Source organism: Microchirus variegatus, assembly GCF_963457635.1.
Source record: "Microchirus variegatus genome assembly, chromosome: 17".
Lineage (NCBI taxonomy): Eukaryota > Metazoa > Chordata > Actinopteri > Pleuronectiformes > Soleidae > Microchirus > Microchirus variegatus.
The window spans coordinates 3486565-3545460 of record NC_139818.1 but is presented as its reverse complement, the minus strand read 5'-3'; the positions used below and the strand labels follow the sequence as shown (position 1 = coordinate 3545460).

General features: G+C 43.8%; 3 protein-coding genes across 3 annotated transcripts; all 3 read left to right on the top strand.

Moving 5' to 3' along the window:
* Nucleotides 1-673: 673 nt before the first annotated feature.
* On the top strand, nt 674-7079 carry LOC310939550 (sulfotransferase 2B1-like; the record flags this gene model as incomplete). The annotated part of the gene is made up of 6 exons (XM_083904324.1): nt 674-812; nt 4150-4361; nt 4546-4672; nt 6515-6609; nt 6683-6863; nt 6957-7079. 6 exons carry the CDS (start codon nt 674-676, stop codon nt 7064-7066), a joined length of 864 nt encoding a protein of 287 aa, XP_083760450.1. The 3' UTR covers nt 7067-7079.
* Nucleotides 7080-9147: 2068 nt separating this feature from the next.
* On the top strand, nt 9148-13185 carry LOC310939549 (sulfotransferase 2B1-like; the record flags this gene model as incomplete). Its single annotated transcript, XM_083904323.1, has 6 exons — nt 9148-9286; nt 10600-10811; nt 11021-11147; nt 12464-12558; nt 12632-12812; nt 12904-13185. 6 exons carry the CDS (start codon nt 9148-9150, stop codon nt 13011-13013), a joined length of 864 nt encoding a protein of 287 aa, XP_083760449.1. The 3' UTR covers nt 13014-13185.
* Nucleotides 13186-17726: 4541 nt separating this feature from the next.
* LOC310939514 (uncharacterized protein) lies at nt 17727-53482 on the top strand. The gene is made up of 47 exons (XM_083904282.1): nt 17727-17764; nt 19836-20457; nt 21299-21497; nt 21591-21931; nt 22680-22805; nt 22898-23095; nt 23762-23902; nt 24040-24300; nt 24427-24607; nt 24716-24882; nt 26833-26976; nt 27080-27258; nt 27778-27950; nt 28132-28356; nt 28494-28603; nt 28927-29121; nt 29213-29339; nt 30253-30508; nt 30621-30768; nt 30927-31104; nt 31587-31767; nt 32238-32364; nt 32453-32569; nt 32668-32821; nt 32917-33029; nt 33757-33907; nt 34064-34312; nt 34437-34652; nt 34745-34926; nt 36044-36227; nt 36508-36650; nt 37061-37242; nt 37649-37908; nt 38056-38326; nt 38413-38596; nt 38696-38822; nt 39295-39381; nt 40867-41052; nt 41133-41413; nt 41535-41683; nt 42931-43015; nt 48173-48287; nt 48466-48594; nt 48694-49008; nt 49831-49981; nt 50063-50219; nt 52699-53482. The coding sequence occupies exons 2-47, from the start codon at nt 19852-19854 to the stop codon at nt 53116-53118; spliced, it is 8871 nt and encodes a 2956-aa protein (XP_083760408.1). The 5' UTR covers nt 17727-17764; nt 19836-19851; the 3' UTR covers nt 53119-53482.
* Nucleotides 53483-58896: the final 5414 nt, after the last annotated feature.

The window sequence follows — 58896 nt, the reverse complement described above, 5'->3', positions numbered from 1 at the left end:
GAATTGTTAGCAGGCTAGCTTAAGCTCTGGCGCTGTCTTAGCATGCGCCATTATTAAAACCCGTCTTTTATTTTATTTTTGCGTTAAACACCTGTCTATATCACCTTTTCTGCCACAACATTAGCTGCAACTGTCTCGTTGAATTGTTAGCAGGCTAGCATGAGCTCTGGCGCGGGGTCGTACCTATGTTCCCCGGGTCCTATGTTCCCCGTTTTTCCCAAAAAAGGTCCACTTTGTATGTGACAGGGGAACATAGGACCCTTTTTTTGAAAAAGGGTAGGGTTAGGATAAGGGTTAGAGAAAGGGTCCTATGTTCCTCAGTCACATACAAAGCGGGGAACATAGGACCCGGGGAACATAGGTAAGGTTCCCTCTGGTGCTGTCTTCTTAGCATGCACGAGTATTAAAACCCATCTTTCGTTTTCTTTTTGCACCTGTTGTTGGCATCTTTTGTGCCCTAAAGTTGCTATAACTTTCTCGTTTTTCGTGCAAAACGGTAATAAAAAGAAGAAGAAGAAGAAGAAGACCTCCTCCCCAACCCCCAAAAACCAGTTTCAGAGTGTATTATTGGTGCAGCTCTCCTCGTGTGATGCTGAAGGAGGCGGAGAACCATTTAAAAAGAAGAACCTGCTCGAGCTGCAGGGGGTAAATGCAGACTGACAGCTCTGACAACATGACTGAAGCAGAGCTGTACACGCTGCACAAAGGAATGCATCTGCCAACGCTGCTGCATCCACCGCAGAGCCTCGCGTACTTTGAGGGCTTCGCGTTCCGTCCGGACGACGTTGTTATCGCCACGTATCCCAAGTCAGGTGAGTGCGCGCAGGTGTTCCCATGGATCATGGATCTGGACGCACAGCTGTAACACGGCATGTTCAGTCAAGTTCAATCAGGCAGATGATATAGTACTGTATGTAGCTCTGCATGATGTATGTAGTATGACTATATAGCAGGGGTCTCAAACTGGCGGCCATGGGGGGCCACATGCGGGCCCCAAATCACTTGCACGTGGCCCACCAATTAATATCGTTTTAGCTTGTTTTCTTTGTTTCTTTGCTTCGGACCAAGCGATTCATCTAGAAAATAATCGATACATTCGTCGATTACAAAAATAATCATCAGTTGCAGCTCGAGATGAGTTATTTCTGTATGTTTTTTTTTTACTACTATGACACGTTACTATGTTTACTACTACGTTTATATTGGCAACTTTTTTCGTTCCATATCAAAACAATCACTTTTAATCGGTGTCATACCTATGTTCCCCGGGTCCTATGTTCCCCGTTTTTCCCAAAAAAGGTCCGCTTTGTTTGTGACAGGGGAACATAGGACCCTTTTTTTGAAAAAGGGTAGGGTTAGGATTAGGGTTAGAGAAAGGGTCACATACAAATCGGGGAACATAGGACCCGGGGAACATAGATACGGTCCCCTTTTAATCATCATAGATATTATTATTGTCATTGTCTTTTTCTTAAAATAAGTTGGCCTCTTTTTGACTTTACTGACCAAACAAGACGCTCTGTGGCCCACCAGGGCGTTTGAGTTTGAGACCCGTGATTGCTCTATAGGCTCCACAAAGGAATGCACCTGCACTCAACAGAGCCTCGCACACCTCCAGGGGCTTCCCTGTCTGACGAGTCGAGTGTTCGCAGGGTTTCTAACGTCTATTTTCAGTTCAAACGCTTCCACATTTGTGACCAGATTGCAGTTCTACTGTTTAGTGTTAAGTAATATAAGCGTTGATATAATGTAATTTAAGTATTAATATAATAATGCTTTATAATTTATTGGGTAATTACCCAGTTTGGCCATTGTTCTTACCTTCTAATTACAGGTTAATACCATGTAACACATTTCTGTTACCATATACAGTGCCTTGTGAAAGTATCCGGCCCCTTTGAACTTTTCAACCTTTTGCCACATTTGAGGCTTCAAACATAAAGATTTAAAATTGAAATTTTTTGTCAAGAATCAACAACAAGTGGGACACAATCGTGAAGTGGAACCAAATTCATTGGATAATTTAAACTTTTTTAACAAATAAAAAACTGAAAAGTGGGGCGTGCAATATTATTCGGCCCCCTTGCGTTAATACTTTGTAGCGCCACCTTTTGCTGCAATTACAGCTGCAAGTCGCTTGGGATATGTCTCTATCAGTTTTGCACATCGAGAGACTGGAATTCTTGCCCATTCTTCCTTGCAAAACAGCTCGAGCTCAGTGAGGTTGGATGGAGAGCGTTTGTGAACAGCAGTCTCAACAGCTCTTTCCACAGATTCTCGATTGGATTCAGGTCTGGACTTTGACTGGGCCATTCTAACACCTGGATACGTTTATTTGTGAACCATTCCATTGTAGATTTGGCTTTATGTTTAGGATCATTGTCCTGTTGGAAGATAAATCTCCGTCCCAGTCTCAGGTCTTTTGCAGACTCCAACAGGTTTTCTTCCAGAATGGTCCTGTATTTGGCTCCATCCATCTTCCCATCAATTTTAACCATCTTCCCTGTCCCTGCTGAAGAAAAGCAGGCCCAAACCATGATGCTGCCGCCACCATGTTTGACAGTGGGGATGGTGTGTTCAGGGTGATGAGCTGTGTTGCTTTTACGCCAAACATATCGTTTTGCATTGTGGCCAAAAAGTTCAATTTTGGTTTCATCTGACCAGAGCACCTTCTTCCACATGTTTGGTGTGTCTCCCAGGTGGCTTGTGGCAAACATTAAACGAGACTTTTTATGGATTTCTTTGAGAAATGGCTTTCTTCTTGCCACTCTTCCATAAAGGCCAGATTTGTACAGTGTACGACTGATTGTTGTCCTATGGACAGACTCTCCCACCTCAGCTGTAGATCTCTGCAGTTCATCCAGTGTGATCATGGGCCTCTTGGCTGCATCTCTGATCAGTCTTCTCCTTGTTCGAGATGAAAGTTTGGAGGGACGGCCGGGTCTTGGTAGATTTGCAGTGGTCTGATACTCCTTCCATTTCAATATGGTTGCTTGCACAGTGCTCCTTGCAATGTTTAAAGCTTGGGAAATCTTTTTGTATCCAAATCCAGCTTTAAACTTCTCCACAACAGTATCTCTGACCTGCCTGGTGTGTTCCTTGGTCTTCATGATGCTCTCTGCGCTTTAAACAGAATTCTGAGACTATCACAGAGCAGGTGCATTTATACAGAGACCTGATTACACACAGGTGGATTCTATTTATCATCATCAGTCATTTAGGACAACATTGGATCATTCAGAGATCCTCACTGAACTTCTGGAGTGAGTTTGCTGCACTGAAAGTAAAGGGGGCGAATAATATTGCACGCCCCAATTTTCAGTTTTTTATTTGTTGAAAAAGTATAAATTATCCAATGAATTTCGTTCCACTTCACGATTGTGTCCCACTTGTTGATTCTTGACAAAAAATTTAAATTTTATAACTTTATGTTTGAAGCCTCAAATGTGGCAAAAGGTTGAAAAGTTCAAGGGGGCCGGATACTTTCACAAGGCACTGTATTTACTAGGTAAATAGCTAGTAATTGGGGGCTGTAGCTACCAGCTTATTACCAGCTTATTACCCAATAATACACTAAAATTCACCATATAGAAACCAGGTAAATACCCAATATTTTTGTTTACACGTATTGGTCTGTATCCAGTAATGTCCAATAAACATTTAACAAGCTTAGTACCTCCTGAATTAAAACTATCAACTGTAATTCACTGCAGGCCACCAGAAATGTTTCTGCGGGCCGCCATTGGCCCCCCGGCCGCACTTTGAGAACCAATGGCGTAGTGGTTAGCACTCTTGCCTTTGCAGCAAGAAGACCCGGGTTCCTGGGTTCAACTTCGGAACAAGGGCCTTTCTGCAAGGAATTTGTGGGTTTTCTCCGGGTTCTCCGGCTTCCTCCCACAGTCCAAAAACATGCGATATGGGGATTACGTGAATTGGGCACTCTAAATTGAGAGAATGGTTGTTTCTCTCTATGTGTGGCCCTGCGATGGACTGGCCAACTGTCCAGGTTGTACCCCGCCCTATCGCCCAATGTCACAGCACCCCCCACGCGACCCTCTGGTGGAGGATAAAGCGGTAGATAACGGATGGACGGATAAACCAGAGTTCAAGAAACACTGGGATAAAAGTGTACTTTTTTTATACATTTAGGTACAACTTGGACGCAGGAGATCGTCCCTCTGGTCCTGAGTGGAGGTGACCCGGCCTCCGTGGAGACTCTTCACAACTGGGACCGCGTTCCCTGGTTGGAGGAGCATCGAGCCTTCCAACTCAATCTGGAGGAGAGGCCGTCTCCGCGCACGCTAACCACTCACTTCCGATACAACATGATGCCTCCGAGCTTCTTTGAAGCCAAGCCAAAGGTACATCTGAAGGCTCTTTACAGAGATGATAGTTTTGCCTTTCACCATGGTCACCGTGTCAGAGAGTCAAGTACCAACCCGACGTCGTAGGTCATCGTTTTGTCGCGGTTCGTCCCCCGAGGACATGTCGCCGCCTAAAGCTCGATGAATCGTTGATGAGCCGATGCCGTGTCGTTCGTTGCAGGTCGTCTACGTCATGAGAAACCCCAGAGACGTGTTCACGTCCGCCTTTCATTATTACGAGACGACGCCCTACATCGTGAAACCAGGCTCACAGAGCGACTTCCTACGCAAGTTCCTGGACGGAAAAGGTAAACTTTTTGAGCCAAACTTTGGCACAAAATTTGAGCGTGCTAATATTTTTTCAGGTGAAACTGGTTTGGTGGAATGGGGGGCGTGGCTTACGCTTGGTCCCCACCCAAACAACCAGAACAACTGGTTTCATGTACATAAAGGAAATAAATGGTACAGAAAAATTTTGCCCGAACAGCAGGTAAGACCTGTGTATCAGGTCAGGTTGAGTAAAAAAATACCACTGCGCCCATGATCTTCCCGATCATGGACATTTTTGCAATTTTGCCCAAACCTCTAGAGCAGGGCTGTCACTGAGGGCCACATCAGCATAATGGTTGCCCTCAAAGGGCCCCAAAAAAGCTAGCTATCAATGCCGCATGGTTTTTGGTTGTGGCTTTTGTGAACACATTCTGCTGCGATCGCGTTTTGCCTTTTAATTCTTTGACAATTTCTTGTTTTTCTTGAAGGCTAACTTTGGCGTACTTGGCTCCTTGTTTGGCGTCAAAATGCCGTGACGTAGATCGTACCCTTTTGCCTCCATAACACAAAAGATATACCCGTTTTTTTCTCCTTGAAGCACAAACATGTATTCGCCCTTCACCATCTATCTTGAAACTGCCTTCCAAACTGCATCAATCTTTCTGCTCTGGGACATTTTGGGATCATTTGTGGATATTTCAATCTCAATGTCATTCGTCATGTACGACGATACACTTGCAAACTAGTGGCGGGATGCCGTCACTTCACGGGTAACACAATGTAGTTTATGGTCAACACACGCCTTAAAAGCAGCATAGACCTCGCGGGCCACATCACCATAATGGTTGCCCTCAAAGGGCCCCAATAAAGCTAGCTATCAATGCCGCATCGTTTTTGGTTGTGGCTTTTGCGAACACATTCTGCTGCGATCGCATTTTGCGACCGGATACCGTAGCGCTCAGGGAAGGGAGGGGGTGAGCAGAGCAGCAGGTCTTTGTTGTAAATTTCAGCCTCTCCTCTAGATGGCACTATAAACTACTTACTTCACCTTTAAAACAATGCTTTGATAATGAGGAGCAGTGCATCCACCGTTCCAGAGGGGGGAGCTGTGCTTCTGAGAGCGGGTGTGCTGAATATGTCACTTCCGGGTTTTGGCCAATCACAAGACAGTTGGGAAGCTTCTACGCTGGCTGGCCAATCACAACACCCTCTGTCTCCTGGGGGTGAGAGTTGAGTCTGAAATATCGCGGCTGGGAAACAGCGTCAGAAAAGAGGATTTCTATCGGCTCGTTTACAGCCACTAGGAGGTTTTTGACCATAAAAACAAGTTAATGTTAAAGGTGAAGTAAGTAGTTTATAGTGCCATCTAGTGGAGAGGCTGAAATTTACAACAAAGAACTGCTCCTCTGATCACCCCCTCCCTTCCCTGAGCGCTACGGTATCCACAGCCGGTCAAATGTCGTCCTCGTCGTCTTTTTCCGTGTCAGCAGATGAGGTTCGTGAGGCGAGGGAGAGGGCGAGCTACCACGGCCGTAGCAGACGAATCGGAGAGAGTGGAGGCGGGTCTTACGCTACAAGTAAAGTGACGCTTGATTTGTTCTCTCGCGTTTGTCCTTACAGGCTCCGGTAGAAACATGGCGTCTCGCTGCTAACAGTGGCTATGCAACCGCGGCCCGCGACCATGTTATTTAACATGACTTTTTGAAACACTACGAAAATGAAACAAAAACTATTATACAGCGACTAGACAATGCAGGAGCACATAATATGTATGAAAAAGTGGATTTTGGGTAATTTAAACCCATAAATACTACACAGTGTCCCTTTAAGTTTGACACATGCTCTAGAGTTTTTGAACATGGTTTTCTCTTCCTGTCTAGTTTCTTATAACTCGTGGTTCGATCATGTGAAGGACTGGCTGAACGCTGAAGATAAAAGCCACATCATGTACATCTCCTACGAGGAGATGAAAATGGTAGGCCATGACGTCTCAATCAATGTCCGATAAAATTAACTTTGAAAAACTAATATACATTTCTTTGGTGCAGGACCTGAAGGACTCTGTGGCCAGAATCGCTCAGTTCTTGGAGAAACATCTGGAGCCTGAGGCGATCGAGACGATCGCTGAGCGCTGCTCGTTCAAGAGCATGAAACTCAACAAAATGTCAAACTACTCGGAATATCCTCGGGAGTTCATGGACCAGACGAAGTCGGAATTCCTCAGAAAAGGTTCCAGACACAGTGATTCCAAACCTATAATGTTCATTTCAAACATGATTTGTCTTTTCTTAACATGTAATTGTTCCTCTGGCTGCGTTTCAGGAATCACTGGAGACTGGAAAAACCAGCTGACGGCGGCAGAGGCAGAACATTTTGACGCAGTTTACAAAGACAAAATGAAAGATGTCGGATATAAATTTGTATGGGACTAAAATAAAACTCGATATTTCCATTTTCACCGACACAAACTTTGTCTTGATAACATTAAAAGGTATGGCTGGAGATTTGGAAAAACTATTCCAAAGTCCAAGTCCCCGTTCTACAGAGTTCCCTCCGAAGCCCCGCCTCCAACGCTTGTTAGCGAAGAACGTTGGGTTCCACGAGCACTGCACGGCATCTTTTGGTTATTTTTTAGGTGACGCTAACTTTTTTTTGGATACTTGTCCGAATGACAACGTGATGGCAAAAAGAATATATTGCTTTTTCATGGGCAGTAGCTTTTCCCAAAACCCCTTCTTTTCGTTTCCCGAACACCTGCTGTTGGCATCTTTTTCTGCCGTAACGTTGCAATAGCTGAAAGGGATAGTTCGGAAATTTTGGACGTAAGACCTATTTTCCAACTCGGCCGGTGTGATGGAGACGTCTGGAGACGTTTTCAAGAAATTTCATTCAGTTCTTCTAGTTGCCGAGTTGGCTGATGCTATGGCTAGCCCAAGTCAACGGTACGAGCATGGCGTTAGAAACACTCAAGCCCAATTTATACTTCTGCGTAAAGTGCTCTGCGTAGGCTACGTAGAGACTCTGCGTCCACGCAGAGACTGTCGAAGAGCCTCTGCGTAGTCTTCGTCTGCACTAAATATTTTTTAAGTGTCCGTCACTCCGTCAAGGGACTACGGAGACGGCAAGAGCTGCGATTGGTCCTCAGGACAGGCCGAGCTAAGCTGCTCTGTGCCGGCTCTCAGTGCGCTCCGGGCGTCCTGACAGAGGCGGAGCTGATCCCCGCCGATAACGCCGCTGCCGAACTATAAATACGTCATATCTTAACACACACAGCACATGTTTAGACTCTAAATGGCCAATTTCTCGCCTCAAATTATCTTAAAACTGCGTTCCGTGACACAGAAAAGTGAGAAACGGCCACTTTTTCAACAACAACAGTCTTTCTCTCTCTTTCTTTCTCGGACGCCATTGCTCACTGTAGCCAGAAGCACAACAACCTTGCGCAGCGACCCCTACTGATCGGGCGGGAAATTGCAGCGAGTGTCCGTCACCACGACGCAGAAGTATAAATGCTCGAGGCGTCTCCGTGGTGACGCAGACGGATAACGCATACGCAGTCGGAGAAGTATAATGTGGCCTTCACACCGACTCCGCAGTGCACCCGAGGCAAATCAATCGTAACGGCAGACTATTTAAAACAATGGCATCGCACGAATCATCCATTTTTGAGGGACTACTTTCTCAGCAGCAGCGGAATCAGTCCGCCGCTGCCATAGCCTAACAGGAAGTATGATGCGCTGCTGCTGCTGCTGCTGCTGCTGCTGAGACATAAATCCTTCAAATTGCAAGGTTGGTTTTATTTCAAACATTCTATCAACACAGATATGTACATCGATAAATATTAGTTTAATTTAGACCACTCCAGTGTAGGCACGCTAACCGGCGCTAAAGGAGCTAACTGGTAAACGGTGCCTGGACTCCGGCGCCGCAGGGCACGGAAACATGACGACTCGCACGTCTTTTTCCGGCGGTCAGTCGTGGAAACGCGTCGTGCGTTAGCGTTGACCGCCAACAAAAAAACCAGCAAATACTCTGAAAAGATTGTCTTCGCCGTTGTTCGCTCTGGTCTTGGATCGCTCTCTGCATTAGCCTTTTTCTTGGGCAGTAGCTTTTCCTGTTGTTAGCATCTTTTCTTTTCTGCCATAACGTTGCTGTAGCTTAAGATCCGGCGTCGTCTTCTGAGCAATTTGCGATTACCGATCGAAGAGGGGTTCGCGCAATCGGGTTTGATGGATGCATCGCGATCGGATACAGCCATTCAGGTCATTCATTATGTGGTGTATTGATTTACAGGCCTGTCCATTCCATTGGTTGCAATAGCCAATCTTTAACTAGACACACATACACTGGTGTACACTTGGAAAAGAAAAACATAGCTTGAGGGTTTATTATTGCTGCAGCTTAGCTTGAAGTGAAGAGGGTGGAGCTTGACGACATCACCGCCCCTGCACCGAGCTGCAGAGGAATGCTGACTCTGAGTCACGGCTGCACTCGCTTGCCTCACAACGACAACATGACCAAAGCAGAGTTGTACACGCTCTACAAAGGAATGCGTCTGCCTTCGCTGCTGCATCCGCCGCAGAGCCTCACGTACTTCGAGGGGTTCGCTTTCCGACCGGACGATGTTTTTATTGCGTCCTATCCCAAGTCGGGTGAGTGCATGCCTATGTGTTTCTGCAACAGCCCAGAGTCCACGTTTGTTTTTTTTGCACACAGGGCTGTGACAGGACTCGGCTGGGGGAGAAAATTCAGACAAGTTCAGGCAGCGTTTTAATCACGATTATGTATGTTCATCGTGATCTGATTTGTGAAAGAAATTCAAGAGCATTTGTCATTTCCAAGTTTGAAAAACACTGATTTTCAAAATTGAGACAATAATCGAGAGATTAAAGGTGGTTAAAATACACTAAGGCCCTGTCCCAATACCCCCTCTAACCCTACATTTTTCCCCTAACCCTACATTTTGCGCGTTCACGTGTAGGGTGGAGCAAGGGGAAATGCGATTTTCCCCTTATAATCAACCCTCAAAATGTAGTGAGCTCTGGTGCAGTCTTAAAAAGAAGTGGAAGATGGTATTACCCATGATGCTTTGCGAATTCAGCGAGCCGGCTGATATTTTTCAACAAATATGGCAGCCACATCTACCGAGGAACATTTAGTTGTAGTATAATTTCGCCAATTAGCACGTTACGATGTCGAATTGTGTTGGAAGGGGTCGTACCTATGTTCCATCGGACCTTTTTTTTTAAAAAGGGTCCTATGTTCCCCACTTTGTGTAAGGCTGGGTGTGAAGCTCCAGGGTAAATGGTTAGGGTTAGGGTCCTATTTTCCCGGGTCCTTTTGGGTGAACAGCGGGGAACATAGAACCCTTTTTTAGCGAAAAGGTCCTATGTTCCCAGGTCACATACAAAGCGGGGAACATAGGACCCAGGGAACATAGATACAGTCCCGTGTTGGAATATGTTAGGTTAGGTTATAGGTTAGATAAACATCCACAGGACCGTTGAGCTTTGAACACTAATGTCAGAAAATAAGTGACGATTTATGAAAGCAGCTAGCTAACTAGCTAGCTAGCAGCTACCCGCCAAGCGCCCCGAGAGAGCACGCTCTCAAAGCACCCGGCAAACAGCCGCTAGCCAGCTCTGCTACATCTGGGTAGTTTTGTCAGTGTTTTGGATGTGTGTAGCGGCGTTCACTTGAACACGAATACCCTGGACTTGTCAGATTTCAATCCCATTCGTGATTTAGCGTTAGCGAGGACGGCGTTGACGGAGAAAAACAACCAGCTGATCCGCTAATTTGCATGTGGTGGTGTCCCAATACCACTTCCCTCAACGAGGGGAATTTACGGTTGAGGGCGCTCAAAACCAAGGGGAAATTTTAAGGGAGAGGTATTGGGACGGAGCCTGAGAGTTCAAGGAACTCTGGAAAAAGTCATAAAAGTGTACTTTTTTTAAACATTTAGGTACAACTTGGATGCAGGAGATCGTCCCTCTGGTCCTGAGTGGAGGTGACCCAGCCTCCGTGGAGACTCTTCACAACTGGGACCGCGTTCCCTGGTTGGAGGAGCATCGAGCCTTCCAACTCAATCTGGAGGAGAGGCCGTCTCCGCGCACGATATCCACTCACTTCCTGTACAACATGATGCCGCCGAGCTTCTTTGAAGCCAAGCCAAAGGTAAATCCGAAAGCTTTTCTACCTTTACAGAGATGATAGTTTTGCCTTTCACCATGGTCACCGTGTCAGATTATCAATCCCAGCGGTTCTTGACAAGTACAAACCCAATGTTGTAGGTCATCGCTTTGTTGCGTTCGCCCCCCGAGGACACGTCATCGTCTTAAGCTCGATGAAACGTTGACGTGCCCATGCCGTGTCGTTCGTTGCAGGTCGTCTACATCATGAGAAACCCCAGAGACGTGTTCACGTCCGCCTTTCATTATTACGAGACGACCTCCTTCATGGGGAAACTGGGCTCACAGAGCGAGTTCCTACACAAGTTCCTGGATGGAAAAGGTAAAGTACCGCGACTGTAAGTGAGTGAAGGACTTTTTTGAGGGCGCAAATGAAACTGGTTTGGTGGAAAGGGGCGTGGCTAGCGCTGGGTTGTTAGCCAGAACAACTACCGTCATGAAAAGTTTGGGGTCACTTAGAAGTGTCCTTATTTTTCAATGAAACTATTAAACAAATCAGAAATACACTTGTTAATGTGGTAAACGACTATTCTAGCTGCAAACATCTTTTAATGGAATATGTACATAGGTGTATAGAGGCCCATTTCCAGTGTTCTAATGGTACTTTGTGTTTGCTAATGGCGTTAGAAGCTGTGCTAACGATGTTAGCGCAGCGGAAAACATTTAGCTGGTTCTTTGACGAAAGGGCAAAGTTTGAATTTTGAATCTTGTCAATGTCTTGACGACCATACCATCACCATAGGTGACCCCTAACTTTTCAACAGTAGGGTACATAATAGGAACATTGGCACACATTGGTGTATCAGGTCAGACCAAATTTAAATGTTATGATCCAAACCCAACAGGAATGTCGCCATTTTGGATTGAACTGGACATTTTTTTTGTACTACAACAAACACTTTTTCGAACATTACAAAAAAAACATTGTAAAGTTAGTAAACATTTACATTACATTTTATAACTTTTTTAGAAAACAAAATATTTTCCAACATTGCATGGTCATTTAAAAAATAAATCACTCTAACCCTTCATTTTTTTTTACTTTTTGGAAAAAAAAATTGTAACGTTAGTAATTTTGTAACATCTTAATACATTTTGGAATTCAAAACCCCGCAAAAATTGAAAACAAAATTACTACAACAAACACTTTTTCTAACATTAAAACATTTTGTAAAATAAAATTATATTTTTTGTAAAGTTAGTAAAAAAAAAAAAAAGTATAACATTCACATTTTATATATTTTCTTCTTCCTCTCCTTCCATCAACTTCAAATTTGGTCACAAATCACATTTTTCAGTCGTCTCACGGACTCAAAATGAAAAAGTCGCGGTGAAAACGTATGCGTGAAAGTGGTTTGGTGAATTACCGTGGTCAAAGGGGGGAAATGCGAGGGGCAAATAATTGTGCCTGGATGTAGTACGGACCCACAAATGCAGCACAATAATACAGCGCAGGACAGTTGGTAACAGTCTTTATTAGAGCTAAACCAAGAGGGTCTTGCATGAGGTCCAAGGGTGGACATCTGCTTGATGGACCCTTGATCACGAAGGTGGCCATTTTGGATTGAATGGTAGGTTTTTGGCAGATTTTTTGTGCAAACAACTTTAAATCGAAGGTGGTTTTCTCTTCCTTTCTAGTTCCGTTTAACTCGTGGTTCGATCATGTGAAGGACTGGCTGAACGCTGAAGATAAAAGCCACATCATGTACATCTCCTACGAGGAGATGAAAATGGTAAGCGATGACGTCTCAAATGTCAGAAAATATTAACTTTGAAAAACTAATATACAACATTTCTTTGGTGCAGGACCTGAAGGACTCTGTGGCCAGAATCGCTCAGTTCTTGGAGAAACATCTGGAGCCCGAGGTAATCAAGAAGATCGCTGATCGCTGCTCGTTCAAGAGCATGAAACTCAACAAAATGTCAAACTACTCGGACGTTCCTCAGGAGTTCATGGACCAGACAAAGTCCGAATTCCTCAGAAAAGGTTTCCCGACACAGTGATGTTTTAAACGTTCATTTAAATTAAAACATAATTTATCTTTTCTAAACATGTGATGCAATTCCTCTGGTTTCAGGAATCGCTGGAGACTGGAAAAACCAGCTGACGGCGGCAGAGGCAGAGCACTTTGACAAAGTTTTCAAAGACAAAATGAAAGACGTCAAATATAAATTTGTATGGGACTAAAACAAAACTCTGGACATTTGACCAGTTATACAAAATGAATAGAAATAGAAGAAATCAAGAGATTTTTAGTTGTTTGTAACAAGGCTACAAAGTCTTTAAGAACCTGTGTTACTGGTTTGTCTGATGCACCAAATTGTCTTAAATTCTTATTGAACGTAACATGTGACATGCTTTTCCAACATTTCAACAATTTGTAAAAAAAATAATAATTAAAATAAATTTGTCAACTATTTTTTGTATTTCATTATTTGTGTAACGTTAGTAACACAACATTTTGTAACATGAAAACATTTTGTAAAATTTGACAACACAATTTCTTTATTTTTCGGAAAAAATAATTCTGGATATAATTCCTAATTTGGGGTTAGTTTTCTCACTGCCGGTGACAAAAGTTTGAAAAATTAGCCCGGCAGTTATGCTGTTGTACGTTCAATATTGTTTGCTAACAGTAGCTAGCACTTCTGCTAGCTAACATCAGTGTGCTAGTGCAGCAAATGGCAGTTTAATGTCATATTTGTATTATCTAAAAATGTTATTTTAGACACACACGGTATTTGATTTCCTCATTCATTCAGTCAGCAGAGTTTTGGCGTAGTATAGTTCTGCGTCTACATTAGAAGTTATATTAGGTGGAGACTATTTTCACAACCATGTCCTTTTGACAATGATCCCGTGGATGAAGGAGCAGCATTACTGCGCAGAGAATTAAATATTCGTCAGGAGATGATTATCAGACCTCATAGATGTTCTTACATTTCCAGGCACTTTTCTTTTTGAGCGATACTGTTTCACGTCACAGTCCATCAGTTACATTCACAACCTGATCCGTCCTTACATTTACAACATTAACAACCGGAGTCACGCTCTCACGTCACAGCAGAAATTGTGTGTCGCGCTGCGGTTAAAAAAAACAAAAAACATTTTACTTACAAATATACAAATTTACAATTTTTCTTTTATACAACGTCATAGATGCAGAGCACTTGAACGTGATATAAATAATGAGAAGTCATTTATGTGTGAAAACAGCATTATGTTGGGGATAAAACAACTGTACAATCAAACAGCCACTTCATATTTACTTAATGTAAAACATGATCAAAATGAGGTTAATCCCATGAGATTATACTGAGGTCTTGCCTGTTTGAACAATGTTTTTATGTTTCATCTTAAACTGCTGCCAACTGCGCTTCTCCCCCGCGGGATTACACCTAAATAAATAAATGAATAATCTACAACTCAAGCAGTTTCCCCCGTAATAGTATTGTAATTGTGCAAAGGATGATATTTAAACTTCCTCATCAGCAGCAGTGTTCTCAGACGCCGTCTCCCTCTCTTTTGCTGCTGTTACACTTCCTTCTAAAACTTGCTCAAACTCACGCATTAATATTTTCAACTCCAGTGGGTGAAGAACGTCACCCTCCGCTTCCCCGTTGTCATGGTGACTCGTAGAAACGGGGCTCCATTCATGCTGTCTTTTTATACTTGTGGTGCGCGCTTAACTCGAGGTGAAACTACTCCGAGTTGAACAAACTAACTCAAATCAGCTGTTGTGGAACCGAAAACTCAGAGTTTCCTTTCCCGGAGTAGATCAACTTCAGGGTTAGACTGAGAGTTTGTGGAACCTGCTTTGTGAAACGGACCCCAGGTATATTGTATTAGCTATTAGCAAAAGTCATTTTTTGTTTGTTTGCTTGTTTGTTTGTGTTTCTGCACTTGCCACTATGACCAGCAGAGGGCGCCAGAGGCTTGTTGCTTGAATTGGGTGAAGTCTGCCATTGCTGATTACATTGTTTAATATTATTTATTAACTTTAAATTATACACTGTATTAGACAGACTGGACAATGGGATCCCCCAAAACATAAATAAATAAATTTATTAATGAATGAATGAATGAATGAATGAATGAATGAATTAATTAATTCATTCATTCATTCATTAATACATAAATAAATAAATTAAAGAGAAGCAGGAAGCAAGAAAGAGGAAGTGAAGAAGTCAACTTTTTTTAAATGTGTCAAAATTAGTCTATTTAATGAAACACAAAAAACTACTTTATTAGCAATTTAATTTCATTTAATGCAGTAACCGGAGAATATGTGGTTTAAGGCGACATGAACACACCTTTACTTAACCTTTGCTTAGTTTCCATAGCAACAGCTCAGTTTTCACATGTGATACATTGTTATTATGGTCTGCAGTGTCTCACAGCTGATATAAGGAATGTGAAACTTAAACCTGTTCAGCTGAATGAGCCTCATGATTAGTTTCATTTTTCTTTCTGCTCCATCACTGACGTCATGTGGTGACAACATCATTGCAAGTCATTTAAAAAAATAAAAAATATAACCCCAACTATTTTTTATTTTATTTTTTTCACTTTTGGAAACATTTTTTGTCAAGTTTGTAACATTTTGTAATTTTTTTGGGAACATACATTTGTGTAACTGTACATCATTTTGTCAAAAATACATTTTGGAATTCAAAACCAAAAAAAACAAATAAAAAAAAAAAAAAAAAACTTTTTCGAACATTACATTTCTTTTGTAAAGTTAGTAAAAATGTACATTACATTTTATGTTTTAACGTTTTTAACATCATATTGTTTATTCATACATTGCATGGTCATTTCAAAAAAATAAAATAACCCTTCATTTTTTTTTTTACTTTTTGGAAAAACAAATGTGTAACGTTAGTAACATTTTTAACATTTTGTAACATTTTTGTTACAACTTCACATCATTTTGTCAAAAATAAATTGGAATACAAAACGAAACATTTGAAAACAAATGTAATTTTTTTTTGTACTACAACAAACACTTTTTCTAACATTAAAACGTCTTGTAAAATAAAAATTGGAAATAAAATGTTTTGTAAAGTTAGTAAAAAAAAAAAAAAGTATCACATTACATTTTATAACTTTTTTGGATTTTATTTTTTTTCAAAAAAGTAAAAAAATTAAAAGTAAAGAAAATAATGTGAATAATATGACGTTAAAATATTATTACTATTATTATTTAACATCATATTTTCTTTTTTTTGAAACACATTTTGTAACGTAAGTTACAAGTACTTTCGAACATTTTACTTTACAACTTTTTGTTGTAAATACAAGATCTTATCTCGTAATTACGAGAAAAGATCTCGTAATAAAATGCATTCACTTGTCTTCGGGTTAACCGAGTGTTTGATGTCATGGAAGAAAATACATCCCACCTATTGATTTAGTTTAACCCGGTTTTGTGTTGTTTTGGCGGTGAACGGGGCTCACTGTACCCCGGACCGTCACTCTGTGTCCTGGAGCTGCTGCCGGAGCAGCTAATGCTATGTGGTTTGCACTGACTACATGGGACAGGCTAACTCACTTAGCTTCTATGCTGCGTAGTCGCGTTTTTCCCTCACCGAGGCTCGCTTCCACCCCGGCTAACAAACTACACTTATTACCCGTGTTTTTATCGCTAAAGAAGGCAGAAGATAAACTAAACATGTGGCTAAGAACAACACGAGAGAGCAGGAGAAGGAGAGGGAGAGAGGGGGAGAAGCCATCGCTGCTAAGCTAACTAACGTGCTACGCTAGCAAACATCCACCCAGCCACCGTACGTGAATCTACGTGAAATGTGTTGAGTTTAAGCAAAAAAGTAACGTCTGAAATTATTCACAAATTTAACAAAACGAGTGATTGTGCAGTTAATCGATCGTTATAGAGAGAGGAGGACACGCACACAGCGTAACAACAGCGCAACAACAGTAGATGTGACGCTATTCCAGTTGTTTATTATTATCTCGGAATTAATAGCGAGATCTCGTTATTAACAACGAGATCCGATGTCGATCCGATAAGGTGTCTATTGTTTTATGGTGAATGAGATACGCTTTCGTACGTTAGTAACACATTTTTGTAACACAAACATTTTGTCACATTTTCTCTAACATTATAACATTTCTTTGTAACACTGAAACATAATTCTTTATTTATTCTTTTAGTAGTGTAACGTTTAAACGTGTATTGAAACATTAAAACTTTGTACATCTTTGCACAATTTTGTAAAGAAAATTAGTTCAATAACATTTGGTAACCTTTTTTGGAAAACAAATTTAAAAACACTTTTTTTATATATATATAATTGTGGAACCAAATTTTGTAACTTTTTCAAAAAACACATTTCATTGTATTATTAGTGACATTTTTTTAAAATATATATATGGATTAGTCATTAGTATGTAATTTGTAGTAAAGGCACATAAATACATTTTCTGCACAAAAAACATATTTGTACACATTTACTGAAAGTTTACAGATATCAGAATTAAATGGAGATTGATGGACATATGGCTCCTCTGATCTAAAAACTGTAATATTGGCATTAATATTGTGAATTGTGGACAGTATAATTGCAGTTGGTTGCTCTCTCGGTGGTGAAAACATGCTGCATCACAGCTGCTTTTTTAATTCTATCAGTTCCTGTTTTTGTGGCTCGTCTGGTGTTGTGTTGTGTGGTCTGGTGTGGCAAAAGGAACAATTTCCAGGAATCTGCGTGTTGAGTTGTGTTTCACAGATATCAGACGGACAGAGACAGGCTCGCTCTCCGGTTAGTTTCACTTTCATTTCTCTGAGGTTTGGTTTAGTCTGAAACAGGAGGAGGAGGAGGATGAGGGTGTGTGTGTGTGTGTGTGTTTATAAGCTGATTCGTGTGGAAGTTGAACCTCAGAGATAGACCGACAGCAGAACTTCCAACAGGAAAGAAGAGGTAAGATCATCTGCGTTCATCCCTCTCGCACTAATGCGTGACATTGGCTGTGGTTTGGTTTCGTTCGCGGTTCGTTTTGGGAAAATTCAACAACAAAGAAACGGCAGCTATTTATTTATCTAAGTGACTGAAAATACTTACGTTGGTACGATGTCGTGTCGGTGTCGCACGCTCAGATCAGAGTTAGTTATGCTTTAGGGATTATAGCCGTGAAAGAGCCTTTGTTCACATGACGGACAAACCAAAACAAACAGAATAGTTTGTTATGTCCACGCGGTTCACAAAGTGGGGGGCGTGGCCCCCTCGGTGGTACGTGGCCGTCCTCGTGGTGGGCCTTTAAAAAATGAAATAACTGTTGTTTTTGCTCGTTTTATTTAGCTTTACGTTATTAAAGGGTTATTTTTGGTCATGGTCTGTGGCGCGTGAGGTGGACGCTTCTTACGCAAAACCATTTCCTCCCTGTTGTTGCACAGATGACTCAGCCTCGCTGTTTCCATGTTATTGTGGTCTGTCTGGTGCTTGTTGTAAACAATTAACTCAAGAATCAGTCTGTCAGTTAGTCGTTTGGGTTCATTATATAAGGGAAATATATAAATGCATCATTTTGAGATGTTGTCTACTACGACTTAATATCGCTATATTATGACTAAGTATCTCCTAATTATGACTTAGTATCTCCATATTATGACTTAATATCGCTATATTATGACTTAGTATCTCCTTATTATGACTTAGTATCTCCTTATTATGACTTAGTATCTCCTTATTAAGACTTAGCATCTCCATATTATGACTTAGTATCTCCTTATTATGACTTAGTATCTCCTTATGACTTAATATCGCTATATTATGACTTAGTATCTCCTTATTATGACTTAGTATCTCCTTATTAAGACTTAGCATCTCCATATTAGGACTTAGTATCTCTCTATTATGACTTAATATCTCCTTATAATGACTTAGTATCTCTATATTATGACTTAATATTGCTATATTATGACTTAGTATCTCCCTATTATGACTTAATATCTCTATATTAACACTTAGTATCTCCTTATTATGACTTAGTATCTCCTATTATGACAGTATTTCCATATTATGACTGAGTATCTCTATATTATGACTTAATATCACTATATTATGACTTACTATCTCTATATTAAGACTTAGTATCACCTTATGACTTAGTACCTCTATAGTATGACTTAGTATCTCTCTATTTAGACTTAGTAACTCCCTATTACGCCATAGTATCTCACTATTATGACTTAGTATTTCCATATTATGACTTAGTACCTCCTTATTATGACTTAATATCTCTCTATTAAGACTTAGTATCTCACTATTATGACTTAGTATTTCCATATTATGACTTAGTATCTCTATATTATGATTTAGTATTTCCATATTATGACTTAGTATTTCCATATTATGACTTAGTATCTCTATATTACGACTTCATATCTCCTTAAAATGACTTAGTATCTCCTTATTATGACTTAGTATCTCTATATTATGACTTAGTATATCTATATTAAGACTTAGTATCTCCTTGACTTAGTATCTCACTATTATGACTTAGTACCTCTATGTTAAGACTTAGTACCTCTATATTATGACTTAGTATCTCTATGTTAAGACTTAGTACCTCTATATTATGACTTAGTATCTCACTATGACTTAGTACCACCCTATTAAGACTTAGTATCTCCCCATTATGACTTAGGTTATCTATATTAAGACTAAGTACCACCCTATTAAGACTTAGTATCTCCCCATTATGACTTAGGTTATCTTTATTAAGACTAAGTTCTTCCCTATTATGACTTAGTATCTCCATATGACATAGTATCTCCCTATTATGACTTAGTATCTCTATATTAAGACTAAGTATCTCTATATTAACTTTATTAACTTTTCAAGACTGCCGTTTTCAATTATGGAGCTTTTATTGAGATTTTATTGTCCTTGGCTTGCTCCTGTGCTGCTAAGAATCATCCAAACCTAATTTGATGTAATATAAATAACTTTATCACCGCTATAACCCGATTTGTTGGCATTTTCCTTCCAGAACAACACTATTCAAGATGGCGAAGGAGCTGGAAAAAGTAGTGGCCTTAGTGAAGGAACACCCGACCGGGATTCCGATTAACAAGTTGGCCGTTTTCTACAACCAGGCATACCACCAGAATCTGACTTTATCTGCTCTGGGCGTCACAACTATGATTGAACTCGTAGCTTCTCTGAAAAAGGATCTGGTTGTGGAAAAGAAAGTGGTGTTTCACAAATCCCACTTTCACAAAATGAAGGACGCCTTGGACAATGTAGTATCCATGGTGAAGCAGCATCCAGATGGTATCCCCATTAAAAAGCTCACGATTTTTTACAGTCAGACTTACCACGACAACCTGACCCTGTCTTTGCTGGGCTTTGACTCCATCGCTGACCTGGTTGCCTCTCTGGATAAGGATCTGGCTGTGAGAGAAGACACGGTGTTCCACAAGAGTCACCAGCCTCAGAATCCACGTGGAGGTCTGAAGATGGCGACGTCGACAGACGGCAGCAGGTCGTCGTCCACTCCGGACAGAAATCAATCAAGTACTGTTAAAACGCCAAGGGTCAGCCTCCCTGCCCTCACTCAGGCTAGACCTGAGCCAGCCGACCAACTGCAGCTTCACCAGAGAATTTCAGAGGTTAGTATGACGACTTTCAAAGCTCTCAAAGCAAGTACAAAGTTCCACGATGCAGTTCTCCTTCATTCTCATTCTTTCCTTGATGTTCCTTGTTCCCTTTCTCTCAAAGTTCCTCTCATCTAAATGTTAATCCGTGGTTAAAAAAAGGCAAGAGTCCTTTGGTGACTTTGAACAGACAAACGTTTCGTGAAACTAGTATTTCCCACTGCAATTAAACAATATAAGGCAGTAAGACAACATCCATCCATTTTCTGAAAGGAGTATGACTTCACCCATTGATTAATCCAAGAAACGTTTGACTGTCTGTCTGTCTGATCGTTCATTTTGATAATTGCATAAAGCCCGTCCCACACTAGAGGATAATTAGTCCGATTTTGGTCCCTTCCGACAACAGTTGTGCCTCCCGATTTGGCCACATTATCCCGTTAGTGTGAGGGGTCTACAGAATCGTAAGTATTAAACATGTTGAACAGCGATTTGGGGTGCGAGCAGAGCCCCGCAATGAGTGAGTTGACCGGGAAACAGATGTTGCTAATGCTAATTAATGCTAATGACAGCCATTGACAGAAAGTTAGCCGTTAGCCAAAAGTTGAAATGGATAGATTTACCAAAATCCCCAACCGACTGCATATACGGTATTTAGCCGTGGCGCTATTTATTCTTAAATGGAAAAACAAGAGTAAGCGTAAATAAGCATTAAGCTAATGAGGAGCAAAATACAGGTGTTGTAAATTTTGGATGCTAAGTCATGCTTTTATACCTTTGTCCTTGACAGAACACAAAGTAATAACCAGCGTTCACGTTTCAACTGTGTGTTAAAAAGTTCCTTGATGTGTTCCAGGTGAAGGAGAAATACCATCTGAATAATCCATCTCTGGAGCAGCTACAGTTGTTTTACTTCCGGCATTTTGGCGAGGCAATTTCTCGCGCCGAGTGCAAATCTTTGCAGGCCAGCGTGGAAGCACGCGATCCAAAGAATATGCCCGCTCATGCTAAACCAAGAGCAGCTAACGACACCGATGCGTCGCCGACACCTGCAGGTAGGCAAACTTTAGGTTGCGCAGTACTTTTCTGGTTTCAGAGACAAAGACAGTTAATTTATACCATGTTGTTAAAACTGTGTCCTTCCACAGCAGCGCAGAATCTTCCAAGACAGCAGCAGCCGGCTTTTCCACCCGACGTGCTCTCTGAGTCAGAGTTTCCAGAGCTGGGGACGAGTAAAACTGTCACCAAAAAGCAGAAGAAAGACGAGAAAGACGCAACGCAGAGAGGAGACGCTGTCCCCACGTCCAGGGATGCTTATCATGCCCAGCTGAGAAGAGTCCATGGAGATAATATGCGGGCAGTAGAAGCCATGGAGAGACTCCCCCGCAGGGCGAGAAACGGTGTCATGGACGCGGGTGCCGTCAACAGCCTCATGGAGGACGTGAGGCGACAGATCGCTGCAGAGGGAGATCTGGTTACTGAGGAGCAGGTCAGGTTCTTTGCAAGTCTGGTTGCATTTTTCTCTACGGAGCTCCCCCTACAGTTTCGGAGTACATATATTTTACGATACTCGTCCTAGAGTTGTTTCCTCTTCCTCGCTTCCTCCGGCAACGCTAACTATACCTAGATCTTGAGTTGTGTGTGTAGAGCCGCGAAGTAATCCCTAATCTGTTTCTCGCGAGTCCCGAGAAGTTGCCAGACCTCCTGATTCTGAGTACTAGGGCTGGGCGATATATCGAAAATGTATCGTTATTGAAATTTACGACGATAATCGACGTCGTTTTGCCGTTATTGATACATTCGATAATTCAAAAAAAAAATAAATAAATAAATAAAAGTTGTTTTTGGCTGTATGTTGGTAGGCAGGCTACCTGTATGTTCATGTCTCTTTAAGAGACTCGGACACTTATATCAGGCATTATGGTCAATTATGCAAATTAGGCAATGACGTCATTTAGCAACTTCAAACTTATCGTTCATTTATCGTTATCAAGGTGAGCTGCTCAATATATCGTGATATTGATTTGAGGCTATATCGCCCAGCCCTACTGAGTACTCCGGGTCGGTGGCCCCGATCTTGCAAGGCCGTTTTTTCCATTAACAGACAGTAGGGGGCAGTGGAGATGGCAAGAGATTTAACCATCACAAACACTCAGAACCTGTCAAATTAGGGTTAGGGTTAGGGTTAGAAATATAGTGTATTTACTCTGTGTCATTTCCTCGTTGTCACCCTGAAGATGGTCTACAGGACGTGTAAGCTGATGCAGGTGTCCTCTTTGGAAGCTCTAGGGCTCGATCGAAAGGACATTCCAGCGGTGAAAGACCTGAAGTACATCAGGAAAGAGATCAACATGTTCATAAAGGTTTGCTAACGTGTACGTTTGAGTTATGACCTGTATTTGTGTTGATGTTATGTGAATGCTACTGATGTTTTTCCTTCTCCTTCTTCTGCCAGTCCACTAAAACCGTGTCGTGCATGTGCACCCTGTATGAGCTCAGCCAATCACTGGCCGCCTTGAAGGACAAGAAGAGCTTTGAAGAGCTGAACCTGGGGCCGCTCTGCAAAATCCCAGACATCTACCACATGTTCCGGATCGACAGCACAACAAAGGATGACGATCTACACCAGATCGAAACTGTTGACATTTTAAAGGTGCGCACTGTTGAACAAAGTCATGTTTTAGGTGGTTTTATTTGGTGAAATTAAAAGAACCAGCCACAGGTTTGTGTATGTAATTGCTTTAATGCCAGGGTCAAACGCTTTGGTCGTGACCGACACAATAATTCCTGATTATGAACGTCAGAATCAATGAACAGACGTGTAGTATGATAAAACTGAAGAACAGAGATTTGGCACTTCGGCGACACCCCGACGACACATCTAGCATGTTGTCCTGCCAGGTCTGATGTCTCCTACGATAATGCTCCTGGATGTTGGCCAATAGGATAACTGAGTGCTCTGGTATCAGAGAGGAGGATATTTTTTTATGTCTGAATACAAGACCGTGAGCATCACCCGAAAACCTTCGGGAGCGACGATTGACGACTCTTTCCCCTGCCTCCCCGATGACCTATGAACTGGCGCAGTGTCGTGAACGCGGATTGGTTGGGGTCGTAGTTGTTGTGTTACCGGTTGTACTTGTTGTGGCCAAAAATATCTTGTTGTCTTCTGATCCTGGCATGAAACAAAAGTCTTTTGGTTTTTATAGTACTCGAGTAAACCTCAACTATGTACTTCAGGCATGGGCGTCTGTGTAGTGTTTTTGGTTTTCTTCTGAAATGCTGTCTGACTCTCGCCCCCTGTCTGTCATTGGTGTAGCATCTCCGTATCTTTAGGAGGAAAGAGCAAAAGGAGAAAGTGGACCTGGTTGAGTTTTTGCAGCATTTGACTGACCATTACAACTGTGAATATCCGTACGAGCTGGGCATCTGGATAAGTGGCATTGGGCTTCCGTTAGCGGTAAGCTTTAAAATGTCCTACATCAACCATTACAGTTTTAAAATCACTGTGTCCTTGTAAAACAGATAACAAAACTTATTAATATACATTTCACTGTGTTTTTCTTGACCACCCTCTTCTTCACACTTCCCCTCCAGTCCCTGAGGAAGGTGAACATTCGCGAGCAAGCCTTATTGGCACAAGCTCACGAGATCATCCTGAGAGAACTGGAGGAGGAGACACAAGATCAGCTGAGAAAAGTCAAGAAGAAAGTGCTGGAGTCGCTTCAAGGACCTGGTTCCTTCTCCTCACAGGGAAATTGTGGCCTCAGAAAACAGTATGCGCAGATGACCGCCGCGGAGGTCGTCTTGCAAGTGTTCACGAATGCAGAGGGATTGTTCACACTCAAAATGAAACGGGTGGGTCTGGGACATACGTTTACTTTACACTTTCCTTTTGGAGGCTCACTGATTGTAACACCATGTCGTGTTTGCTAAATTGCTATTTCATATGGCAAAATTGTTTTCATTTTCTTTTAAATCCAGCAAGTCCAGCAATTTCTGATGTGCGTGTCAAACGACCGGCTAGCACGGGCTCTATTCCAGCTCGCCATCTGTGGTGGCTCCCTGGCTGTGCCACACGACCTGGTGCCCAAAGACAAGTCACCCAGAACCAACGAACAAGCTCAGACAGAGGACAAACTGTCCACACCGCTCCCTAGTGCAGGTATCAGAATTTTAACAACATGTAGTCATTAATTTATCTGCAATTCAGACACTTGCATCGATGTTGTCCACTGTCATTGAGAGACATTGCTTGTTCTGTGTCTCTCAGCCACCCTAAAGGAGTTCCTTAAAACCAGCCTGTCGGCTTATAACTCAGCCGTCACTCTGGGCCTCATTTCCACCCTGGAGAAGAAGCTGAGCAGACACTTCCGCGTCAAAGATTTCCCGTCTTTGCAGCAAGGCAGCTTCTTGGAGTTTCTGGTTCAACATGTCCAGGTACAACAGGGTTCCCGCTCCTCTTTTCCTTGAAATTATTTTCAGAACAGGACAGTAAGACGATCAAACGTAAATACAGAGTCTCTGATTTCATTAAAATCCGATGAGTTTTGTCAAAAGTTGTAGACAGGCTGTTGCTAACAGAGTTCCAAAAGTACAGGGTTAGGGTTATGGAGACGGTAAGGGATGGCAGGGTGAAACTGGTATGTTGGTAGATTGTCTGATTATACATACAGCCGCCAAATTTTGTTTAAATCCGATGAGTTTTGACAGAGATATGATTTGTTTTACAGTTTTGCCCCATTGTAAGAGAAAGAGAAAATATGTACATTTTATGTGAGGTCATCAGTGGGTAGATTCTTACCAAAATTGAATGGGAACATACTTAGGTGATCATCTACCCATCACCAAAAATGTAGATTGATCCGCCAAAAGTTGAAGACAGGAAGTTGCTAACAGAGTTCCAAAAGTACAGAATTAGGGTTAGGGTTATGGAGATGGTATGGGGTGGCAGGGTGAAACTTGGTATGTTGGAAGAGTGTCTGATTCTTTTCATTTATTTGTTTATTTCGGGCATGTCAGTTAGATCAATCATCATCACACATCATCTTAGTTTAATTCATACACATGGCCGAAAGGGAAAGCGGGAGAAGCAAAGCTTATCTAGTCCCGCCCCTGTTACCCACAGAATACATTATTATCATCATACTATTTTTTCTTACGACAATTTGACATAACAGGTTTCAGCGGCAGGTAGCAATCAGAGATGCAGTCTAGCTCTGGAGAGTCAAACAACAGTCTTGACTTGTTGCCTGGCATCAGTGGATGTTTTTGCAACGCATTTGTTGACCAGGTGTCTAATCTCTATGTCCTTCACTGGTGTGAGAAACATTGTGCTGGGGTTTCTGCCTCTGTCCTTATCAAAGTGGTCCCAACACAAGAATTTGTTGAATCTTTCTGCTGGGATTTCCATGTTATCTTCCTTCGTGTTATTATCCTTGAAGAAGGGAGGGTAGCTATGCTCTGTAAACACAGCTTACCACTATATCTCTACCTTTTGTCACACAGATTTCAATTGTCACACATTCCATTAAGTGCTCAACAGCTTTAGACAAATTTTGTACAATCTCATACTTAATGTTATTGTCAATGAACAGGGCTACTCCCCCTCCACCTTTGTTTCTTCTGTTAACACAAAGAAGCTTATGTCCATCCAAGCAAAAATCTGTGCTTTTGTCTTCATTAATCCATGTTTCAGCAATGACGTTGAAAGTATTTTTGAAGTGATGTAGGTATTCCTTAATGTGGTCAGAGTTGATATATAGACTCCTGCTAATAAAGTGAATTTGAGAAAGTTTCCCATCCATCTCAATGCTCTCGTTGTTGCTAACAGTTCCAAAAGTACAGAATTAGGGTTAGGGTTATGGAGATGGTAGGGGATGGCAGGGTGAAACTTGGTATGTTGGTAGAGTGTCTGATTCTACGCACAGTTGCCAAATTTTGTTTAAATCCGATGAGTTTTGACAGAGATATGATTTGTTTTTACAGTTTTTCCCCATTGTAAGGGAAAGAGAAACTATGTACATTTTATGTGGTGTCATCAGTGGGTAGATTCTTACCAAAATTGAATGGGAATTTTGTCTGGGGGATCATCTACACATGATGAAAAATTCAGATTGATCCATCAAAAATTGTAGATAGGAAGTCGCTAACAGTGTTTGAAAAGTACAGAATTAGGGTTAGGGTTATGGAGATGGTAGGGGATGGCAGGGTGAAATTTGGTACGTTGGTAGAGTGTCTGATTCTACGCACAGTTGCCAAATTTTGTTTAAATCCGATGAGTTTTGACAGAAATATTTGTGAAATATAAATTAGGGTTTGATACCGACAGTGATGAGAGATGTTTCCCCCGTTCACTCGTTCATCCTGACTTTGCCTGTGTCTGTGCAGCTGCTTCAGGACACACTGGGCTCCACTTTGTTCCTGGGCAGCCGCGGCATGGATCCCACGGGCACTGGTTTCCGTCCCACCAAACAAGACGTGTTTGAGTTCATCAAGCAGTGCGGCAACATCGCCTCTACTGACCCCGATGAAGTTAGTCGTTTCACACTCATCTGAGGCTGAAACTAAAAAAGTACACACTTTCAGTGTGAACGCACCATTGCAGGTTCTCATATCTCATGTCTTTTCTCCCCAGCTTTACCACATCGAGTCAGCGCTGAGGTCCCACTACAGAGTCCGTGACTGTCGCGACCTGGGCTTTGGCTCGCTGCAAACCCTGGTCGGCCTGGTCCAGCGCCAGAGCCAGCTGACCGGAGGAGGACAGAGCCAGGTCCTCTACGAGTCCGCCCTTTTTGCCAAACACGGCAAATCGAGGTTAGCGAGTTAGTTGAAACATTGCGGTCGCTGTATTTCATTTCATAATTCATGATAAAGTACATGAAGAAGTACACATTTGGAGTCCTGTCCATTTTTAGAGCCATGTAATTATGCCAGGAATTTCTTTTTTAGTTCTTTAAATATTGTATACTGTATATGTATAAGAAATTTTTTTATTATCATTTTATGGGTCAAATAGGTTTTTTTTGCAAAAAGAAAATGACTGTTTTCATTCTAAAAGGTTGCAGAAGCCTTTTCTAGGCTGTACTGTGCTCCATTTAGAACTCAAACTTAAAGATTCTAGTTTGAACAAAAAAAAAACGAAATTTCAGTTAACCAACATTCACATTGTACAAAATGCACCTGGGAGCATCATCCAACCTTTAATTTTGTTCTCTAGCTGAAAATGTGATGTGATTTTTCTCTACTTTTTGAAAAGTGAGGACAGATTCATGCAGAAAATCATAGAATAAGATAAAAAAATGAATTCTTTATCCTCCTTCCTCCCATGAACAGTGCTGAAGGTGGGTCCAAGGCAGTGGGGCTTCTGGGCGAGATGACCACAGCCCAGGCCCTGAACAGCTTGCTCTCCTGCCCCCTGCTGGAGGATTTAAGCCAGTGGAGCCAATGGGAGCTGATCTTTAAACCCCTGCATGGCTCGCTCAAAGATTTCATTGAAAGAAATGCAGGTAAGAATCAGGACACTTGTTCTCATTGGTAACATGGCTGCCTTCCAGGACAAGACATCTACCCCTACTTAAGCTAACAACAACAAATGATCACAAATGATACAGCTTTGTGCTAAAACTTAAGTTTAACTTGAAGTTAAATACGTCAGTGAAAAGGCTCTTCTTGTTTTTTGACCCTCAGCTAACACAGGTCTGGCAGCGTTGGAGGTTAAACCCGGTTCCCTGCTCAGAATCACCACCCACACAGGGGACAAGCATTTCTCTAGCGCCACCACGAAGCTGGACCCTGTCGGCACAGCTGGACATCTGGTGTCCATGACCGTAGCCGATGGCATCGACAGTGTGCCCGCGGCCCTCCTGGCCAACTACATGCAGAGCTCGCTTGAATTAGCCGTGGCTAATGAAGGTAGCGTTTTTTTCCCGCTCTAAATGCCCTTTGCCTTCCATTCACACGCCAAAAAGAACCTGTTTCATGTTTCACACGTGGCTCCAAAATGTGTCGTCCAAAACCGCAACAGCTAAAGTGTTTTTGTCGTCTGTTAGAATTTCCTCAGGCTGAAGACGAGACGTCGTGTTACAGCAGAGTGGCCAACTTCGTCTTGGCGTGTTTGACGCGAATCCCCATCAGAATCTGCCAGACTTTTCTGCAGCAGGTCAGTTATTTTAAAGCTTTACGTAGATTTTATTTTATTAGCTAATGGACTGTTTTACTACAAGGAAGCAATACTACACTTTGGTCAACAATGCTTTGTATCTAATTATTTGTTGTCATCCAGTGAAGTGGTCGGTGTTCTGATACAGGCCCCATATCACTTTCATTCTTCTTTACTTTATGTACATTTTACCTTCATTTTCTCATGTGCTTAAAGTCTTAAAGTCTTGTCGGAGGCTACCGTTTAGGCAGCCACTCCCTAGTTTGCGAAGTTTCCCGAGAATTCATGTATTTTTTTTTTTTTTGCATTAATGTGACTTCCAGGTCTTCTTGGTGCCTTTTGCGCGAGCCTTGGGCCAGACCAGGTCTAAACAGGTCCTGGTCACGGTGGCTCGGTCTGACCCGAGCCACATGAACTCCCTGCATCGCCTCGGCATCGTCCTGGGCATCACAGAGTGGGAGAAAGACTTCCGGGAAAAACTGAACCCACCGACGGCAGCACCTGTGGAACACATCAAGGTCAGGAAAAAAAATGGATGAAATTGCAAACATTAAATTTGCTGGTTTGTAAAACACCGGCGATGATCTCTTGTCTTTTTCTTGACTTCAGTTCAACTTGAACAATTCTGCGAGCAGCAGTGTCTCGGCTCTGAATAGCAGCGAGGATGAGAACCTTGAGGAAAACATCACAGAGAACAGCTTTGCTTCTTCCCAGCTCAACGAGACTCAACACCAAGGTGACTGAAACTCAACCTTGAGTTCAAATCAAATATCAACAAACACTATCTCAAGGCACTTTGCAGAGTAAGGCAGAAGCCTGAAACTCCCATTTAACGAGGGGGGGGGGATCTGCCAGAACCAGAATCAAGGATGTGCGGCATCTGCCGAGGCCAGTTGTGGTGAAAGAAAAAATGGGGGACAGAGTGTTATTTTAGATAGTTCTAAATCAAGCAGTAGAATGAGTTGTTGGGAAGAGAATTATGTAACATTATCTTGGCAGGTAAGTTTTGCACTAGAAAAGTTATTTTTATTTTAAGAAAAAATATTTAGTCTTGGGGCCCACAGTTGGTGTAGTGGTTAGCGCTCTTGCCTTTGCAGCAAGAAGACCCGGGTTCCTGGGTTTGAGCCCCGTTTGCAACAACTTCGGAACAAGGGCCTTTCTGCAAGGAGTTTGCATGTTCTCCCTATTTGGGTTTTCTCCGGGTTCTCTGGCTTCCTCCCACAGCCCAAAAACATGCAGATTTGGGGATTAGGTGAATTGGTCACTCTAAATTGAGTGTGAGTGAATGGTTGTTTGTCTCTAATTGTGGCACTGCGATGGACTGGTGAACTGTCCAGGGTGTACCCCGCCTATCGCCCAATGTCTGCTGAGACAGGCACAGCACCCCCGCGACCCTCTGGTGGAGGATGAAGCGGTAGATAATGGACTATTTAGTCTTTGCCTTAATAAGATACAAAAGCTTACTTTTAGCTTTAAGCTAAAATTGCCCATTGGCAGATTCTTTTTCTTTAAACATTAGTATCACAACTGTATCTGGATCCTGCAGTCCAGGAGTCAGAGGGACATGCAGCGCAGAGGACAGGGAGATTATTTTTTATTTGATCAACATACTGTAGTTTTCACATTTTAATCGCTGACTTTTTCCGCAGTTAATGGCAAGGAAGACGTGGAGGTTGAGGAGGAAGAGGATGAAGAGGAGGAGCTGTTTGAGTTCGCTCCACTTCCTAACGGGGAGTCATCGCACCTCACCTCTGAGGCAGAAGAAGGAGAAGAGGATGCTGAGGACGAGGAGGAGGAGGAGGAGGAGCTGTCAGAAATGTCTGATTCTGACGAAAAGGACGACGTTGCCAGCTGCCAGTCGGAGACCACGTCCACTCCCCAAAGAGCCATCATCGAGGACATCAGGTTTGATCTTATTCACCTCCTTGAATCACGTTCTTTTCCTCGAGTCTCACGCTTTTGTTTTACCATCTCTACATGTTCTTCTTCCTCTGCGTCCTCTCATCTCGCATGACAGGATAAGTGAGTTTGGTATCGGTGAGAAAATGACCGCCAAAAGCCAGAGGCTCATGCAGAAGAACCAGGAGCGACTGGGCCGCAGCTTGGAACGCCTCTCCACCGAACTGTACAGCAAAGACACGCACTTTGTCCTGGAGCTCATTCAGGTGCCTTTTTTTTTTTACTACATTTACACCGGGTAAAAAGACCCGGATAAAGAGATGTCTTTGTTTTTGACATACTGTATGTACATCATCCATGTCTCATGATGTCCTGTCTTCGTTTTTGATGACTCGCGCCAACGTCCTTGTCGTCCGTCTTTCAGAACGCGGACGACAACAGTTACCCGTCGGACGCCGGTGTCGGCCCATCGCTGGCCTTCGTTGTGGAGAAAGACTGCATCACTGTCCTCAACAACGAGATCGGCTTCCAGGAGAATCACATCAGAGCCATTTGTGACGTGGGCCGCAGCACGAAGGGCAAACACAAATATGGGTACATCGGTAAGTCCGGTGGACACACACACAGACACTTTATGGTGATACGCTGTGGGGATAATACTGCGTCTGGGTTTACCAATAGAGAACCAAACCTGCACACTGAAACCCGTGGGAAAGGAAAATACCATGAACATTGTAGAAAAGGGCATGGCTAACGCCAGAGATGCTGTCTGGAAAGGGTGTAGTCACCACCTACTTCCAAGAGGCGCGATCAACAGATGAAGATCAAAACCAGTGTGCACATCCACATTCATTATATTGGACTACTTTCCAATGAAAATGACCAATATCTCAACCTTTTATATGTAAAAACAAATCCAAAGGTTCAAGGGTAAGGGTTAGGGTTAGGGTTTGTGTGGGTCTTTGACGTATACTGTACTAGTGTATCAGAAAGGCTACACCACTGGGTAGAAGTCACAGTGTATTGAAGAGTGACTGAGTTTGTTTCCTCCTCCTGTTGATTCGGATTGTGCTCGACTTCACAGGACAAAAGGGCATCGGCTTCAAGTCGGTGTTCAAGGTCACCGACTGCCCCGAGATTCACTCCAACGGCTTCCACTTGCGCTTCGACAGGATGCGCGACCACGCATTGGGATACATCCTCCCCCACTGGACTGAAGATGAAAGGCCTTTGGACGCACAGATGAAGAACATCGGCCAGAACAGGTTTTTTTAAACTACCTTTTCATTCCCTTTACACGTCTGCTGGTAGAACAGTTGCATGAAGAAATGCCAAACCTGCCCCAATGGCAAGGCAATGACTCCCCTCAACTCCAAAACCCCCAAGGAAAGCCATGAAATCCTCAACTCAGAGCAGCTTCTCCAACTGAGTTCCCTCAACACAGCTCAAAGTTCCTCCAATGTGGGTCAAAGTTCCTCCAATGTGGGTCAAAGTTCCCAAACACAGCTCAAAGTTCCTCCAATGTGGGTCAAAGTTCCTCCAATGTGGGTCAAAGTTCCCAAACACAGCTCAAAGGTCCTCCAATGTGGGTCAAAGTTCCTCCAATGTGGGTCGAAGTTCCTCCAATGTGGGTCAAAGTTCCCCAACACGGTTCTCAGTTCCTCCAATGCTGCACAAAGTTCCCTCAATATAATCCAAAGTTCCCCAAAGCTAATGTCATGTCTTTTCTCTTCAGCTGGACAACTAAGATCTGCCTTCCACTGCGCACCGAGAGCCATCAGACCAAGAACCTGTTTCACGACGTGCACCCCTCCCTGTTGCTCTTTCTCCACCGCCTGCGCTCCATCACCATCAGCAATCAGGTAGCTCCGCTTGTAAACATTCCAAGGTGAAACAAAACAACCACACAGCAGAGTTGTTTTTCCAAACCCGCTTGTGTCCGTCCTGCAGAGCGAGAACCGCCTCGTGACCATGACGCGGAAAGATCTGAGTCATGACGTGGTTGAGGTAAAGCACACGGAGGGCGTGGAGCGGTGGCTGGTGGTCAAGACGACGCTGCAGCCCAAACAGGTACGTTTAGAACGCTTAGAACGTCTAAAATAATGTTGAGGGAGAATGTTTTTTGGTGAATCTCCATTGACGCCGACGTGTGCCGTCACCCTCAGCTCAAAGAGGACGTCGTGTCGACCGAGCTCGCGCTGGCTTTCCAACTCTACGACGGCGATGACACGGAAACAAACATCGCAACTCAGCCACAGAAGCAGCCTGTGTTCGCCTACCTGCCCCTCCGCAGCTTCGGCTTCCGTTTCATCATCCAAGGTGAGAGCAGATTTTTGAGATGTCAGAGCAGGCCAATCGTGGAGGAATTGAAGAAGCGAAACGCAGACTCTTTACTCAATGCTTGTTCTTCCCAGGTGACTTTGACATCCCGTCGTCGCGTGAAGACGTGGACAGAGACAGCTCCTGGAACCAGTGGCTTCGCACAGAGATCCCTCAACTTTTCCTTCAGGCCATGGACGTCTTCACTGTGAGACACTATATCTATCTATAAAGCTGTGTGTGTATGTCTGTCTGTCTGTGACAGGCATATCTTGCTGACCGTTAGGGTTAACGGTCAGCAACCCAAGTCATTTTGAGTCAACCCGAGTTTCTTCTCAAAAACAAAAAGTATCTCGGAATGACTTGAAATTTACCATCATCATATTCTGCATCGCCCTGAACAAGGATCCGTCGTAAATATTTGCAAAGCTCTTAAGGAATAATTTTAATGATTTTTTGAAAATCATGAAATAATCAATTTGCCCTGATGCACTTTGACAGTGAGCTGAGTTTCTTCTCAAAAACAAGAAGTATCTCGGAATGACTTGAAATTTACCATCATAATGTTCGGCATCGCCCTGAACAAGGATCCGTCGAAAATATTTGCAAACCTCTTAAGGAATAATTTTAATGAATTTTTGAATTTTAGGAAATGATCCATTTGTCCTGATGCACTTTGACAGTGAGCTGAGTTTCTTCTCAAAAACAAAAAGTATCTCGAAATGACTTGAAATTTACCATCATAATACTCGGCATCACCCTGAACAAGGATCCGTTGAAAATATTTGCAAAACTCTTAAGGAATAATTTTAATGAATTTTTGAATTTCAGGAAATGATCCATTTGCCCTGATGCACTTTGACAGTGAGCTGGGTTTAGTCTCAAAAAACATTAGGCACATTTTTCATTTCATTTTCATTTCTGTTTTGTTCTAGACTCACCCGACGTTCAGTGGCCTGAAGGGTCTCTGCTACTTCCTGCAGTTCGTGCCACTGCCTGACGAGGTGCTGGACTTCTTCAATCCTGTGGCCGGTCAGATAATCAAAATGCTCAAGGGCAAGGCCTTCCTGCCCACACTGGGCTCAGGTAATTCATCACAAATACTTTCTGATTTGCTTTCGGCATAGCAGGCCTCAAAGACCCTCAGGTCTTCTGGTTGCCGCCCCTTGAATTTGAATCATCACCAAGGTTATAGCTGGCTGCGGAATTCATAAAATTAATTCTGTCCTGGTTTTCTCTCAGACGATGACATTGTGTACAAGCTGCCGTCTCAAATCGCCGTCTGTCAGGACCCAGTGATCCGCGACGTGATTGGCCGAGACGAGCTGGAAAGACACCTGTCCCTGTCCTACCTGCACCCGGCTCTGAGCCCCGCCCCTCCCGCCTCCCTGCTCTCTCACCTGGGCGTCCGATACCTGCGCGGATCGGACGTTACCACGGTGACCACGGCTATGGCCAAGGAGCTGGTGAAGGTGGAGGGCATCCATTCAGGTGTGTTTAAGAGACCGTCGTTACCACTCGTTTTGGGTTACAAACGTTTCTTTTTCCGATACCCAGTTCTGCGCAGATACCGCGCTTTTGCACAGTGATGACCTGTGACCCTTTTTCCCCCCAGACGACGGCCTACGACAGCTCGCCAGGCTTCTGGTGTGCAACTTCCGAGCTCTGGAGTACGGTTACGAAGAGGCAGACTCCATCCTGCAGCGCCTCAAGGATCTACCCATAATCCCCCTGGCCGATGGAAGCGTGGTGGCACTGAGCGCGCAGGAAGCGTTCTTTCCGATGGAAGAAACCACGAGCAAGAAAAAGAAGAATAAATCAGCTCAGACGGGTTAGTTTGATTTGAGCCATAGTTATTATTTGTTCCCTGTTGCACACGAGACTAGATTAACAAAGTTCCGTTGGCCAATCACGTCTTCACAGGACCTCTGGCTGCTCTGTACAAGGACGTGAGCGTCGTCCATCCTGCTCTGCTGAGCTGTGTCGAGCCTCTGGAGAGTCAGCAGGTTCGAGAGCTGCTCAGAAGACTCGGCGTTCACGAGCTGGAGCCGCAGGAGCTGCTGGAGCAGCACATCTACCCCTCAATCAGGACCAACAAGTGGAAGGTAGAGATTCTGAGTTTTACGCAGTATTTAAGTCATTTGTGTCCATTCATTCTGTAGAGCATTGATGAGGTCAGGCTCTGATGTCGGACGAGGTCTAAGGGCGCTTTCACACCAACAGCAGTTGGTGCGCACCAAACGATCCATTCAAACCAAAAACTCTAGTTCGTTTCGTTTTCATTGGTGTGAAAGCATCAATCGCACTCGGGTCCGCACCAAATCAAGCAGACCGAGACCGCCAAAAAGAGGTGGTCTCGGTCCGCTCAACTCCGCACCAAATGTCAGACTCTGGTGCGGTCCCTCTGGTGAGAACGCAAACTCGGGTCCAAACCATATTCTGCAGTAAATGCCATTGACATAGCCTACCTTGTAGGTCTTTGGAGCAATCTTTTTGTCTCATAGTTAGCACGACCACATTCATGAAAATAGCGTGTCTCCTCTGCCTGAAATGACGCGCTATACGTCTTCGCCGACTCCAGCGCATCAGCAGATTGTTCTCCAGACGCAGCCGCGACTCATTCTCAAATTGGATATTTTGCCAAAAAATGGCCAATACAGAGAATGTAATAAACGAAGATCCGAGCAAGTAGCAATGTGCGAACGTGTTGCTCCATAGTGAGTCAAAATTGGCGCTTTTCTACCGGAAGATATAAACACATTGATGAAACGTCAATCGGGCCAATTTTGGTTCGTTTGCTGGTGTGAAAGCGGACCACACTGGAGTCATATGTTACATAATAACAATTGTATTGCCTGGTGCGGATCAAATAATCGAACTAGTGGTGTGAAAGCGCCCTTAGGCTCACAATCTCTGTTCCAGTTCACCCCAAAAGTTGCTCAATGGGGTTGAGGTTCTCAAGTTTTTACACACGTCAAATCATGTCTTTATATTTATTTGTTCTTTTTCAAACTGTTGCAAAGCAAACTTGGAAGCATAGCTTAGTCAAAAAATGTCTTGCTATGTCCTTCATTGGGGCCTAGAGGCCAGCACCTGATTGAAACACCTGAATTCAATCCTTTTGTCCAAGTGTATTTATGGGCTCTATGTTTGTTTTTATAAGTTTTACACGTAAACACATTTTGCTTGAACGTCTCTCTCCGTCTTCGTTGTTGTCTTCAGTCCAAGTCTGAGGCGGTGGTGGTGAGCTACTTGGTTTTCATCAAGCAGCATTCCGCCTCCAGCCAGGAGTACGCGGACATTGCAGTGCCTGTCCTCACCAACAGGGGGCTACAGTGCCCGGGAGTGGACAGGGTGCACTTCTCCTCGGAGTACGGCAACATCGACCTGACCGACAAACTTCCAGGTACTGCTGGGTTTAATCGATATCAACCACGGCCTCGTCATTAGCTCTCATTGAATTTTACTCACACTTTGCCTTTGGTGGCAACAATTGATATGATCAGGGGAGTACATAGGTTCGTCTGAAATTTCGTTAAAATCTTTAGTTTCCAAGAACAAAAATTTGTTCTGGTGAGGACATTCTCACAAGACATGGATTTATACGCAGTCACCTGACATTTTTTTGGACAGGAAACAAAATGTGACAATTTGACGAAAGTTTTTTTTTCCCCACCTTACACCAGGCTACGACTGGACCTTGCTGAGTCCCAGTTATGTGCAGACAGACTGGGATGTCGCTGGATGGAGGGAGCTGTTCACTCAGCTGGGAGTAAGAGACGGCTTCATCATACGCAAAGAGAGACAAACCCTCACCGTTAAAGAACTGGTGAGGACAACATCAGAAATCACTCTTTCGATAACAATCACTCAGACTCCCGCACCAAACTCCCTAGAGAATATCAGTGATTTTACATCACAGCACACTTGTTTGGATTTGTTGCTCCACCGCTGCTTCCACCAGTAAGCTTAAATGTGTTATTTAGCGACTCAGCATTTGAAATTGTCACTGCAGTGACACAAACCTACCACACGAGGCAACAGTGGACCAGCAGCGTGTTTTCTCTCTGGACTTTGGCAAATTTATGTTTTCCCGCGCCAAAGTCCAGAGAGAAAACACGCTGTGTAATGTGAAATAAACCTCTCTTTCCTGTGATTTCACTCTTCAACTTGGTAACTGTGGTTACTTTTGGTCGTATCACAGTTTTAATCTTTCTGTCTATTCGACCCTCCGGACAGATGTCCAGCCCCTGGTCAACTGAAAGTGAAATGTGGAACTTGAAGGCCGGCGAGGGCTGCATGCTCGACGACTACCCCTGCGAGGAGTTTCGTGCACTGGCTACAGCCGAGTTGGACGCCGACCGCCTCCTGCAGCAGAGAACGGAGCTGCTGAGGCTGCTGGCCACCAACTGGAAATCTGGGTAACACAGAGATTTTTTTTTTAAATGTCCACACAAGTCGGGGTACATAGGGTGCAAATTGCCAAAAATGAACGCCAAAATTCAAAGTGGCCGACTTCCTGGGCGAGTTTGCTCATTTACGTAGAGTGCAAATCGGCAAAATGGACGACTTTGTGTTGAGATGAGGCCATGGTTACGGTTGACTTTTTTGTTCGTCTTGGTCTATAACATCTCCCCACCAAGTTTCGGGAAATTCGGTGAAGCTCAATTTGGCCTCTGTTTTCACCTTAGGGGGCGATATAGAGCCCTTGAGCAACGCGAATCCTCCTAGTTTTGATCCCGTCGCACACTTGAATCATCCCTAGAAATCGCACACCGCCTCCTCGTCCCGAATCCCCACTAAACCCCCCCGTCCTCCTTCTTTCAGACACCACTACTCGCAGTACCTCACCGCCCAGGTGATCGACAGCGACGGACGTCCGATCAAGAGCACCAACTCGTCCTTCTTCCACTTCCTGTGTCGTCTCGCGTGGGTGCCGGCCCATCGCCAGCTGGAGGGCGATCATCGCGAGAGGAAGTTCCTCAGCCCCAGCTCGGTTTTCTTGACCTCGCCCGAGGTCAGCGGGCTGCTCGGGAATCACGTCCATTACGTGGACGTGGACGCCAGCGAGTTCACCAGAGATCTGGGTAAACATGAGTGTGATTACTCTGGGATGCATTGACCGAACGTGTCTTAAAGTTTTAGCAACAGTTGAATTCTGAGGAGGCTTTAGCTCCAGTCCAGACAGTTCTTCAGGACGCCACCGTCGTCATCTTTTCCCCTTCCTCTTCCAGGAATGAGACACTGTGTCTCGGTGGACTCTCTGATCGACTACCTGAGGCAGTGGTGTGTCGAAGCAGAGGCTGGAGACCAGGAGCAGCGACAACAACGACAACAACAACAACAACAACAACAACAACCCGGGGACGAGTCATCCGGCGCCGGTTTCACCAGCACGGTCCAACACATCCACAACGTGTACACGTATCTGAGTACAAACTGTCCCCCGAGCAGACTCAAGGAGCTGTTCCAGCAAATCCCGGCCGTCTTCATCGAGTACAACAGGTACATCTTCAGCTCCAAATATCCAGCGGTAGCGGTAACGTGTTTTAAATGTATCGTGCCAAGAACTAACGATGTGTTTCCATCAGGCGAGATGAAGGCTGGTGTTCCGGTCGCTTCTACCACCTGAAGGAGGTTTGCTGGAGCGACACGACGACCATGTTCCACCGCTACAAGCAGCTGACCCGTGAGCCCGGCAGCGCCGTCCAGGAGCCCAAACTCCTGGCTCCTTTCTACAGCCAGCTGGACGGCATGAGCGACTTCTTTAGAGGAGTATGATGCTCTTTTTCACAAACCCGCGAAGTTCCGTCACTGGTCCGCTAAAGTCATGTAAATCTCTAATTATATATATATTTATATTTTTACGTACAGCTGCTGAAAGTGGATCGCAACCCCAACATGAATCAGTACGTGGGTTTGTTGGAGCTGATCTGTTCCTCGTGTCCCATACCGACCTCTGAAATACTGCAGGACGTGTCCGTGCTCTATGCAACACTTGGTAAGAACTCTGAGATGGCTGCTCTTTTGTAATTCACTCTTAAGAATGGAACGGTTCAGTACGGTACGTATTTGTTTGCGTTTCCATTAGGAATTGTACCTAAATAACTGGCCCCAACTGTTTCGTTCTTTGGCACCCTTCCCTTGGGGTACCAGAGTACAGTGGAATGGTACAGACCTCAGACTGAACCATTCCGCACTGTACCAAATCGAGTATGAGGGCCATACTGAAGAAAAACAAATATTTGGAGTTCTTAGCTTCTCAAATGTGAATATTTCTTGGCTCCATATCACAAAGTAGTCATTCAAACTGAATCATTTTGGTTTTCTGAACAAAACAAAACCTGGTTTGGGAAACACCAATCAATATTTTCGGACTATTCAGGGACCAAAGAAGTACTCGATTAACCGATCGGCAATAAAACAAACAGTTATAGCATATATAAAGTGACATATCTTTTCATTTTCAACAGCTCACAAGTGTAAAGTTGTGGTGTCTGCAGAGCAGGACAGCTCCACTCACTGCAGCCTGAACACCGGTTACTGCTCCACTTTGAAAGGTGAGTCAAGATACCGGCAATTCACGCTTTCTGATTTTCTACAGCAGTGCATAATGTATGTAACGACGACGACGATGATAAAAAAAAAGAAAAAAGGATGAGCTGGTTCACACCAGGCTGCAGAAAACACACATACACTGAGGTCTTGATATTCTCCAGGGACGTGCTGTACGTGTGAACGCAAATGTCAGCAGAAATGAGATTCTCTGGAGAGTCGCTCAGCAGCTCCTTGGACAAATCTGAGATCATGTAAAAAAAAAAAAAATGCAGCTAGACAAAATCCCAGTTGGTGCATATATCTGAAGCGACGCCCACTACTTCACTCTAAAGCCCTGTTTCCACCAGGTGGTTTGGTACAGAATGGTACGAAAATAACCAGCCTCAACAGTTCCGTTCTTTGGCACCCTTCCCTTGGGTCACCAGAGTAAGGGCGCTTACACACCACTAGTTCTATTATTTGATCCGCACCAGGTAATACAATTGTTATTATGTAACATATGACTCCAGTGTGGTCCGCTTTCACACCAGCAAACGAACCAAAGTTGGCCCGATTGACGTTTCATCAATGTGTTTATATCTTCCGGTAGAAAAGCGCCAATTTTGACTCACTATGGAGCAACACATTCGCACATTGCTACTTGCTCTGATCTTCGTTTATTACATTCTCTGTATTGGCAATTTTTGACAAAATATCGCGGCTGCGTCTGGAGAACAATCTGCTGATGCACTGGAGTCGGTGAAGACGTATAGCGCGTCATTTCAGGCACAGGAGACGCGCTATTTTCATGAATGTGGTCGTGCTAACTATGAGACGAAGATTGCTCCAAAGACCTACAAGGTAGGCTATATCCATGGCATTTACTGCAGAATATGGTTTGGACCCGAGTTCGCGTTCTCACCAGAGGGACCGCACCAGAGTCTGACATTTGGTGCCGAGTCAAGCGGACCGAGACCACCTCTTTTTGGCGGTCTCGGTCCGCTTGATTTGGTGCGGACCCGAGTGCGATTGATGCTTTCACGCCAACGGAAACGAAACGAACTAGAGTTTTTGGTTCGAATGGATCGTTTGGTGCGCACCAACTGCTGTTGGTGTGAAAGCACCCTAAGAATGGTTTGGTACGGTCAGCTCCACCAAATGTCGCGCCCTTGCGATCGGGGGTTTCTTCAACGCCCAAAGTCTATTTTCATTCCCGACCAAACGATCACAAAGCGAGCAGGAAAACAGAGCTACTGGATGACCTCCGTTGTTTTGGTCGTCGCGCTGGTAGGGCCATTGGGCCCCAAATGCATACCGTGCCGACGAGTAAAGGTACTGTCCTCAGTTGAAACGCAAGCCTGACCCAAGACCTTCCCCTTCCAAACCGTACCATGATGGAAACACGGCATACGTTAAACTAAACTCAGTAAAACAACTGGAAATTACCATGTCAACTGTAACTGAACCCAACCAGATCCTGACAGTCATTTCTGGATTTGATGATTCAGGTATGGTGTCTGATAAGAGGGTCTTCCCGACCAAAGACAACTGCTGGGTCAGCCTGGCGCCTAAACCCATGATCGCCGACAGCAAAGAGCTGGAGAAGGTCTTTAAACCTTACAAGCAGGTCTGCCTGCTGAACCTGCCGCCAGCAGAGAAGAAGGCTGCTCCCAGGAGCAAGACGAGGAACTCCGGTATGCCCGCTTTAAATACTCGTCTTGTTGATTGTAATGGGAATTGTTATCATAGCTAACTGTGGTCAAATTCCTGCCAGGTCATCCAGTCCCACCAGAGCGAGCTAATGTCCCCAACTTCAGCGAGGCGGACCGATCCCTCTTCATGGAGATCTGCGGCATCCGTTCGCTGTCGCAGTGCGTGAAGACCGAACCCCAGAGTGAGCACTGGAGGCCCTGTCCACCCATGCAGGCCCTGGTGCACTCCGTCATCCCTTACATCCAGCAGTTCCTCTACCACCACGAAGATCTGGCTGACGTCTACGCAGAGCTGGTTGCCGGCAACATCGGGGAGAAGATCAAGTGTCTTCAGTTCGGACAGGTCAGAAAACGACATCACGTATTGTAGATTAGCTGCTGTCCCATCTCCATCTTTTGCGTAGCACGTACTATAGACCCAAGCCCTCCATAGTCTAGACCTGTCCGTTTTTTTGTTTATACAGGTGGGTAAGTTGTACATTCGCTATGAGCTGGATGTGGCTGGCAGCGACGAGCCTAAGGTGGAGCTGCAGGACGTCATCTGTGTGCTTAAAGACGAGAAGGAGCTCTACATCCAGAAGGATCATCTGGACGCCAGGCTGGAAATCTGCAGGTACCGACGAATACGCCCAACAAATGTCTTAGTAATGAGAAAATGACATCTACACTACCGTTCAACAGTTTGGGCTCACTTAGAAATGTCCTTTCATTTTGAAGGGAAAGCACCTTTTTTTCAATGAGTATAATATTAAATGAATTAGAAATACACTCTATACATTGTTCAGGGTATCCGCGGGGTCTTAAAAAGTCTTAAATCCAATAATTTGAATTTAAGGCCTTAAAATGAATTAAATTCTCCTCAAATCTCATAAAAGGTCTTAAATACAGTTTTGAAAGGTCTTTAAAATCTATTAACGTTACTTTTAACGTTACTTGTGTTTCTGTTTTTGAGGATGCGATAACAACAATAACTACAACACGGAACTAAAGTAGGCCACCTGTGTTCCCGGTGACAATTTATCGAGCACCACTAGCTAACGGGCTGTGCGCACGCCGCGGCGTGTTACAGCTTAGCATAGCAGCGGAGAAAACTTGAAAGCCCACAGCTAAGCCAAATTGCAAGTTCAATGATTTTGTCTTTTGTACTTTTTTTCCAGTATGGATTTGAAATGGGTCTTAAATTGTGTTTATTATGGTCGTAAAAATAGTCTTAAAAAGTCTTAAATTTGACTTGTTGAAACCTGTAGAGACCCTGATTGTTAATGTGGTAAACGGCTATTCTAGCTGCAAACGTCTGTTTTCTTAATGGAATATGTACATAGGTGTATAGAGGCCCATTTCCAGTGTTCTAATGCTACATTGTGTTTGCTAATGGTGTCAGAAGGCTATTGGATTATTAGAAAACCCTTGAAAAAAACTTGTGCGATGATGTTAGCACAGCTGAAAACAGGCAAAATTATTATTTTATCGGTGAGCCAAAACTTTTGAATGGTAGCGTCAACAGCATGGCGACAAAGTTAATATGACCGGAGGCGTTAGCTTAATTATGTAAATTAGGCTGGCGGTAGTTAGCTCCAGAGGCTAGTGACAGTTAGCCGTCTTATTTTCTGACATTTCACAACAAGCCGACACACAAACAAACCTGATTTGATAGAACGAGTGAACTTCAGAGAACTATATGGTGCTTGTGCACCTGGAGCTAGCGCTCCAAACGTGTTTGCTTTACAGTAAACCAATCGTTCACATGGTAATGTTCAAGCTACAGCTTGTTGTCTCACAGAGTAATTGTGTTTGTGTGTGTGTGTGTGTGTGTGTGTGTGTGTGTGTGTGTGTGTGTGTGTGTGTGTGTGTGTGTGTCAGGGAGCTGGTGAAACTCTTCTGCGCAGAGAGAAGCCACAGGAAAGAGCTGATGCATTTCCTCGGCGACCTGATAACTTCGCTCAACGTAAGTGATATACGAGCCGAGCCCCCCTTCCAGCATCGATCACTAATCCGTATCAAGGGTAAAGGGTCATTGCATCGTCCTATCATCACACACACACACACACACGCACACACACACGCACACACAGCTGAGCGAAGCTAATCCAACCAATCAGCTGTTTCCCCCCCTGAGGGAGTCACGTTTACATGACAGGGCAACTCGCTCTCATCTCTGCTGCTGCTGTGAAGGCAGCGGTTAAAGGGATGATTCAGATTTTTTAAGAGTAGTTGAATGTTGGTCATTATTTTTCCCATGAAGAGTTTAAAAGTCCTGGTTTTAGGGACTTTTTTTATGCCACTAACAACATCTTAAAGGCGCCATATGTAAGAATGTGGCCAAAAACGGTTACTATTCAAAACACCAAGGTCTTTTAGGTTTCGTTTTCTGACTTAACTGGCAACCCGTGGTTGCTCGGCAGCTGAGACTCTACGTACTGCTATGATTGGTAGACGGCGGTAGGTGGCGCCACATGATTTCAAAACATAGACATGATTTGCAGTCTGCAAAATACTTTTTTTAATGCAAATATTCTGTCTGTACTGTTGTTGTTGGTGAGTTCAGTTTGTTATATGAACATTATTCCTGAGTCTCTGTGACATATTAGGAGGATTTTATGACCAGTTGCTTTAGATTTATTACATAATGCACCTTTAAGCAGGTATATTTACACCTGCTGTACATAAAACAAAGCAATGTCAACTTTGAAGGCCAGGATCTTAGATATCAAGTGCCACAAGGGTTGAATCCATAAAACACGTAGCGATGTAGCCACAGTTCCTTGGGTAATTTATCGTTCCGTCTGTTAAGATGATGGCTTTATACAGATTTTCTACGGTTTCTTTTGTGCAGTGTTGTTTTTGACGACCATCTTAGATTTAGTCTTAGTCTTATGGACAAAAAATGCTTATTAGTTTTAGTCACATTTTAGTCACTTCTATATGTGATAGTTTAGTCTAGTTTTAGTCGAAAAAAGAAGTATAGTCTTTTAACAAATTTATTTAGGTCAATAAGTATTGGAGATTGTTGTTGGGCAGTGTCGCACATAAGTTGTATAAAAATAGCAGCAGACCTATAAGTTCAACACACTGTGAGCTTGCAGATTGGCTATTATTACACACAAAGAGATGACCACACCTAGGGTTGCCACCTTTCAGAAATGAAAATAAGGGACGCCCCACCGCGGCTCCTCAGGGCCATGACCACCAAGGAGCCGACTAATGTAGGACATCTAGACACGTGTGTTGTAAGTGTGTTTGGGGTTTTTCTAGTAAAATTTCACTATGGTGAGTACATGGCGAGGGAGCGGAGCGACCGAGCGGAGGCGGGTTGGTGTGGAGCATTTGAAAATTTGAGGTAAAAATGGGGCATTCTGAGGCTTTTTGAAGGACCATTATGATGACTCATGAAGTGAGGCCAAGTAACTTAAAACATTACAGAACTCTGTATTACAGAAAACATCTACTTTGGGAAGCAGCTGGGGGAACACATGAACAAGAAATGTCTTTATTGGCAAAAGCAATATAACTAGGGATGCACCGAAATTCAGGAAACAGTTGGCCGAAACGGAAAAACCGAAATAAGTTATTGTGCTAATTCTGTACCATTGTTTTTGTTTTTTCTAATTTTGTTATGGCAGGGACTGTGTGCTTACCTCACTAAAGTCAAGGCATTGCAATTATAGTATATTATATTATAGAGTGCGCCCCCTCATCTGATGCAGCTGGCCTTTTTTTCTGCGCACCGCACCTGCACTGTGGCTTCTCTCTCTCTCTCAGCTGTGTTGTGCGTCGCTGTTTCGCTCTGCGCTTTTCCTCCAAGAGATATTTCCATATCAGCACAGACTGGATTATTTCTCTACACGCAGTTTTGTCTTTACATCCAATAATAATCTTTATGACGAGGATCGAGTACAGTCGCGATGACGTGCAGGGGATCAGAGTAGATCTTAGTGTTAACAACTCTTAACAGCGCACTTTTCATTGTTTTCACTCCGTGGTCTCAATCTTTTTGTAGAAGAGCTTTAGTTTAGTTGTAATTCAGGGAATAACCGATTAATCAGATGAGCTGATGTCTTTAGTTAACTGTGAGCAGCACCGATGTGTGGCGTCTGTTGCTAAGCAACCGTGACAGCAGCACGCGCACGGAGGACCGGAGCCGGGGCGGCCGAGATCCTGCATAGATCCCGCCACGACAAGTTTGCTGGCCTTATTATTCCCTGTGTTTTATTTTCATCTTTATCTTTAGTGTTGATGTGTGTGTGACAGACATGTGGATTGGATATTTAAGGAAATACGGAACAAACCGCGCCCCGTATTGGTTCAATACGGGACGCGACATTTAATTGCCAAATAAAGGACGATTCCGTATTTTACGGGACGGGTGGCAACCCTAACCACACCGTCACTGAATGCTAACATGGCTAAACATGCTGCTAAAAAACACACACATAACGAATTGACGTTAGCGTAACAAAAGCTAACTTTAGCCACTACTACTAACTACTGTGTCCAGTTATTGTCATGTCCTGCTTTCTTTTTGCCGCTAATTATCCATCTGTTTATTGTTTGCTAACATGTAAGCATAAAGATCGCTAGCTTAAAATGCTAACCAGTCCACTTACCGAGCAGAAGTGTCTGTGTCTGTCTCTGTCATTGTTAAAAAGTACAGCCACTTTTCAGTCCCTCTGTGGGATTCCTTATCCATCGTCATTCAACGCTGAACACACGCACGCGCGCACACACACACACACACTGCAGAAGCAGTAGCGGGGTACGTGCATATTAAGTAGCCATGTGCTTTCTCCGTGACTGTCAGGTGATTGGCCGAAAAAACAACAAAAGCTCTGGAATGTGAGATCACCACACCCTAACTAGGAAATTGACACGCACAATAAGCAGAAATGTTGTGCGTTTCAAACGTCTGACAGACCGCCCACTGACATTTTCGTCCATTCTCGTCTCGTCAACGAAAACTCACACAAGTCTCGTCATGTTTTCGTCATCAAAGAGTCGCGCTTATCTCGCCACCGTCTCGTTATCGTCATGAAAAAAAGTGGCGTCAACGAAAATATTTCGTCATCGTTGACAAAAACACTGCTTTCGTGCTCACACATCTGCAATAAATTCACGTTTCTCTTCTGACAGGAAATTTAAGTTTATGTCACTTTGGAAGTTGCTAACCCGCTAAGTTGCTAAGGCCGTCGCACGGCTAAAGAAGCGATGGAGATATCGCAGACCGAAGAGATTTACAAGAAACCTTGTTCACCGCACTCCGAAAAACCTTACTAAAAGTGTCTTTTTTAGTTAAAGCTAGGGCCTTGTTTCGTCAATCACATACAGCAGAATATCATCGGTATAACACACGTGCGGCTGCTCGGTTTTTTAAACTCTCTGCCTCCGTCTGCCTCGCGCTGAAGTCGATGAAATGGAATTGGTGAGTGCCTGATGAAGTGTTTCAGTGATGTGATTCTGCAGCACTTTAATGCACCCGAGTGAGACACGGCGACAGATGTGAGAGGATCAGCGGCCTCCGCCTCTCCCACTTATTACGCCCGCTTAACACCAACCAGCTTTTATACGATGCCGGGGAATTGATCCGTCACTGGCGGCGCATGTTAATTAGGTCATTAAAAGAACGTCTGCCACTGCGAATGTTGGCAAAAAGAGTCCGATACCCAATATTTACACGGCTAATCCGAGTTGTCGTTATTTTTATTTTGCCATTGGAGCGTTTAAAGGTCCAGTGAGTAATATTTAGGACGGTTTATTGGCAGAACCCGTTAGTATGTTTGTGTATAATACCTGGAAAATAAAAATGGTTTTGGCGTTGCAAGTACAAGGGTCTCGCTTTAAGGAGGCCGACATCTTAGAAGAAGATGGTTATGTAAATTTAGGGGAATGGCTCCGCCCACATTAACACGAAGGAAACGTTGGCAATTTCACATAATGTGCTAAAAAGAACCACTAGCCCAAGCAGTTTCTACTTATTATCACTTATATCTACTATTCGCTTCTTTTCTACACTCTTAGAAATAAGGGTTCCAAAAGAGTCCTTCTACAAGGACTGAGGTTCTACCTGGAACCATTTGCTTATTTTCCCAAAGAAAGGGTTTTTCAAGGGTTATTGGTAACACTAATGGTTCCAGTAAGAACCATCTTGATCCAGAGAACCCTTTAAAACCCCTTTCCCAAATAAAGGGTTTTAAAAGGCTTGCTGGAATCCTCCAAAAGGGTTCTAGGTAGAACCTTTATAAAAAAAAAGGTTCTACCTAGAGCCAAAAAGGGTTCTCCTATGGGCAAGCTGAAGAACCTTATATTGTTCTACTTAGCACTTTTATTTCTAAGAGTGTACATGGCAGCCCATGGCCAAGTGGAGAGGGGACTTGGCTTGTAACTGGAGGGTTGCCAGTTTGAGACCCCACCAGGTCAAAAAAGGGCTACGGTACCCTTTGTACCTACCCAAACCCCCATTGCTCCCCTTGGCTGCCCACTGCTCCTAATACTAGGAAGTTTTCTAGTAGAGGATGGCTTAAATAGAAGAAATTGATCCCGACTAAAGTCCGACTTTCATTCCCGATGTCTGATGACGACTTTTAAAAAAAAGCTGTTTACAAAGCAAACATCGTCTCCATTTCTTCCCAGAATCAGAGTTTTCAACCTTAAATGGAACAAATCTGGTCGTTTTTTGTTTTTTTTCATCTTCCTCAACGGAGCTTTCCCTACAGTTTCGGAATACGTATTTTTACGACATCTCTGTAAACATCCATCCTCCTCTCTTGGCCTTTGTTTTCAACGGAGTTGGCGAACTCAATCGTTGGAAAGCCGTGTCCGTGTTGTCTAAAATAACGCTAACACTGCCTTGGTCTTGGTAAGCAATTCGTGTTTCATGTGCCCGATTCTGAGGACTCCTGGTCAGCCGCCCTGATCTCGCAAGGCTGTGGAGGAGACAGCCCCACATCAAGATATTTAACCATCACGATGACTCCTAAGCTGCTAAATTAGGGTTTATTCGAGAGCTAGCTTCTCCAAAACCTGTGGTATTGTGGATGGCAACACAGAGTTTTGATGATGTAACGATGATAATGTTATCGAGGTTCTTAAACTGCGGTTGCTCCTCCAGGACGCTAAAGCTTTGAAGAGACTGCTGCAAGAGGAGGACATCGGAGATCTGCCCAGCGACGAGGAGCAGTGGGAGGTGCCGGAGCCGCCCAAACCTGAGGTTCACCTGGAGCAAGGTGGGTGGACTTACGCAGAAATGTCTTCTTTGATTTATGATGAGGTCAAAGTGAAAGACAACTTTAAACCAGGGTTAAACGCACTCGTTTAGCCAACAGCCAAAACGTTTCCTTAATCTCCGACGATGGTTTTTCATTTAAACGTGGCTTTAACTCTCTTGGAAATGTTTCGCTTCAGTGCCATCGTGGAGCCCCTCCTCCGTCAGCTCCCCAGAGGAACCACTTCGCCCGGCACATGACGACGGGGAGACGTTGGTTTGCTGGCCGCCGCGGTCGTCTACGCCCAACACCGGAGGCTTTCGCGCAGGTACGGTTAAAAGAAACGTATTTTAGCCTGTGTATTTTCCCTAACAAGGGTTACCGAAATAAAGCATGGATGGAAAATGACGACTCGTGGCGTTCTCAGCGCCAACAGGGAAGGCAGAAGGAGGCGTCGTCGACGCCGTCTTGAAGATGTGGCCGCCTCCCCCCGGGCCTAAAGACAACGTCGCGCAGAAGGAGGTGGCGCCCAGAGAAGGCGGCCATGTTGTCCCGCAGAGTCCCAGCAGCAGCGAGGGCCAGCAGCTGCTCAGGAGCACCAGCATTACCAGCATTAGCAGCATCAGCAGCATCAGCAGCAATAGACCACCAGACCAACCCAACCTTCAGAGAAGCCCCAGCCAACCGGGGCAACCTCACCCTGCTGCGGTGACCTCCAGCACCAACACCACACTACAACCAGGTTTCAAATCCCAAATCCTTCCCATCTTCAGACCAGCAAAACGTGTACAACCGTATTCATGCTAGCAGTCAGTCCTATAAAAATACATTTGCTTGGAGACTTCTTAAACAACTCACTCTCCCACACCAAACCCCATAGAGAAAATATGCGTTTTTAGCTCACCTGGACGCAGGTGCATGCTGGTCTGCTGCTGCTGCTGCCTCGTGTGGTCACTTTGTGTCACTGAGGTAAATGTGAACAAAGGATTTCAATTATTTAAGTCACAAAAAAAGACATTTGAAGTTTAATAATGGAGGCAGCACAGTCTAAGTAGAACCAAGGTTCCACCTGGAACCCTTTCGGAGGGTTCCACCAAGAACCCTTTATTCAGGAAAGGGGTTTTAAGGGGTTCTCCGGATCAAAATGGTCCATTAGTGTTACCAAGAACCCTTTCCATAAGAAAGGGTCTTTCAGAAGCAAATGGTTCCAGGTAGAACCTCAGCCCTTGTAGAACGACCCTTTTGAAACCCTTATTTCTCAGAGGTTCAGTGGATCAACAACTGCTGTGATGTAAAATCACTGGTTTTCTCTATGGGGTTTGGTGCAGGACGAGATTGGTTTACAAATCAGTCGTCTTTGGTGATGTTTAGTGGAAAAACGTATCGTTAAGACATCACAGACTTAAGCTGACGTGGATTTAGTTTTATTTTCCTTGTGGCAGCCATGTTTCTCTCTCTCTCTCTCTCTCTCTCTCTCTCTCTCTCTCTCTCTCTCTCTCTCTCTCTCTCTCTCTCAAGGCCTGACCTGTCCCGTTAATTTGTTTTATTTGCCTCTGCGTCGCAGTGACGGAGCACAGTCAGCAGACCAAGACCGGCGAGTCTGTCAGAGCTGAGAAGACGGAGGAAAACCTCCCAGCTCCAGAACCAGGACAGAGTCCTCCATGTGCACCGCCTGCTGAGACGATCAACAACAACCACGCTGCCCCGAAAAGCCTGTACGTGTCTCGCAACATCTGAAAACGCCCGTCTAATGTGTCGTCGTTTTCTGTAATCCCCTTCTTTTTTCCCTCCGTCAGCTTCGTCCCCGAGGCCGTGTTGCGTCCCGGTGTTTTCCATGGAACTGCCGACGGTCACCGTCCTCCTCTGAACCTGGACGTCCCGCTCTGGATCAGAGACCAGACTCAACAGGCCAAGCTGGAGGACATGGAGCTCACCTGCCAGAGACCCGGCACCGTCAGTACACTCACTCTACACGATGGCGTCTTTTCCCTCCCCGGCGGTCGAGTGCGTTAGCTAACGAGAAACCCACGGGGGAACACCTTTTCAAGTCTTAAAATGTAAAATTTGGTGAAAATGTGCTACTCTCATATAATGGTGCGATAAACCAATCAATTTTGAGATTCTCCGATTAGCGTTACGTTCGGGATGGCCAGATCAACTCTTATCTTAAGACTTAGGGTGCTTTCACACCTACAGCATTATGTGCGCACCAAACGTGTTTGGTCCCTTGCTTCGGTTCCTTTGCGTAGGTGTGAATGTAATCTCTGTACTTTGGTGCGCACCAAAACAACCGGTCCGAGACCTGCCTGAAGTGGTGGTCTCGGATCGCTTTATCCGCCCTACTTTGGTACGGTTCCTCTGGTGTGAAAGCAACCAAACCAAATGGGACGAAACATTATAGTTTAATGCATTATCTGTATGAGATGAAATACAGGATTACCCCGAATTTCCACGGGGAAAGTCAGCAGCGAGGAATGTCGGCAGTGTGTTTTTGCACCGTCTCTGCCCAGCGTCAATCCCCACCGGGCGCTCATGGCAGCGATGTTTTGCGATCCAGCCATATTCGGCAAGCCAGCGATCAGCTCCGGTGACCGTGGAGTTTACGTTCCGAGGCGGTGAAGGCGCCCGGTGGAAATCGGGGGTTAGTCTGGTTCCGGTGCTTCGCCGTCTATTTTGGTTCGTTTAGAAATGTGCATATGTGAAAGCAAACCGCACCCACGTCTGTTTGCTACATTGTACATTTTCTGACTAGTGTGGACCAAAGCAATCGAACTATAGGTGTGAAAGCGCCCTTAAGATCTTAAGACAACGTATCTCTACGTGGTCACACTCGGAGTTCTACGACACAAGAAGTTTTAGCTACAGAGACCTTTTTAAGTCAGTTTCCTTTTAACTGCCGACTGGATGCAAACTTTTGGCTCGTTACAAACGTCAAAGCCGGTAAATATTGACCTGTCCGGGTCCATCTCTCGTCTGCATCAAAATGGTTTTAGAGACCAGCCTCAACAGGCCAAGCTTGAGGACATGGAGCTCACCTGCCAGAGACCCGGCACCGTCAGTACACTCACTCTACACGACGCCGTCTTCCCCCCCCCCCCGGCGGTCGAGTGCATTAGCTACACCGAGGAACCAAAACGACGGCATTTTGAACCATTCAACCCTCATGTAGAAGATAAAAGTGGTAGAAAACAAGGGCGATGACGGACAAGAAGTCAGGAAAATGGTAGCGCGAGAGAATTTTTAACCAGACGACGAAAGATCCCGAGGACATTCGCGATCAAACTCACTCAAAGCCAGTGTGGAAGACGGACTGATGGCGATTCCGCTTGTAGACCAGCAGCTTAACGGGTAACCTAGCTTAGGACAATTGTCGACACCTCGTTTTACGTGTATACAATGGTGTGATAAACCAATCAGTGTTGAGAATCTCCGATTGGCGCTACGTTCGCGATGGCCAGATAGACTCTTACCTTACTTATCTCTATGTGTACGCGCTCTGAGTTCTACTATGGTGCGCTCAAGTCTGCCTCGTAAAAATCTTAGCTTTACAAACACAGTTGGACTCCATTCCCCTTGTGGTAATTTTCCCACCTTCCCACTTTCACGCCATCCTGTTCTGTCTTATAAACATGAAAAAAAAAACAAAGAAGGTCCCATGTGAAAGAATTAGTGCCATCTAATGGTGGGATTGAAGATTGCAACAGGGATGGGTGTTTCTTATAAGCGAAGGACGGTCATCGTCAACAAGTTCTTCCTCGTAAATACAGATGTTATTGACAAGGTGTGGCTCGTAGCTTTTCGTAGCTTTACTTAGCTTGCGCTAGCTAGTTTGTACATTTGAGCTACTGTAAAAACATGGCAACCTCTCTCAAAGTACATACAAAACTTGAATTTTAAGTTATTTTACACTCATAATGAACATATTTAGGGGAAGTATGTTCAGTAAACATGAGCTCAGTGACTGGAGTTTTGCATAAAAAGTAAAAATCAACTATGGCTAGCTTTGGCCAGATAGACTCTTACCTTACTTATCTCTACCTAGTGTTCGCGCTCGGAGTTCTACGACACGAGAAGTTTTAGCTACAGAGACCTTTTAAGTCAGTTTCCTCTTAACTGCCGACTGGGTGCGAACTTTAGCCTCGTTACAAACGTCAAAGCCGGTAAATATTGACCTGTCTGATCAATCTCTCGTAGAAAGCTTCCACTTCAAAACGGTAAACACGCTCTGGCTGATTTGTCCATTTAGGCTGCTGTAGAAAATGGTGGCACAAGATGGCCGCCTCCATAAAGCAAGACCCTTGCTTAGTTTCAATTCAAATCAATTTTATTTGGCATCTGCCTCGACCGGTTGGGGTGAAAGGAAAAATAGGGGCCATACTAAAGAGGTTTATTGCGACATTGGAAATGTTCACCAAGCGCTTTCCTTTCACAGGTGGTGATGTCGGAGGAGCAGATGGACGTGGCGGCGATTGGCGAGTGGGGCGAGCAGCTGGTCAACTCCTTCCTGTGCCACTGGAGGGACGGTGGCGACGCCGGGCGCCCCACCCACGTGCTGTGGTGCAACCGCGGCGGCAAAGAGAGCGGCCTGCCCTACGACTTCAAGCTGACGTTCGGCGGCGGCGGCGGCGACTCGTCGGAGGTGTTCGTGGAGGTGAAGTCCACCCTGAAGACCGAGCGGGCGTTCATCCACCTCTCCGCCAACGAGCTGGACTTTGCGCTGCGGGAGAAGGAGCGCTACCACGTGTACCGGGTGTACAGCGCAGGCGACGCCGCCAACGTGCGCCTGTGTCGCATCAAGAACCTGGCGCAGCATCTTTACACCAAAGAACTCACTCTTTACCTGTTTGTTTGAGATATTTGCACTGAAGCTCGTGTTCTCACGGCTGCTTTTATGTTCTTGACTGGATTGAGTTTTAAGCTGCGTCTCCACCGAGTGGTACGGTCCGGTTTAGTACAGTACCGCTAGGAAGCAAAATAACCGATCTTTGGCACCATTCCTTTGGCGTACCAGAGGCTAACAATGTCCTCGGTCACCGCCTACCAAAGTAAAGTTACTACTTGGTTAGCCTGACCCTTAAACCATTCCAATCTGAACCGTACCACGATGGAACCACAGCTTAGATTCCTTTTCTCGTGCTTGTGATGCTAATCTACTGTTTTGTGAGACAAAAGGGAACCAAACTACTCACAGGTGTGTGTTTTCGCGTTGTGGTAGATGCACTATTTTAACGTTTTTATTAGACAAAGTGATTGTTTTTTGTTTTTTTTAAAGTCTTTTTATTGCCGCTACCTCACGATTACTCTTAGCATTCCTTTCAAAATAAAAGACATCGTTGTCGACTGACGGAGTTTGACTCGATTCATTTCTGATCGAGGCATTACGTTACGTACGTGTTCATAAAGTTGTAAAATCAGGGTCCGAAATGGTTGTTTTAATGTTCAGGGAACAACCTACCAAGGGTCACACAGTGTTTAGCAGGTACCCCCGCAGAATAGCTTAGATCAGCCCGGCCCGACACATTAACTGCAATTACAAGCCCGATTTAAACCCAACAATTTTTTAATACGTGAGTCGTAAATGTGCGCGTACGTTCCCGCGTCCTCCCCACAGCGGTAGCCTCTAACCTGAGCCGCTGAGATCCGCTTCCATGAGCGCGTGTGTTGCTAATGACGATACGCTTCCTGGTTTTTAAATGATGCGTTCGTGGCCGCAGGTTTTCACACCGTCACACAATAGGACGTGCTAAAAACGCACCACGCAAATGCTTGATCAAGGGCCCAAGGCAGAGAATCTAAACTGTCCAAAAAACTTGCAAAAATCTGGGATTAGGGCTAATCGGACTCTCTTAATTGACCATATCGGTGATGTGAAAGATAAAGGGGTCGAAAATGAACATACGAATGAAAAACTCTGCACTTGTTTATGCAACCGACGGAGGCTAAATGATATAACAGGTCGACGTGGACTTCATCTGCAGAGTGCATGGTAATCCTCACAAACCAGGCCACATTATACCCATGTGATGGTGTTATTAGTGCAGATATTAGAAACAGCCTCCGGGGGCAACACCTCCTCCCTCTTTTCACCTTGTGATGCAACACTTTTGTAACCCGGAGGGCAGTGTTCTAAAAGAGAAGGTTCAGTCACAGATGGGGGGGGGAAAAAACAAGATGTGAAAAATGTGCCTATATGTAGAAATAACAACTACAGGCTGTTTAGCTTAGACTTCTGAAGTCCATTAGCGTCTCGCAGAAGCGTCATGTGTGCGTGTTTGTTCCCGGGCTGATGTTGGTTCCAGATGCAGACGCTGATGTGAAGCCACAGTCATGAGACGGGAGCAAAGATTTCAGACCAGGTAATAATGTTTGTTTTCCTGTTTTTGCACGGAGGCGGGACCAACTCCTGCACCACATACACACTCCCTCTGTTTCATCCATGATGCGTTCAGGTCTGCCTCGTAAATCTTAGCTTTAAAAAAACCACAGTTGGATTCCATTTCCCCTTGTGGTCATTTTCACGCTATTCTGTCCTGTTTAATAAACGCGTAGAAAACCAGAGAAGGTCCCATATGAAAGTATTAGTGCCATCTAATGGTGGGATTGAAGATTGCAACAGAGAACTATTAGTTTCTTATAAGCGGAGGACGGTCATCGTTAACAAGTTCTTTCTCGTAGATACCAATGTTATTGACAAGGTTAATGTGGCTCGTAGCTTGCGCCAGCTAGTTTGTACATTTGAGCTACTGTAGAAACATGGCGACCCCTCTCAAAGTACGTACAAAACTGGAATTTTAAGTTATTTTTCACTAATAATGAACATATTTAGGGGAAGTATGTTCATTAAACATGAGCTCAGTGACCGGGGTTTTGCATAAAAAGTAAAAATCAACTATGGCTAGCTTTACACGACAACGATCTGAACACAAACCGCAAAAGTGGCTGTTGCGTTCCCACGTTTTAATTCCGCGTTTAGACGAGTGTCTTTGGGTGGAAATCTGCATGCACGCGGCGACGCAAAAGTGTGTGAAATTTGATGTAGTATGCATGCCAGGTGGCTAGGTGGCACTGTGAAGCACTGCCATACAACAACACCAGGAGCGCGCGCATGCGTTGAAACTTCCTTCTACATCTCTGCTAGTAGCGCGACGTAGCCCACAGTCGAAAACCAAAACATTAACTCGGCTTAATTGCTGAAATAGCAATTATCAAAGCAGCTAAGCTAACGCACTTTTGCATTTTTTTTAACCCTTTAGACGGGAACGCGACCGTGGCGCGTTTTTAAGATATGCACTCTGGAAAGTGGGCTAATTTTTTTGCGTTTTTAAGCCCCCAAAAACGCCGTCGACATCTAAAAGAAAAGGGTAAAGCACAGCCTATGACACGAAATGGATGTTCATCTGTTTTCGAAACAATTAAGTTAGTAATATTGATAATTTCATTGTTGTTTTAGACGGGCGATGGTTCTGAAGTGTGGCAGTTCTTTAACGTCAGAAAATGGTGATGATTGTTCTTTCCGTTTCCTTAGAAACTAACTCTGAAGATCAGGGGTTTTTACGGTGCGAGTGATTCTGATAAATGACGGACAAACTCAGAACTGGACCCAGATCAAAAACAAAGCAGACAAACACACGTTCAAAACCCAGAAAAACTCAGAGAGGCGACTGAAGGTGTCGACTCTCTGGAGACCAAAGAACCATCTGAGCCTGAGCTGATCAACCTCAGCTGCGTCAGAGCAACAGCTGCAGCCGATAAACCTCTGATTAACTCTGTGAGCCACAGTCTGTGGATCTGTAACAAGTTCACAGAGCTTAAATCACAAGAAATATTTGAATTTGACATTTAAAAAAACAAAAAAAACAAACACTAAACTGAATTTATCAATAATAAAAGTTAGGGATATTTTTGAGAATATAATGTTTTATCTGATGTTACAAATAAACATTAAACCTTTTGTGGATTAACATGAAAAAACAACAACAACACTAAAGCTATGATTTAGTAAATACTCAGTATTTTGCAATATCATGAAATACTGTGATTACATCGTATGGTGGTGTCTCTGGAGACAATCAACATAGTTTCTGATACTTTTTACTTTATTGTTTTAATGGGTTTATATTTCCAGCAAATTTTGCAAACATTTGAATAACATTGTATTAATTTAGCAGGAAATGTGCTATATTGGTAAATTTTAAGCATCATTATCATCACTGTCATTATTATTAATATTTTTACTACTACTACTATTGTTGTTATAAATATATTTGAAAATCATATGAGAGAGATAGTTAGCTAGAAAGAAAGATAGTTAGCTAGATAGAAAGATAGTTAGCCAGATAGTCAAATAGCTAGGACGCTTTAGCTAACCAGAAAGATACTTAACTAGTTATAAAGATTGAGCTAACTAAAATCCAATCCAATCAAATCCACTGTATTTATATAGCACACGTTTAACAAACACAAGGTTTCCAAATAATTAATTCACTATCTCTTTTTCCAAAGTGCTGCACGACATGGTAAAACAGAGATACAAATTAAATATAAAAAGAGGGTTAGCTAACTAGAGAGAAAGTAAGCTAACTAGAAAGAGAGTCAAATAGCTAGGAAGATATAGCTAACCAGAAAAATACTTAAATAGTTATAAAGATAGAGCTAACTAAAATCCAATCCACTTTATTTATATAGCACAAGTTTAACAAAAACAAGGTTTCCAAAGTGATGCACGATATGGTAAAACAGAGATAAAAATTAACTATAAAAAGATAGTTAGCTAACTAGAACAATAGTTAACTAGCTATAAAGATAGGGCCAGTTAAATAAGATAGTTAGCTAGAGCGATAGTGCTAATTAAAAATTAGATAGCAAGAAAGATAATTTGGTTAGCTGGATAAACAGGAGTCCGTATACTTTGGGTAGGAAAATGTTGATATACTTCTTTTTGTTTTTTTTATAATTAATTCACCATCTCTATTTCCAAAGTGCTGCACAATATGGTAAAACGGAGATAAAAAAGAAAACATAAAAAGATAGTTAGCTAACTAGAACAATGGTTAACTAGCTATAAAGATAGTTAGCTAGAGCGATAGGGCTGACTTAAAATTAGCTAGCAAGAAAGATAATTTAGCTAGCTAGATAAACAGGAGTCCGTATACTTTGAATAGGAAAATGTTAATATACTTTTCTTTAAAAAAAAATCAAATTAAACATTCACCATCTCTATATAGTCTGGAATAAATGTTTTTGCTCTGTTCACAGAAAAATTGGAATTAATTTCAGGCTGTTTTCATACATTTTGACTCTGGAAATCATTAAAATGTCAGTGATTTTTGAGAATCTACACACACAAACACAAACACACACACTTTTATCGTATTAACAACAACAGTAAAAACATTAAAAAAAAAAACAATAATTAAAAAAATGCAACGTCAGCAAATGTTGACAATGTTTCCGACAGCACGTGAACGCACCATAGTCTGTACGGAGACAGCGGGCAGCGGCAGCGCTCAGAGGAGCAGCGCTGTCATTGGTGGAGCTGAGAGAAGGGGGCGGGCCTATGTCCTCCTCCTCTCCTCCTCCTCTCCTCCTCTCCTCCTCCTCTCCTCTGCTCTCATCCTAGAGGACATAACGATGCGGAGACAATAGGACGCAGAGCCCACAGGAGGCAGCGCGATGCCCGGCGTCACATCCGCAGACGCACCGCTGCTCGGAGGCTTCTCCCCGGACTGTCCCCGGCGTTTCCCCGCGGCTCACCTGGCCTTAGTGTGCGCGGTTTGCCCGCAGCCTGCGGCGACAGGGCGGCATCCACGCACACACACATGCACTGAGTGAAGGGTGAGTACCAGCAGTGAAGCCGGATTGTTTGTCGGTGTATCCTCACCTGCACCCGGAGTCAGTGATGCAGCAGTTACTACGGGCAGCCTGGTCCTTTAACGCATCATCGATCAGGCCTCATTCTGTGCAGCAGCAGCAAAGTGACAACAACACTGATGCTGATGCTGATGCTGATGCTGATGCTGCAGGGAGATGTGCTGGAGCGATGGGACGATTTCTATCGCGAATCGCCAGAGAAATCACTTACCTGAACTGGATTATCGTAAATGTGAAAACAGTATAAAAGGCTCTTAAATTGACTGGTGAATTCCCAAGATCGGGTTAATCCTAAACGGGGAAATGTTGATATGTACAATATTATCGTGCATTGTGACGAAAACCGCTAACAATAAGTTGATTGTGAGAATTTTACGTTATCGGTACATTCGTGAATACGGAAAATCGCTAATATTTCACATGGCAAAGTATATGATATTATCGTGCATCGCAATAATAATAGCTTACAATAAGTTGAATCTGGTGAATTTCCCTTTACGGAATAATCGGAAATGGGGAAAATCGCTAACATTTCATTTGACAATATACGATATTATTGTTCATTGTGAACGAAAAAAAAAAAAACACTCACTATGAGTGAATTTAGAGAATTTTGAATTCAGGTGAATTTCTGTTGTCGGTATATTTGTTTATAGGGAAAATCGCTAATATTTGACATGGCAAATTATGATATTATCATGCATCGCAATAAAAATCACTAAAAACAATAAGTTGATTGTGGTGAATTTCCATTACCGGG

Bases quoted from the DNA above. Each gene is read 5' to 3' on its own strand.
- LOC310939514 (XM_083904282.1), top strand. From the start codon at position 19,852: ATGGCGAAGGAGCTGGAAAAAGTAGTGGCCTTAGTGAAGGAACACCCG. The intron at 36,651-37,060 runs GTGAGGACAACA...CCCTCCGGACAG, and splicing joins CCCTCACCGTTAAAGAACTG to ATGTCCAGCCCCTGGTCAAC. The intron at 43,016-48,172 runs GTAAGTGATATA...TTGCTCCTCCAG, and splicing joins ACCTGATAACTTCGCTCAAC to GACGCTAAAGCTTTGAAGAG.